At 39.0% G+C, this 72,089-nt stretch overlaps 1 protein-coding gene and 1 long non-coding RNA gene across 2 annotated transcripts; one reads left to right on the top strand and one right to left on the bottom strand.

The window, feature by feature from the left end:
• Positions 1 to 21,391: 21,391 nt before the first annotated feature.
• On the bottom strand, positions 21,392 to 57,524 carry LOC120224161. The gene is made up of 4 exons (XR_005526487.1): positions 57,349 to 57,524; positions 45,911 to 46,047; positions 30,794 to 30,859; positions 21,392 to 22,170 (listed from the first exon to the last, which is right to left on the bottom strand). It is a non-coding gene; the product is annotated as an uncharacterized LOC120224161 (long non-coding RNA).
• Positions 37,630 to 38,198, top strand: RPRM (reprimo, TP53 dependent G2 arrest mediator homolog). The gene has a single exon (XM_039222374.1). The coding sequence runs from the start codon at positions 37,853 to 37,855 to the stop codon at positions 38,180 to 38,182; it is 330 nt and encodes a 109-aa protein (XP_039078305.1). The 5' UTR covers positions 37,630 to 37,852; the 3' UTR covers positions 38,183 to 38,198.
• Positions 57,525 to 72,089: the final 14,565 nt, after the last annotated feature.

Here is a 72,089-nt window from a genome sequence, read left to right as displayed (position 1 = left end):
TGGTTAGTTTTCAAACAAATGTATAGAACACTGACTACTGTCAAATCCTTGATCATACTGTTTCATAAGTATATATTTATTCATGTTATTTATGTCTTTTGTAATTCTTTCATTTTACATACTTATGTTGTCTTATGTACATATATGTTTAATATATGTAAATTTTAAAATGTGACTAAAGTTAAAATTTTATATGTATATAAAATTTAAAATGTGATTCAAAGGTCTTTTTGTCTTCCCAAAGTACAAGTACTCAGAATAGAACCGTCACTTATTTGATAATGTAAAGCTCTATACTATTAGATGCCCAATGTATATTAACAGAATAAGTAAATGAGTGACAAACTAAACTGGAAAGGATTATCACAGTCAAAAACGAAAATGAGAGAGGGCATCTGGCTGGCTTAGTTGGTCAAGCATCTGACCTCAGCTCAGGTCATGATATCTTATTTCATAAGTTCTAGCCCCACATCAGGCTCTGGGCTGGTCACTCAGAGCCTGGAGCCTGCTTCAGATTCTGAGTCTCCCTCTCTCTCTGCCCCTCCCCTGTTTGCTTGCTCTCTCACTCTCTCTTGCTGTCCAACATAAATACTTAAAAAATAACAATAACAAAACAGATGTTTTATTCAGTTTAAAAATATATACAATGTATGCCCTTGAACTATATATAAACCAGGCAAGGAGCTTAAATACCCTGCTATAACTTTCCCATTAGGAAAATAATCTAAAGTATTTATCACCCACTTTGCATAATGTCCCTGTGTAAATTAATTAGACTGCTTTAAAAACTGCTTGGAACTCCTTCATAAGAAGCACTATGCACTCAGTCACCTGCCACATACACCAAATAAAACTTGTAAGCATCCTTCACATAGTGGTTTCAGGTATATTTCCTAAATGCCACTGTACTCCTTTAAAAGAAAATAAGCATATTTAAAACTATGAAACAGGATTTTAATTGAATCTGTTGTGCACCAAAAGAAAAAAATTGAAGCTATAATGGAAGTCATAGAAGTCCACTAATAAAATGTGCAGTTTAAAAACAATTTCCATTCAATTATCTCAAGGAGTTCATATTTATGAACTTAATTGTGATTTACAAAATATCTCATCGTCTCTAATGTCCATATACTTTTGTCTGTGACTGGGGGATTATTCAGATTTGGTGATTATATTCTAATAACTCCCCATCAAGATAATATGTCACTACAAGCGTTCTTAAACTATTTTGGAAATTATCAAAATAGAAGAGAAATGGTCTTGAACGTAAGCCTTTAATAAGAGAAATGATAAGCAGCAAAGAAGCAATACCAAGAAAATGGGAGGTGCCACTCTCCCAATGTTTCAGAGTCACATTTAGTTTTAAAGCATGGAGATGAAACTTATGCCTGGAACCACTAAGGAATTCTCCTCTCATCAGAAAAAAAAGAAAGAAATGAAACATTTGTGAGGACAGATTGAGTTCAGATTGATGTGGATTACATGTTTGCATTCATCTGTAGATTCTCGTTGAAGCTAACAATCCACTGTTTGCAGAGCCTGAACTAAACTGTAGAAAACAGCTCAGTTCTTCCATCACCAGAAAATCCTGGAGAATTATAAACTTCAAGTGACTCCCCTGAGGTCACTAAATTTATCTAATCCTCCCAACCAATCAGCATTTCAACCAGCCTGAATTGCTGAGTGTCCAACTCATTCGTATAACCTCTGGGGGAAAAATGCAACAATTCCATTCCTTTAGGTGACTTATTGCCTGATATAAAAGTCATTATACCTATTAAGGTGATTAAAACATATAATATCTCAAATATGTTGTTATATGTCATTTTTAAAGGAGTGATTTTTCCCCCCTAAGAAGACAGGTGGGTGTCCAGCTCATGTTAACAGGATCATGTTTAATCATTTAGTTTAGCATCTGCTGCTTTTGTGGCTAACTCTGTAGGGAGAGAGATTAAAGATGGGACACATCTGCAGATGGTAATAGCCAATAAAGGCAGTCATGCTCTAAAAAGCAAAGATCTTCAGGCTAGCCATCATCTGTGACAGATCCAGAACACGTTATTCTAGACTCATCTAAGAAATACTACTATTCTTGAAGTGCTAAAACAAACCCAGAACAATCAAATGGAATAAATTCCAACAGTGCCTTGTTATTCCCTTTAGCTTCAGGCACTAAAATTCTATTTGTAATACAAGAGGAGAAAAAATAGGATTTAGAATTTTTGTCACAGGAGATGTTTCCCACACAAGCCTATTGCTGTATATTTTACAGCGAGAGTGACAAATCAAACCATTCTATTGCCAGCTTAATCGTTTGAAGAAGAAATTTCACGTGAATAAACGCTGCATACACAGACAAGATACAAGGGAAAAGCCCAGGAGGGGGCAACAAACTCACAAAACAGTAATAAAACAATGCTTCTTACCAGCAGGTGGCGCTGCAATCCATCATTGTTAGCCAATTGGAGATTTAAGAACTACTTGCACTGTCATTTACTTACCTCTAATTTCTTATTTGAATTTTTCCTGTCTTTTTGGTGCATTGTGGCATGCTGTGCCCAACTGTGTTCAATCAAAGAACTCGAAGGAAATCGGTACACCCACAGGACTTATTGATTAACTCAGCTCACAGTATCAACAATCAATATTTCATAACAAACATGCCATCAACCCTGTGGGTTATTAAATAAAGCCATTTAACTTTGGAAAGTATCTATTTTAGAGTTCATAAAAAGAAACCTATTTAAATGTGAAAATGGGTGAAATAGCAACACTTTGTTATAAAGTTAGGCTGAATGGGTCTGTAATGGTCTTAGGTGCCTTGAACCCAAGAGGCTCACCCTTAATCCCATTCATATAAGTCTTAGGAACACTTATAGACAAAAGCAATCTGTCATGTATAGAATGACGTAACTAACAGAAATTGAAGAAACAGAAGTCATTTATTACAAGGATGAAAATCACCTAACATATGAATTTTATATACCTTTATATATATCTAAGGCAGAAATCACCAACCAATTACAGAACTGTATTATATTCAACTAATAGAAGCCTTTTTCAATAAGCTCTCACTTCAGATCAAACCAATTTTCCATCCCTAGGAATAAGAAAACTAAGGCCCAGAGTGATGTCACCAAAATGACCACATAAGGACCCCAGTCTCCATTCTCCTACCAAGACCAACAATTGGATAACTATCCAAAACAAAAACAGCTCTGGGAGAGTTCTGGAGTTCACTTAAAAAACTTGAGCAATACAGTAGAACCAGAATAACGGAGACTAGCACAAGAATAGAAATAAGACAGCTTCATTTTGCCTGCGTCATCCCATCTTCCACGCTGGCATTGCTTGGTGCCGTCAATGAACTTGCCAGCTAGAAAGAGTTTCCCCTGATGGGAAAGAAAGAGCAAAGTGAGTAACCAGCTTCTCTAGCCTTTTGGGGCACCACACAAAGGCATGGCTGCAGTTTCACCTCCTCCAGACTGGCAAATAAGGCATACAGAGACAACCAAGAAACAAAAGCAGAGGATACCAGGAGTAGCCATGCAGCAAAAGCAATCACAGTTCACCTGCTCTGCATACAAATCCAGCAGCTTTTGCCACTGAAGAAACCAATGACCAGCTGCGTTAATGGATCCCTTGCAGATTTCACCAGCTTTCACCGCACAGGCATTCACATCCTCTAACACCAGCCGCCTGAGTGTTCACCACCTCCCCACCTCACAGAACAGCCAGCTCAGACCTCTGCGGCTATGACAGTGTAAGACACCAGCCTCGACACACTGGCTGATCTCCACCATCATGCAGGTGCTTAGAACCAGCCCCACTAGCTACACACTTGTAGGTCACTAGCCTGACACCCATCACTGGCTTACCCTATGGTGGGCAGGCATGTCCAGGGGAGGCTTATAGCCAGAAGAGGGATTGCCAGACATCAGGGCCTATGTAGCTCCTTATGGCCCAGATCAGTCTCTGTTAGTGGCCTGACATATTGTGCTCACCTGCAGCCAGCCCCTCCTACTGTGCACCTGCACAGCCCCTGGCCCCGGCTCACTGCCATGCATCCTTGGTGAGGTGCAGCAAGCACAGGAGTGCACGCCAACAGTCAGGGTCCTGCAGCTGCCAGGGAGTCCACAGCTGGCCCCAGGCCTTGCTAGCTGCCACCACCACATGAGTGTCTACACAGGCACCTGCAGCTAGTGTGTGCACACCACTGGCTCTAGCCACCAATCTCAAAAGAAGAGAGGTAGAAAAGGGTATATCTAAAGAAATAATGGCTATGGGCTTCATAATCCTAGGGAAAGATTTGGACATCCAAGTACATGAATACAGTAGTCCACCCAAGACTTTAATACACAATGATGTTCTCTAAGACAGGTTATAATGAAACTGTCTAAGATCAAAGACCTAGAGAGAACTCTAAATGCAGTGAGAGAAAAACAATTTCTCTCATTCAAAGGAGCTCCTATAAGGCTATAAGCAGATTTCTCAGCACAGACCTTGGCAGACCAGGAGAGAAAGGGAGGATATATTCAAGTTGTTGAAAGGAAGAACTGGCAGCCAAGAATACCTTACCCAGCAAAGTGGTCCATCAGAAACGCTCAGAAAAGCTGAGGTAATGACTTTCCCAAGCAAACAGAAGCTGAGGGATTTCATCACCCCAGACCTGAAGTAATAAGAACTGAGAGGAGGAGCACCTGGATGGTACAGATGGCTAAGCATCCAAATTCGGCTCAGATCATGATCTCATGGTTTGTGGGTTCGAGCCTCACATCGGGCTCTGCACTGACAGCTCAGAGTCTGGAGCCTGTTTCACATTCGTCTCTCTCTCTCTGCCTCTCCAACTTGTGCCCTCCTTCTCTTAAAAATAGATAAGTATTTAAAAAAAAAATACTGGGAGTTCAAGCTGAAATGAAGTGATTTTAATTAATAACGTAAATATATGAAAATGTATAACTCATTGGTAAAGGTAAGCATAGAGTCAAATTCAGAATATATTAATACTGTAATATGGTAGTGCATTAACCAATTAAATCTACTCTAAAGGTCAAAGTTCAAATATTTTAAGTTTATTTTTGAGACAGAGTGTGAGCACAAGCACAAGTTGGGAAGGGGCAGAGAGAGACAGGGAGAGAGACAAAGAATCCCAGGCAGGCTCCACACAGTGCAGAGCCCATTGTAGGACTCGAACTCACAAACCACAAGATCATGACCTGAAGTCAGACACTTCACTGAGCCACCCAGGTGCCACTAAAAGATTGAAATGTTAAAAATAGCTATAACTACAATAATTTGTTCATTATTGTACATGGAAATGTAAATTATCTCAAAAACAAAAGTAGAGAGTGGAAGGATAGAGATTTATATGCCATTAAAGTTAAATGGTTAGTGTAAAACAGACTGTTCTATCTATAATGGATACCAATAAAATATATTAAGTAGACTGGATTGATTAGATTAATAAAAAAACAAAAAACAAAAAACAGGCCCTAACTGTATCCAACCTACAAGAGGCTCACTTCAGCTTAAGGAGACATATAGCTTCAAAGGGAAAGAACAGAGAAAGATTTCATGTAAGCAGCAACCAAGAGAATAGGAGTAGCTAGATATCTATCAAAGTAGACCTGAAGACAAAAATGCTAACAAGAAACCAAGAGTCATTATATAATGATAAAGAGCCAATTCATCAAGAAGATATATCAAAAATATATACCAAATATCAGAGCTCCTAAACATATTAAGCAAACACTAACAAATATGGAAGAAGCAGACAATACAATAATAGTAGGGGACTTTTATGAATAAGTAGATCGTCTAGCCAGAAAAATCAGGAAGGAAACATTAGAACTTAACCACACTAGATCAAATGAACTTGACATCTATAAAACATTCCATCCAACAGAAGCAGGATATACATTCCTCTCAAACGGACACTGAACATTCTCCAGGATAGATCATATGATAGGCCACAAAATAGGCCTTAAATTTAGAAAGTTTGAAGTTGTAGCGAGTATCTTTTTCAACCACAATGGTATGAAACTGGAAATCATATAGGGGAAAGCTGGAAAATTCAAAAATATGTACCAATTGAACAACACACTCCTGAACTACCAATGCATCAAGGAAGAAAAATCAAAAAAGAAATTTTAAAATTTAAGTTTATTTTTGAGAGAGAGCACACAAGCAGGAGAAGGGCAGAGAGAGAGGGAGACAGAGAGCCCGACTCTGGGGTCAAACTCACCAACCACGAGATCATGGCCTGAGCTGAAGTCAGAAGCTCAACCAACTGAACCACCCAGGTGCCCCTAAAAAGATCTTGAATCAAAAGGAAATGGAAGGACAATATGCCAAAATTTAGGAGATGCAGCAAGAACAGTTCCAAGAAGGCAATTCCTAATAATAAATGCCTACATTAGGCAACAGACTTGGGTTCAAGACTGCAGTGGGGAAGATCCTAAATTTACTCCCATACAGATACTACAGTTTGTATGAGGGGAATATTTTCCTCAGGGGGTGAGGGGGGACAGAAACCTGGAAGAACACAGCAAAAAAAAAAAAAAAAAAAAAAGAACAGCACTGAGACAGGTAGGAGAGGCAGACACACCATCTCACTAAAAATGCCCCATCTCAGGTGCAGCAATCCAGTCTGAAGGCATCTCAAAATTCAACATTTTTCCCTGAGGAATAAAGAATTTGTACTTCACCTCCATCACTCCAACACTTAGATTCTACATGAGGGAGTGGAGTGCTATAAACACCGGGCTTTGACAACCAACAGGAATTACATCCAAAAAAACCGAAAAACTGTAGGGAAAAGAGAACCTGCTCTTAAAGTGCTCATGTACACATTCACTTGCTCTGGGACCCAGCACAAAAACACCAATTTGATAGCACCTGTAGCCTTCTGTGAAGGAGATCCACTTAAGTACCTACCAGAGAAACAGGAAACCATTACAACTTTCTCCAAGGATGGAGATACAGGCAGATGCCATATTGGTTTCTTTCTACCTCATCCAGGTCCATTCCTGCAGTACCATTTTGGAACTATCCCACCTACTTGCTAGAGTTGATGGGTGCACCCAGCTGAGAACTCTGCAAACCCCAGACTGCAAGCACTTTCTCACGGCCGAGCCTCTTGCCCCCATGAAGTTGCATGTGAGACAGAGAGCTAGCCCCACCCACTCCCACCCGCTAGCATTTACGTGTCCATGTGTGAGCTGCTTGCATGTATACAAGCAGGCACGCACACACATAATGGAATATTATTCTACTGTGAGAAAGAAGGAAATTCTAACATTGGAACAACATGGATGGACTTTGAGGGCCTTATGGTAAGTGAAATATATCTGACAGAGAAAGACAACTAAGGTATATGTGAAATCTAAAAAAAGCATAACTCCTAGGGGTGAAGAAGGCTAGAATGGTGATTACCAGGGGTGGGGGAATGGGAGAATTGGGGAGATGTTGGTAAAGGGTAAAAACTTCCAGTTACAGGATGAAGAGGTTCTAGAGATCTAATATGCAGCATAGTGATTATGGTTAATGTTGCTCTATTATACACAGTTTTTGTAACTTTAGTCTAAGTTAAAATACTGTATTTTGTGGGTTGTTAACAGGAGACGTTAACTACTCTCACCACGAAAAAGAATCGTGATGGAGGTGTTAGCTAATGCTAAGGTAGTAATCATTTTGCAAAGTATTAAGTATATCAAAGCAATATATTATTCACCTTAAACTTCTACAGTGTGATAGGTCCATTATACCTCAATATGGGTAGGGGAAAAAAGAAAAAATGAGGTCCACACATGTCAGTGTTGTTTTAGAAACCATTAAATACTTACAGAGGCTAATGCTAGAATAACTACTCAACCATTTAAAATAATAATCTTTCCCCAGGCAATCAAAAAGAATGAAATCTTGGCATTTGCAACACTGTGGATGGAACTAGAATGTATTAGGCTAAGGAAGATAAGTCAGAGAAAGACCAATACCATATCATTTCACGCATATATGGAATTTAAGAAAACAGATGAGCATTGGGGAAGGGAAGGAAAAATAAGAAAACCACAAAGGAGGCAAACATAAGAGACTTTTTAAAAAAATTTTTTATAGTTTATTTTTGAGATAGAGAGAGACAGAGCAGGAGTGGGGGAGGGGCAGAGAGCGAGGGAGACAGAATCCAAAACAGGCTCCAGGCTCTGAGCTGTCTGCACAGAGCCCACCGGGGGGGCTGGAACCCACGAACTGTGAGATCTGACCTGAGCCGAAGTCGAATGATTAACCGACTGAGCCACCCAGGTGCCCCTAAGAGACTCTTAAATACAAAGAGCTAGGGGTTGCTGGAGGGAAGTGGGGGATGGGCTAAATGGGTGATGGGCACTAAGGAGGCCACTTGTTGGGAGGAGCCCAACAAGTAAGGTAAGTGATGAATCACTAAATTCTACACCCAAAACCATTGTTACACTATATGTTAACTAACTTGGATTTTAAAAACCTTTTTAAAAATAATCTTTCCCCAACACTAAGAATTCCTACAAACCTTTCATTTTATAGTTTTGGTTGACTAGAATACAAAGAAGTAAAAACCTGCCAGGGAGTATAAAGTAAGTAGTTAGCAGGTATGATTCAAACCTATGTATTATAACACTCAGCATATTTTTCCTTAACATATTTTTTTATTTCAATTTCAGAAACAGGACTTTTTCTGTTGATTCATTCAATCACATCCTCAACAATTGTTATACACAGTTTGGACCGATGCCAGCATGAAGTATAGCTTGATGAACAAAACAAACCTAGTCCTTCCCATCAAGGAGCACACTGCAGACACCAAAATTCTAATTATAATAAGGGCTACACGGAAAGAACTATGATAAAAAAAGAAAAAGAAAACAATACTAGCAGGGTATACTTAGACTGGTTAGTCGGAGAACATGTCCAAATTAAGGAGAAACAAAGCTGGAAAAGTGAAAAGAACCAATCAGAACAAGAGTACAAGATATGTGCGTTGGGCAGGGTTCAGGAAATGGAGGCAGTACATTCCAGATGGAGAAAACATGTGTGAAGTCCCTGAGGCACTGTCATGCTTTCTCATGGCTATAATGAGGGTATTCACTTCCTTCAAGATTTTTAATTTAATGTTTATTTTTGAGAGAGAGAGAGAGAACAGAACACAAGTCCAGGAGGAGCAGAGGGAGACAGAATCCAAAGTAGGCTCCAGGCTCTGAGCTGTTAGCAGAGCCTGATGCAGAGCTAGAACCCTGAGAACCAGGAGATCATGACCTGAGATGAAGTAGGTCGCTTAACCTACTGAGTCACCTAGGTGCCCCCAAAATAATTGTTTTTAAATGATGTGTTCTCTTCTGTGCATCAGAGGAGATCTAAAGTAAGGATTTCATGCTATCCATAGGTCTTATTACCCGTGATTGTACCTGTGATTATTTCATTAAGTTGCTGTGTGCTGGGTTACCCTAGTATAAACTTAACATTTTCCTTCTGTAGTTGAGAAGGATCTTAGGGATTGTACAAATACAGTTTCTCTTCAACCTTTGCCCACTAATTTTAGCATCCACTGGTGGATCTCATCTGCAGTATTTATTACTGTAGTATTTGCCTAATGGTCATTGTCTATTCTTTTCCTTTTACATTAACTGAAATTCTACAGTGAGAAAGTGCTCTTATTTTTTATTATTCTATTTATTTATTCAATTCTTATGTATTCAATTATTTATATGCCTAAGGATTCATGGAGATTTGTTATACGGGTTAAAATTCAATACTGTCATGAGTTATTTTGTTGCTCAAATTATTCCAGCTTTGGCCATTACTTCCTTCAGTTTTGTCCTCTCTACTGTTTCAACAAACCTTTTTTTATAAGCATTTCTTTGTGGCCCCACAAAGGGTTCTAGGCTCATTTTATACTTTTTCTTATCTGAGCCCTGAAACCAATCACTTCTCCTAGAAGCTGTGGTTTCCCTTCATTGGAGAAAGAATTCTTAACTCAGAGTGCATATTAGATTCACCTGAGGGCTTTGAAACCACTCGAAATCTATTGAATCTGAATTTCTGAATACATAGCCTAAATCCCTGAATTTTTAAAAAGCCATAGAGTAAGTATATACATTTTTTAAGCTAATGCTTTTACATGGTTGAGACCTAGTGTTCTAAAAAATCAAGTCTGCTGTATCTATGGCCTGATACAGAGTAAAGTTGGAAATATTTAAAAAAAAAAATTATCCATCCTGCAATAGCAAACCCAATAGAGCTCCTTTTCTAGATACTCTCTGGTCTTTTATCCAGATCAACCTCTAGTCTCTTCTGACCTAGAATCATAGCCTGGATTCTAAGATTCTAGAGGAGGATACTAAGAACAATTACTAAGAATTAAAGAACTGAGAAGGGAATGAAAGGAAAGGTAAAATTAAACCCTATGGGAGAGAAAGCTGTTTAATTGGGAGGAGGAAATTACTCCCAGCTGAGTACTGGGTACAAGAGAAAATTGGAATAAAGAGAATCTAGAAGTATTTTGGTGGGGCTCTGAATCTGATCCTTTGTATTGTTCTTCCATAGGTCTGAGTGCAATCTACCCAAAGCTATATTCATACTTCTCTTTCCAACCTATTACTATGAATAAAGTGTCTCTATTCCCATTGAAGGCCAAGACTCATCCTCATCCATCCCTCAACTGCTGCAAATGCCCCCAACTTCTAACTGACTAGGACCCTGCCCTTAGACCCTTTGCCTTCTTAATCCATTTAGCCAAATGGATCATCCAGTAAAATAATTCACTTTTCATACTACAGCTATCTATTGATGATTTATAATACATCAGGCACTGAGAATCCATTGTCCAAAAAAATAAACAGCAACTACATTTAGCAGTGCTAGTCTAAACTGTGCAGGCAGACAAAGACGTGGCTGGAATACTATGCTAGGAAATACTGGTATGGATCTAGTCAGAGGTAGCAGAGGAATGAGAATTTTGGTCTCAACCACTCTATTTCAACTCCTATCATTTCCTTGGACTAAAATACAGCGGTGTCATAATTATTCTTTTATGGTCACCCCAACCCCACAGTTCTTTCTGCACACAGTAGCCAGAGTGATTCCTCAAAAAATAAATTCAATCATGCAATTGCTGTCATGGCCTGTTGGTAGAACACAGACAAAACTCCTTAATATGAATACCAGGAGGCACAGTGGCCTGGCACCTGCCAATCCATCCAGCCTCTTGCTTCTCACCAAAATAAGCCCTCTTAGTTTCTAAGACACTCCTTTTCTCTCTCACCTCGGGATCTCTGAATAGAAAATACCTCTTTGCAGAAACTATCCTCTTTATCCCTTTTGTCCAGCTAACTTCTCATCAGCATTTAAGTTAATCTGAGCAGCAAGTTTTCCCTAATTCCCCTAGATAAAGTACATTGGGCACCAGCATTAGGTGGTCCCTTATCATATGGATCATTACACCTTATCACATTTTAGAACTTCCACTCATTACTGACCAGATTTTTTCACCATATGAGGTTCTAATTCATTTGCCCATGGTTATTTTAGTGTATACCAAAGTGTTTGGTACAGGGCTATTGCTCAGCAAGTATTTGTTCACTAAAGATCCAATCAGAATTGTTCATTGCTTGCTGATGGTGAAAGGTGGAGGGGTAAATATTTCCAGGAATTTTGTATATAAAAGAAGACATTCATAGCAAAGGGACTAGCAAGTGCAAATCACAGAAGCCTGAAACAGCAGCACATGTTCAGGGGATTGACAAGGACCCCCTGCTGTAGGAACAGAGTGAGGTAGGTCAGAAAAGTGCAAACACCTGTCTGGGAAGAAGATGGACCAGAAGATGGTCTATATGATCTGTTAAGCAACTTACCCTTCAGAGTATATCTTATGGGAAGCCACTGAAGGGTTTAAGTCCCTTTAATTTTGCTAATAAAGCAGATAGTCAACCAGTTTGGGTTACAGTATCCCTTCTCCAACATTCAACCTGGAAATAGACCAAAAAGATGGAAGGATAATGGATCTTAGGGTGATATTTACCAAGTAACCGTAACACTTAGAAACTCTCAGGTCTTCAGAGAGTAGGGGGAAGTGATAGAAGATTTTGACCTTGGAGAAGGCCAGGAGCCACAGGCCAGGGAGGGGAAGCATTCCATCTATGTGCTTTTCTTTTCCCACACTGTTCTGGAAGGATTTCTGACCCAGATTGGGGACAGGAGGTTAGTTTGCTGCTAGAAGCATTAGGATCATAGCAAGCATCCGAGAGCATGTTGCAAGGAGCCAGTAGAATGAAGAGACTGTCTCTGAGCATTCCTTATCCCGATTCCTTTACAAAGCCTTGGGCGATTACAACAGGAGTAGTGGCCCCTGGATAATAGCAAGGACTGGAGTGAAAATCCTAGCAAGTTCTCTGGGAAGGAGGAGAGGTGAAGGATGAGAAAGAGAGAAAAGGGAGATTCAAATCTTGACTCTAACTCTAGAAATGCTCGTCTATGAACCTCATCCCTAACCTCCCCACTCTCCTGGAGTTCCAGAAGCCAGGGCCCAGGCTTCGAAGTTAGCAAGAAGAGGCTGATAGGTTTGGCCAGCCACTGCAAAAATCACCTTAACAACTGTGGAGCAGAGAAAGTGAGAACACAAACTCACCATTTTCTTTCAGAGATGGGGAAGGTAGGAGCAAGATAAAGAAGCAACATGAAGTCTGAGCAGAGCCAATTGGTCTTATTGGACTTGAAAAATATATTCATTGAAATAAGGAACTCAGTGGAGGTGTTAAAGAGAAAGAGAGAGAGAGATTGAGATTTAATAGGCCTAAAAAATGATTTCATAAGCTGGAAGATTATGGCAAGGGAAGTCTTCAAGAAAGAATGAACAAAAGATAAAAGGAAGGAAATAATGGAGATAAGATATAGGAGAATTTAATAAAAATGTCAACCTAAGAATTCCAGAGCAAGAAGAAAGAACAAACAGGATCTGAAGAAATAATGAAAAAGAATTCCCCTGAATTAGAGAAAAATAAAATATCTCAAGTTAGAAGTAATGCAATGTTATAAATATCTCTTAGAAAACAGAACTTGAAGCTTACAGGCTAAAGATTTTTTGGAAACTGCAATTCTCAGGTGGCATGAGTAGGTAAAAAAGGGAGGTGAGCCAAAGAAAGAGGAGAGGCAAATATAAGGTGGTTTCCAAGTTCACCAGAGCTTCCAAAGTAAATCACAGCTCGGTGCTCAGTTATGTGTATTGTATGTACACCAGAGAAGCAAGGGGCTCAGGGAATAGGAATAGGATTTATCTGTCATCTCTTTCCATTTTCTGTCCTTCATTGGTCAAAGTTTCCTCACAGGATGTTAACATCCCTGAACCTCTTGTTTGTGTTATGTACCCCTCCCCACCCCAACTGGCTACCTTTGTGACTAGGAGAAGCCACTCCCCACACTTCTGGGCTTCCCCTGAGCTCAAGAAAGTAACGGAAAAACATAACCTCCACGAGTCCGGTCAGGCCTACCCTGATCAGTGAAGCCAGAGCAGTAGGCAGGATTCAAAGCTGTGCTGAAGCCATGGCCTTAGGGGAATGTGACACAGTCACCCCCTTAGTGCAGTCCAGATTCTGTTAAGCAAGTGGCCAAAGACTGGGGACAGGAAAGGCCAAGCAAATCTGGGTAGGTCCACTAACTGGATCTAGTACAAACCCCCAAACTTAATGAAAGACATTCTCTTCAGGATCCCACCCCTCACCTTCTTCAAATAAAATGTATCCTTTTTTTTAAACCACCAAAGACATTCTCTTCGGTATTTACCCAAAGGAACTGAAAGCTTATGTCCACACAGAAACCTGCATACGAAAGTATATAGCACCTTTATTCATAATAATTGCCCAAACTTAGGGAAAATCCGAACTGTCTTTAAGTAGGTAAATGGATAAACTGGTACATCCAATGTAATATTATTTAGTGCTAAAAAGAAAGAGCTATCTACAGCCATGAAAAGGAGGAGACTTAAATACATGTTATTAAGTGAAAGAAGCCAATCTGAAAAGGCTACATACTGTAGGATTCTAATATTCTGGAAAAGGCAAACTATGGAGACAGTAAAAAGATCAGTGGTTACCAGGGGCTGGGGGAGAAGGAGCGATGAACAGGCCAAGCACAGAGGATTTTTAGGGCCATAAACCTACTCTGCAACATACATTTGTCCAAACCCTTGGAAAGTACAACACCATAAGTGAACCGTAATGTAAACTATGGACTTTGGAGGAGAATGAGGGGTCAATGAAGTTTCAGGAGTTGAAACATATCAGTCTGGTGGAGGACGGGAATAGTAGGGGGGAAGAAGGTATATGGGGAATTTGTCCCTTCTAGTGCACTTTGCTGTGAACCTAAAGTTTCTCCAGAATCTACTGAAATACACACAAGTATTTCACACACACCTGAGCCTCCAGAGATAAAGAAGATCACTTCTAAAGAAAAGAGTCACCAAACTCATTAACAACAACACTGGATACAAGAGGCTAACGGAACATTTTCTTCATAGCTTTGAAGGAAAAGAACTGTAAACTTAGGTCTTTATGCAGAGTTAAAACTCCCATTGAAAGTTAAATATATTCTGATTCATAAAGTTCTGGATACTTTACAAAGTATACTGTAAAACAAAACATAAAGAGGTTGAACTCTCGCAAAAAGAAGGGTGTTCGTGAGGGAGAAACAGATACAGACTGTAAAAGAGGATCTGAATAAAGTCTTATGTTGTCTAGATAAATGATGACCAGTGGAGAAATAAACAAATCCAAACTTCAGGCACTAACCTGACAAAGAAAGAGTGAGAAATAGAGGGAGTGGGAGGAAGTATGGGGAAGTAATAGAAACATTTATGGTCTTGATTGTGGTGATGCCGTCAAGGGCAGATTATCACCAAACTCCTTGAGGTGTAGACATTAAACATGTACAACTTTTTACAGGTCAATCATACCTTAATAAAGTGTTCTTTTTAAAGAGGGTAAAAGCAAGTAGCCTAAAGGATATAAAAATTTGCTCAGATTTTCTTATTCACTAGATAGATATTAATAAATTTAGACATCAACAAAGAGAAGCAAACAAAAGTTGTGATCTGAGTAATTTAGGGATAACTACAGGTGATACATTTGAAAGTGTGCTCCCAAAGAAAAAGAATTATTTGTTCAAGATAATGAGGAAGGCAAAAAAAAAAAAAATAGAAAAGAAAACAGGAATTATGGAAAATAAAATTCCCTGAATAGGAAGACAAAATTAAGTTTTAGGAGGGAAGCAATTTCAATAAATATCAATCTCTAAAAGTAAAGAAGATTCAGAATCTCTCAAATTGGAAAGATCTTTATGTCTGTGAGAAATGTATTTAACCCAAAAGAATGCAGAGAGACTAAAAACAAAACGGAAATGTATTTATTCAATTATCTCAATCGCTATGAACTCAGTGGATATTTATTTTATCCTATAGATTAAAATTCAATACCACATGTGGGGCTCTGGCATTCCACAGAGGATTCCCTTGTCTGGGATTTTCTCAGAAGATTGTACCAATTTTTTTAGGTTGGCAAATAACATATGTTGAAAATTATTAATATTACAGAGGCCTGCTGCTGAAGAAACCTAATGTATATCATATGGAGACCAAATGTTCAAACAACATTGGAGTAAACTCAACTGGGCAGAAACCAGTTTCACTCATTCTTTGCCAGGCATCTGTTTCTCTCTCCCCAAAAGCAAATTAAAAATGAGTAATACTCATAATAATAATAATAATCTTCTTGCTCCTCAAAGGCAAATTAAAAAGGAGTAATCATCATCCTCATTGTCATCGTGGCTAACATTTGACTGCATGTTCTTCATACGTGCCAGGTGTTATCCTAACTCGTTTTAACTTGTATTCACTCATTTCATTCTTCACAGTAACCGTAAGAGACAGACACAATTATTCTCCAGTTTGATAGATGAGGAAGCCAAAACACAAAGGCATTAATACCCCAGAGTTAGTAAGTAAAGGAGCTGTGATGGGTATTTGAACAATTAGGCTCTGGAGCTTACACTCTTAACCATCGTTACATATTGCTGCATATTGCTGCAGTCGATCAGTTTACAAATACTGCTTTTATTCTCATCTGGTGTAAGAAGTCTGTAGCCCTCTCAAGTAGCAGCTGTTTTTTCTTCCGCAGATTTTGTTCATTATGCCTAAAAGTTGTGTAGGTGTTTTCCACTCCCTCCCCCCGTTCTCACCACCACAATGTTCCTTCCAAATTGCTGAACCCTTTTCTTCCCTAAAAACCCAGTTTGGAAGCTCAAATCATCAGTTTTCACCACATGCGGTTTCGCTTTGAAGCAGTCAACTACAAAGTGCAGGGTCCTCCTCCTCTCCTTAATGACTGAGCCCGTGGGTCACTGTCATTGGAGAGGAATACTGTCCTCAAACATCACTTAACCATGTTTAACTGGTTCCAGGATCCTTATAATCTTTATGATTCCCTGGACTTTCAGTTCAATTCCTCCATCCCTCGAACATAGTCCCCACCAGGTCTCACCGTCTCATGTATTAGGTCACACAGAGATTATGAATAACTGCATCTCCTTTCAGTTTTCCATGAATTAACATTCCTTTATATTTTTTAAGTTTAAAATTTTAAAAATATAGATTATATCAAGCAATTGATTTTGCATCTCCTTCAAAATTTCACATTCAAGCAAAAGAAACACAAAGTTTCTTTTCAGCACTCTAATTTCAGTACTCAGACTCCGATTACTCTTCAACCCCATTGGGACCTGATGTATTTTATCTGACCACCTATCCCTGCCCCTCCACCCCCTTCCTGTCTTAGCTTCTGTTACCACTGTGACATTATAGAGTTCAAATTTATAAACACTTGTATTTACTGAGAAAACTTATGCTCCTACTCAGTTCTGTCATATGTATTTAGTATGAATCCAGCCTTGGTAAAAATCAACTCTCTTACTCATTTCATTTACTCTGAACTTCTACTCACACAGGTGACAGTAGCTGGTGAAAAATATACAGCCGTGCTAACTGGCTTGTATTTAATTTCATGACCACTGATTTCATGTAGTCGCAGTCCATTCATTTTCCCTTTCTCCGAGAATGAGGATATTCTCTTGCCTCAGACATTGAGCACATTCTCCTCTTTGGCTTTCAATTTCACTGAAACAAAAGAACTACAAAAGTCCCTCCTTGACACTCAAGGACATTTTTTTTTTTTTAGAAATTTCTCCTTTTACCCTCCCTCACCAATTTATTTCTTTCTGCTAGATTATCCCCATGAGCATGCAAACATACTTTAACAGCTCCTATGAAAAGAGAAAGGAGAAAGAGAGAAGGGTGTGGGGGAGAAAGAGAAAGAGAATGAAAAGTAGAGCTTTTATCCTTACCTCCCAGATGAGTCTGCTTTTGTCTGGTAGCGTCCTCCATGTTGCTACAAACTACAGTGGCCAATTCTCTCTCTTCCCCAGTATTTGACTGGTCACCCTCTCCTGCTTGAAACATTTTCTTCAGTTGAAATCTGAAATACAGGTTTCTTGTTTGCATCTTGCCTCACTGACCGCACGGCTTCTGCTTCCTTTGCTGATACACTCCACCCCCTACCGCTTCTAGACCAGTGCTTTTCAATTCTGGAAGCATATAGGAAACACCTGTTGCCATTTGCAACAACACAGATGAACCTGGAAGGTATTATGCTATGAGAAATATGTCAGAAAAGGACCATATGAAAGACCCTATGAAATACCACATGATTTCACTTAGATGTGCAATCTAAAAAAAAAAAAAAAAAGAAGAAGAAGAAGAAGAAGCAAGCAGAAACGTCTGTAAATACAGAGAAAAAATTGTTGGTCACCAGAGGGGAGGGGCTGGGAGATGGGCCAAACAGGGGAAGGGGAGAGGGAGGTACAGGCTTCCAGTAATGGGATGAATACATCACAGCATGGGGAAGACAGTCAATGGTATTGTAATAGTGCTGTACATCGACAAATGGGGCTACACTTGTGGTGTGCAGGGCATTCCGTATAAACGTGTCAAATCACTATGTTGTATACCTGAAACGCTGTGTCAATTATCCTTCAACAAAAGAAGAATCATCTAGTGAGCTTTTAAAATGTATTCATGCCAAGGTCTCAACTAGACTAATTAAATCAGAATCTCTGGAGGCAGGGTGAAAGGTTTAGGCAATTTTGTTAAATGTCCCCAGGTGATTCTAATGTGCAGCCAGGATGAAAAGCACTACTGTAAACACAGGAGGGCCGAGGGCTTGTCTCAGACCTTGAATATTTTCCATCTGCACTTCTGTAGGTGATCCTATCCAACCTCAACTTCAGATCTTGCAACACCTGGGGTCTTCTAAATGTATAGCTTCAGCCTCAACCTTTCTCCTGAACTCTGGAATTCCATTTGTAACTCCCTGTTGCCACCTGCTTTGGGATGTATAACACAGTTTCCAGAGTTAACATGTCCTCTGCTTTCATCCCCTACTAGGTCACTAACAATTCTATTCTGCCAGCTACATGTGCCCACACAGAGTAAATGTTATCTTGGGGTCTTCGCATATGACTCTCTTTTGTGTCTCATCTACAAACACTCAGCCAATTCTGTTTCAAAATAAATCCAGAATCTGATTGCTTATCTCACTCTCACCACTTTCAGACTGGTAGAAGACCATCTTATCCTGTCTCCTTTTTTTTTGTTTGTTTTTTGTAGCTTTTTAAAAAAAAATTTAATGCTTTTATTTATTTCTGAGACACACACACACACACACACACACACACACACACAGCGTGAGCAGGGGAGGATCAGAGAGAGAGGGAGATACAGAATCTGAAACAGGCTCGAGGCTCTGAGCTGGCTGTCAGCACAGAGCCCAACGCGGGGCTCGAACCCACAAACCGTGAGATCATAACCTGAGCCTAAGTTGGATGCTTAACCGACTGAGTCACCCAGGTGCCCACTTATCTCACCACCTTCGATGTTAAGCTCTAATTTGAGCCCTTACCTTTTTTCTCTGCATTATTACCATAATTCCTAACTGGTCTTCTTGCTGCTAGTCTTCACCAAAGACAGCAGAGAAATCCTTTTACAGCATTATTTAGATCATGTCACACCTGCTTAGTACTGTCCAATAGCGACAATCACTTGAACTTCCTGTATAAGACTCCGTGCTACTATGTTGACCTCATCTCCTTCCATTCTGTTTCCACTCTACCACCTCAGGTATTGTATTGTTCTCTGTGCATGCCAGATACACTCTTGCTTTTGTACTTGGCATTCCATCTGCCTAGAACATTCTTCTTTCTCTCAGGTATCTCCCCTGACTCACTCAAATGTCATCTCATCACCAAGGTCTTCCCTTGGCCAACCTATGTAAAATAATACTTCCTCAACCTGTACTCAGTATTATCCACTTTTATTTTATATATGTTTGTTGTTAGTCTCCTCAAAACACAAACCCCTTGAGGACAGGACCCTTAAGCATGGTTCTTGGCATGTCCTAGGTACTCCAGAGTCACTTGCTGAATCTAAGTCAAACTGAGGAGCTAAGGCTTCTGGCCATAGCATGTGTGTTGCTATTAGAAATAACATAACATCAAAGGACCAGATAAGGCTTTTGGAAACAATGTATACCTCAGAAACCTTTCCCCTGGCTCCTTTCATTGGGATTATCACTATGATTTGGGTGGGGAAATGAAATTGGGACAAGACTAAAAATGATATTGCAATACTGTGGCTTAAAATAAATCACTGTGAGATCTGCATTCTCTGACTCACCTTTGGGCTGGAACATTTCTACTTGCATTTAAATACTCTCTTTTCTAAATTCCCTGAGAACTTAAAGGGCCACAGCTTCTGAGAGATAAATCCTAGCATGGGTACCAAAACATTTATCAGATAAGTAAAGTCAAACAACGTAATGCAAGGTGAAAATGAAATCAAAATATATTTAATAGTAAAATAAGATTCACTAAAGTCCAAATTCAGTTGTTTCTATACCAAACATTTTAAATTACGAGCAGAACGCTATCTCCTCTTCCCCTCTCCCCGCTCCCCCAAATCCTAATGAAATGAAGTTGGACTTCTTGAAAAACTTTATAATCTACAGAGAAAAAAAAAGAAAGGCCTTTTCCTAGTCAATTCTGAGAATCTCTTAGGGACTAAAGCTTTGTATATTATAAGCTAATCTGAGAGAGGAAGAAAATAGTTGTAATTAATCAAAGTTAGCCAATCTGTTAGCTAAACAAAGAACTCTCTCTCTCTCTCTCTCTCTCACTCACACACACAGAGTTAAATGTTGCTTGCTGAAATTTGATACCTTTTATTTATGTGTTAACAATTAAATGACCTTCCATAACAATGCTTTTAAGCAATTCCATCTACTCAATTTATTTGCAAAATGTCTTTAAATAGTTTATCCATGCTTCTTCTGTACTGCCTGTACATTAATCTAACTATTTACAACAGTTTCAAATTCCTACATACAAGCAAAAGTTATCACTACCTTTATTTTACAACTTTAGGGTAAAATCATTAAATACTAAAAAAAGAAGAAAAATTCTTTTGAGAGTCACTTAGATATGTGAATATAACATACTGTCTCCTGCACACACTAGATGTCACTGTGTGACCTGAAATATTGGCTGTAATTTGATCTCTGTCTTTGCAATCCTTATAGGCAAGATTAACAAAGGAATAAAATAATCTCAAGGTATAGTTCCCAAGAATCAGGCCCTTTTGCTTGTATTTGGTCAATTGCATCCAATTCTATACATTAAAGTACATACAAAACATTGTAAGTTTTCTTTTTACCATCAACTCCCCCCTCCCCAAATCCTAATATCAAACAGAAATGTTTGTATTTAATGAGTAAATAATGGTCTCTCTTTTAAAAGATGCTGGGAGAGACTTGAAGAAAATAAAAATTAGCTAATGGGCTTAATGTGTTTCAAATTCGGCATAGTCATAAAGTGCCCTTTATGTGCCAAACATCACTAGGCACCAGGAGGTCTACACATGAAGGGGATATAAACAAAGACTCAGGGAACATAGAGAAGAGGCTCCTAAAGGGTTTAGGTAATGGACATCAGCCCCAAAAGAAACAGAGTTGATCTTCATCTGAAGAACTCATACGTAAATATACACATTTGAGGTGGCTTATTACTTGTTCTTCCTTAGCCTAGAGTGACATTTATCAATTGTATTTAGTGCTCTGTGAGATGTGAATAGGCGTTCAACAGAAAGGAATTCCATGGTCAAATGAATCTGAAAAACATTTGGCTATTTTAAAAAACAACAGGCATGTTTTTAATTACAGAATTCCTCAGTTTCTAATATTTAGATGTGGATTGTTAAGTCTCTAAGAGGGGAATGCAATACCTTTCGTGTCTTATTTAACAAGCGATACCATCTTAAGGAATACCAGAACCTCACTGAGCAGAGTTTTACTGAAAAGTAGTATCAGCCACGGCAGAGGATGATAGATAGGAATGTGAAGATGTAATATTTATGGCTTCTAACATTATATAGATTCAAGAAAAAAAGCATGATCTTATTTTTACTTTATTATTGGAAATTGACAGATCTGAAAAGACTATCTTAAAAAGTTAGGATCTTTTTTTGGTTTTCTTTTTTCCTTTGTGTAATTAATTTCGGTATAAGAACAAACAAGGGTTTTATGCAGTACAATTCAAAACTCACATCAATTATTTAGCTGAAAAGAAACATGGAAGAAATTTCATATGCACAGTAAATTTCAAGCTATGCTCTCAGATATCCTGGCAAAAAAAATTGATTAAATATTGATTCCCTTCTGCCACTAGGGTGTCCTTCAAAAAGGTTCAAAAGGCATTCTCTTAGCAGAAACCATGGTTTATGTGAACTTGTTGAGCTAAAAAACTGGGACAATGCTATGAAGAATATACTGTATTCGAGGCTGTTAAGGAAGCTTGGGGAGAGTCAAACTCTAAACTCTTGTTTGAACATTGGCAGATGATCAGTGCTGGGTATCTTCCATTTGTCCCATTCACTTCTACTCCAAGCCCTTCTCCACACTGCTGTCTTCTGCTGCAAACTGATTTGTATGGATTACATCAATAGGGCTGCCATCACCTCTGATTTCCAGTCAGTTGAGTCAATGGGAGCTTTATCTGGCAAAAGACCAAGAGAAGAAGCAAAGTGAGGTCAGGATATTTGTTTTCCTGGCTCCTTTCCTGCAGTATAACTCCTTCTTCTGCAGTGTAGCTCCTTCACGCTAACTTTTCCCTCAGTGGAAGTTCATTGCTCCTCTCAAGTCAGCCTTTCATAAATTTTGACGATGGTAGATATACAGAAAAACACCATTGCAAACAAGACAAAATCAAAAAATTCCTGATGTCCCCTTTGCATTCCATCACTCCCTCCTGGCCTCATTGATCTGTTTCTTGGTATTATGAATTAGTTTGCATTCTCTAGAACTTTATATAAATAAAAACAAGTATTATGGACTGTTTGTGTATTAGATTTTTTCACTTAGCATTTGAAGATTTGTCCAATTTGTTGTTTGTGGCAAGTTTCTTTGTGTTTTTTGTTTTGTTTTCTGAAGAGTTCTGTCATATGCATAGAAAAAACATTTCTGCCTTCATATCTTGATGGACGTTAGGATTGTTTTTAGGTCTGGGCTACAATGACTTAAGCAATTTAGTATTCTTGGATTAGTCTTTTTGTGGACAGACGCTTCATTCACTTGGGTAAATGCCAAGGAACAGGGGATCACTCCTGTATAGGTCCAATGTCCAACATTTTAAGAAACTGCTAAACAGATTTCTCAAGTAGTTGCACCATGGTATAGTCCTACCAGTGGTGTACGCTAAGAGTTCTAGTTGTAGACATCTCCGCCAACACTATTTTCCATCTTTTAAATTTTAGCCACTATAAAGAAGGAAAAGAAAGAAACAAAGTCCAAAAAATCAATAAGAACAAGTCAAACTGTATCTGTTTTGTGGCATGACTGATTAGGCTGTGTAGTGATATCTCATTGTGGTTTTAACTTGCATTTTCCCAACTGAGATGTTGAGAATCTTCTTCCATTGAATGTTTTGGTCATTTGTACATTTTTCTTGACAAGTGTCTATTCAAATTTTTTGTCCATTTTTATTAGGCTTCTTCTGGCCTTTTCATTACTGACTCATAAGAGTATTATATATACTTTAGATATGTATATTTTCTCCCACACTGTGTGGCTTACCTTTTTGTTTGGCTCAAGGTATCTTTCAGAAAGTAAAACTTTTAAATTTGGATAAAGTCCAATGTAACATTTTTTTTTCTTTTGTGGCTTATGTTTTTTGTGAGTTTCCAAAGATATTTCCTTTTGAAAACGTTTTGATTTTTTTTTTTTTACATTTAGTTCGATCATCTATTTCTTGTTCGTTTTTTGGTATATTATAAAGTAAGGTTCAATATTTGTTTTACCTCATACATTTATCCAGTTGCCCAGCAACAACTTCTTGAAAATTTTTCTTTTCCCACTGTGTTGCTCTGGAGCACTTGTTGAAAATCAATTAGCTATATATAGGGTCTGTTTCTAGACTCTCTATTCTGTTCTGTTGTTCTTTATGTCTGTCTTTTTGCCAATTCCACACATAATACAGTCTATGTCCACTAAATTTGCTCCCCTTTTAAATTGTTTTGAGTATTCTAGGTTGTGTTGATTTCTATATAATTTTTAGAAGCATCTGATCAATTTATATTTTAAAAGTGTCTGTGGAAAATTCATGTTTGAATTGTGTTGGAAAAAATATATATATGAAAATAGAGAGAGAGAAAGGGCCATTTTAATAATACTGAGAATTTACATGCACGAACATGGTATGTCTATCTGTTCATTTACTTAGGTCTTTCTAATTTCCGTCTTGTTCATCTTTTGTTAAATTATCCCTAAGTATGGTTTGTAAGCTAGTACACAAAAATTTGTGGTTTGTTTGTTTTGTTTTGTTTTTGTTTTGTTTTGTTTTGTATATTAACCCTTGATCCTTTGATCTTATAAAATTCACTCACTGGTTCTAGTACTTCTTTTTCAAATTCTCTAGTTCTATAAAACGGAGTAATTTATCAGCCAAGAGAAAGAGTTTTATTTTTTTGTGAACTTTATAACTTTTATTGTTTTTCTTGCTTTACTGCAATCGCCCAAAATGCCAGTACAGTATTGAATAGAAGTCATGAGAATACATGTTTGTCTTGTTCCCAATCATAGGAAAAATGTTTATAAGGGTGTTGACTACGTTGTTTTGTAGGTGCTGTGTGTCAGTTAAAAAAAAAAAAACACCCTTTTATTCTGAATTTCTGAGAGCTTTTTTAGAAATTGGCAATTCAATACATATTATGTCAAATATAGTGCAAATCTCAAAATAATATGTTGGTCTCACTTAGTCGATTATCCAGCTGAACCGCATTGACAGTTTTAATGTTAAAATGAAGTTTTCATTCCTGAGATAAACTCTACTTGATTTTTTTCCATATATTGTTGACTTTGATTTACTAATATTTTATTAAAGATTTTTTTCATCTACGTTTATAAGGAGTATAAGCATGCAATGGTTTTATTTTTGTATTGTCTTATCAGGTTTCAACATTTGGATTATGCTGGCTTTATAAAAATCAGTTGGGGAATGTTCCTTCTTTACTAACCCTCTATTTGCTGAAAGATTTTGTGTCAGATTGGTTTTATTTCCTCCTTAAATTGTGACAAAATTCACCATTGAAATAATCTGAAGTTTTCTGGGCAAGAAGGTCTTTTGGTTTAAAAAATTTACTTTTGGTAAATATAGGCTTAGGAAGATTTTGTGTTTCATATTGTATCTATTTTTGACAAGTTATATTTGTCATAGAATTTGTCCATTTCATTTAAGTTATAGAAATTTTGGAATAAAACTTATTGATAATATTTTATTATTTTTCTTCTAATATTTTTAGGATTTTTCTTTTCTAATATTGGTGATTTTTTTCCCTCTCTGTCACTAAAGTAGTAACTATTTTTGCTTGGGGTTTATTAGTTTTGTATAGCTTCAAAGAATCAGATTTCTGGATTAAATTTTCCTCCTTCTTTCAATTTCATTGATTTCTGCTCTTTATTTTATTATCTCCTGACTTCTACTTATTTGGGGCTTATTTTGCCCTTATTTTTCTAACTTTTTCCGGTAGGACTTTAGATCATTTGTTTTGGGCTCTTCTTTTCTAATAGCATTTAAAGATTAAAGTGTCCCCCTAAACAGTACTTTTGCTACACCCCACATATTTTGTTATATTGTTTTCTCATTATCATTCAATTTAAAATTTCATTTTCTTTATGTTTTTCCATTTACTCATGATTATTTAAAAGTTGTTGTCAAATTTCCAAATATTTGGAGTTTCCCTAGATGTTTCATTATAGCTGAATACTAAATTATTTTACAATCAGAAAATATGTTTTATAATCTTTGAATACTTTTTAAATTTAATGAGACTAGTTCTGGATCCAAACATATGGTCTGTCTTAATGAATGTATCACATGCACTAAAAAAGTGTATTCTATACTTATTATGGGTAGTATTCTATAAATATTGATTGGGTTAAGATGGTTGCAGCTTAATTTTTTTAAGCTTGTTTATTTATTTTCAGGGAGAGAGAGCATTCGCATGGGAGAGCAGAAAGAGAGAATCCCTAGCACACTCCGTGCTGTCAGCACAACTCAAACTCACAAACTGAGTAATCATGACTTGAGCTGTATCCAAGAGTCAGAAGCTTAACCGACTGAGTCACCCAGGCACTTCAATGGTAGCTTAATTTTTGAGTATTCTAGCTCTGCTACTTGCTCCACCTTTACATGAACATTGTTTTCTTTACTTTTTTGTTGTTCTGCTCAATATGTTCTCTATTCCCTGCTGGGAAGGGAAATTTGGCTGATTCATCATAAAGTTCATGGTCTCGGCTCTCCTGCCAGCTCCTTTAGTTTTATCTGTGGACCCTTGTACTTATCTGTAATCGGATTGTGCAAACCAATTCATGAAGTTCTGGTTTATCTTCTCCAGTTGCTAGCCTGAGCTTTTGGATAGGTGCCAGCGAGGTGTTTGGGGCTTCTCATGTCCTTTTCCTCTGCTACTTCCTGCACAGATACTAATACTGCATTGATCTCTAGCTGCCAGTGGTTTGTCCTATATTTTAGAGTTAATGGGGATATTCTGTGACCTTGTTTCATTGTAGATGCTGCCTTTGGGTTAGATTTCCATAGTTTAATTGCTTTCTGCTTTCATAGGGGAATTTCAACATAAATTATTCTGCCACCAGCCTCATCCTTCCAGAGTCTTTTAAACTCATAATGCTTTACTTATGTTTTCTCCTTTACGTGTAGTTTGCCATTTTAGTCAGATTTTATGATTAATTTTTAAACTAGAATTGGAATTTTATTTTTCTCCAACCCGTTTTCCTAACTCCATATATTACAAAATTCATCTTTTGATTTGAAATTCTTAATAATATAGAAATATACGTAGTATAGTTTGGATTTCTTTCCGAGTTTTCTGAGATACTCGTCTGGCTTTTTCTTTCTATTTTAGTTCTTACTGGGAAAGTCGATGCTCATTAGGATCCTCTTCAAAACTATTTCAGATATTCTCATCAGTATTAAAGCAAATCCATCCCCTTGGGATTTTGACTCATACAACACTGTACCTTATAAACAGAATTAAGATCTTTACTGTATTAATTACATCATCCAGGCATCCAGGAATGTGGTACATTATTTGTTTATTCAAATCTTCATGTTTCCTAGTAAAGTTTTAAAATTTTCCTCTATAAAGCTCCACATTTCTTATGTTTATTTTATGCATATTATATGTTTCATTGCTATTGTGAAGTGACTCATTTCTAACATAGAATGTTATTGCTGGGTTGAAATAAAATTGTTATTCTGAATAGTGACCATTCAGCTTTTTTCATTTAAGCCCCCAGTTAGATAAACTATGTTCACATATTATATGACAAATTAATATGTAGTATATTAATATATTTTATAACATTAAGTCCACTTAATTAATATCATCCACTCCTGGAATAAACCATAATTAATCAGGGTATAGTATTAAGATACTATTGGATTGAATTAACAAATATTTTCTTTGTAATTTTGCATTTATTCATAAGTAAGATTAGTCCTTGGTTTATTGTTGGTATTGTCATTCTATAGTTAGGGTAACAGGGTGAAGACACATTTTCAAAATGCAAAATGTATAAGGAGGCTCTCTACATTTACTTATGAGCTAACACAATTTATGGAACATGAGATCATTGTTTCCTCACGGTCTGATTTAGCTCACGAGTAAAATGATTTGGGACCAGTATTTTTCTTGAATAAAATTTTAAGTTCTTTTTCTAATATAGTACCTGATTTCTAACCTGCCAGGCTTTCTTATTCTTGAGTCAATTTTGATGATTTACATTTATCTAATAAATCAACTACCCTTTAAAATGTATTTGCATAGAATTATATATAATGTTCTCTTATAATTTTTTTTTAATTTTTTAATTTATTTCTAGGAGAGAGAGAGACAGCGTGAGCAGGGGAGGGTCAGAGAGAGAGGGAGTCACAGACTGAAACAGGCTCCAGGCTCCGAGCTGGCAGTCAGCACAGAGCCCGACGCGGGGCTCCAACCCACGAACCGCGAGATCATGACCTAAGCGAAAGTCGGACGCTTAACCGACTAAGCCACCGAGGCGCCCCGTGTTCTCTTATAATTTTGAAGACTGCTCTAGATCATAGTTTTCTATGGCTACTATAATACATTGTAACCAACTTAGTGGCTTAAAACAATTATCGTATAGTTTTGAAGTCCAAAATGGGCCTCACTGGGCTAAACGCAGGGTATTGATTGGCAAGACTGTTTTCCTTTCTATAAGCATTAAGGGAGAATCCGTTTCCTTGCCCTTTTCAACTTCTGGAGGCCATCCACAGTCCTCGGCTCATGGCCCCCTTCCTCCATCTTCAAAGCCAGGCTTTCACTTATCCTACCACTGTGACCTCTTCTGCCTCCTTCGTCCCTATATAAGGACACTTGTCATTATATTTTCTACCAGGTAAGACGGGATAATCTCCTTATCCTACATTCAGCTGGTTAGCAAGTTTAGTTTTATTTGTCACCCGTCTCTTTGCCATGTGAGTTAACATAGTCACAGGTCCCAGGGATCAGGACGCAAGCATATTTTTGAGGGACATTAATTCTGCTTTCCCCACTGATCATAAAATTATTCTTTTAAATTAATTTTTATAATAATTACATTGCATTGTTGTGAAACAATGTGCTGATGACTTTTTTAATGTTAATGTAGTCAAGTGCTATTTATTCAGTGTCTGTTTCTTTTATTATGAGAAATCAGTTCATATTGTAGTCTAGGCATCTTGACTGACTTATGGAATAGAATTTATTTTGATATATAACATAGAATAGAAATTTTCTTGAATTTATTTTAATCCAAACAATTTTCCGAGCACCATTTATTTCATAACTTATCCTTTCTCCTACCGATTTGTACTAGTTCTTCTATCTTCTCAAATTCTTAAGCATCCCAGGGTATTTTCTAGGTTATGTGTTTTCTCTTTTGAGTGAGAATCAACCTCTATCTTACATTACACACAAAAATCACCTCCAACTAGAAAGATACTTAAATGTAAGGCCTGAAATGGTTAAACTTTTAGAGGAAAACAGAGTCAGTAAGCTCCCTGACATGGGTCCAGAGCAATGATTTTTTGCAGTTGATAACAAAAGCAAAGGCAACAGAACCAAAAACAAGTGGAACTGCATTAAATTAAAAGTCTTCTGCACAACAAAGGAAATAATAAATGAAAAGACAACTTATGGAATGGGAGAAAATATTTGTAAACAATATATCTATTAAGGTTTGATATCCAAAATATGCAAAGAACTCAAACAACTCAATAGCAAATAAATTAAAAAATGGGCAAAGAACCTGAAGAGAGAATTTTCAAAGAAGATACACAAATGGCTTACAGGTATGGGCAAATGTACTCCACATCACTAATCACCAGGGAAACGCAAATCAAAACCACAATGAGGTACCACCTCACACCTGTCAGAACAGTTATTATCAAAAAGTCGAAAGATAACAAGGGTTGGAAGGATCTGGAGAAAAGGGAATCCTTGTACACTGTTAGAAGGAATATAAATTGGTGTGGCCATTATGGAAAACAGTGTGGCATTTCCTGAAAAAAGTAAAAATAGAACTACCATATGATCTAGCAATCTCACTTCAGGATACATATACCCAAAGGAAATAGTCACTCTCTGGAAGAGATATTGGCATTCTTATGTTTATTGAAGCGTTAGGCACATCATTAAAGACGTCATTAGTGAGTAGGACATAGAACTGGTTGGTGGCTATCGAAGTGAAAGTAGGTCACCTAGCAGCCTAAATAAAAAAGAAAAATTATTGGGGCGCCTGGGTGGCTTAGTCGGTTAAGCGTCCGACTTTCGCTTAGGTCATGATCTCGCGGTTCGTGGGTTCGAGCCCCGCGTCGGGCTCTGTGCTGACTGCCAGCTCAGAGCCTGGAGCCTGTTTCANCTTGGGGCGCCTGGGTGGCTTAGTCGGTTAAGCGTCCGACTTTCGCTTAGGTCATGATCTCGCGGTTCGTGGGTTCGAGCCCCGCGTCGGGCTCTCTGCTGACTGCCAGCTCAGAGCCTGGAGCCTGTTTCAGAGTCTGTGTCTCCCTCTCTCTCTGACCCTCCCCTGTTCACGCTGTCTCTCTCTATCCTAGAAATAAAATAAAAATATTTTTAAAAAAAAAGAAAGAAAAATTATTTATGAAGCATCCCAGAATCTGCACCTGAAGCAGAGTATTATAGCTGTGGATTGCCGAGAGACAAGTAGTGCCTAAAAGAACATCCTAGCAAGAAGGATTCGGAGTCACTGCTCAGTATGATTGAATGTGACATGCTAAATGCAGAAACACACTGCACAAGGAAGAGTGGTCATTCCAGAAAAAGATGTGAAGTTCACAGGGTGGAAATGTCTTCTCCGGTCATTTCAGTCAGATTCACTTTGGGGACAATGTCCTCTTTCACAGAAGTGTGTGTCCAGCACAACTGAAGAAACGAAAGCCAAAACGTGCATGTTTATATTCTAGATCCTGTCTTCAGTGAATAACAAAATGAAGTTCCAGAAATGAGAAGCAACTTCTGTCAGTGGGCCACCAGGCATCGCTGATGGGATTTGTTTAATAGGTAAGACACAGGACTCTATACTCTTTAAGGGGTTTTCATTTAACTTAATAATCTTTAGCATTGCTGCAGAAATCCTGCCTTGGAGTCACTGAGCTGAGGCTGAGAAATTGGAGAAATTGCATCTTTCATGCGTCCTTGTGGCCACCTGCTTCTCTCCACTTTGAGGCTGGTGCAAGTCCTGTTTCTTTAATGTGGGAAGGGATGCACCAGTGACACTAAAAGGCTTTATGCAGCTCGGTGCTTTTTTCACTTTAAAATCTAAATCACACAGGCTTTAAAGAGTGGGCAGAAAATCAGGATGAAATAATGACAAAAATTTCATGGAGGCAAAAATTGCCTATGCTGCACATCTAAAAATAGGATGCTATAGGTCTACAATGTATCATTCTGAAAACCTCTGCAAGTTCAGTGGTCAGGGCTTTTTAATCAAGCGTGGGGGTGAGTTATTACATGCTTTTCCTGGACCTTTATTTCAATGACTGTAAAAAGGTATTAACAGATGAGAACGTAATGGCTGCTACTCACTGTATTCTTCCACATGCCTGTGCCCTGGCAGGAGGTTCTGACTCAAGGACAGGGTTCACTCTCCTCCTACAGGAAGAAGTCAACAGTCACCAGATGGCATCAGGTAGAAATCCAGGGAGTGCATTTAAATAAAAGAGGAAGGCGCAAGCACTTGGTTTATTTTTTCTTATTTACTGCTGGCTGTTTTTCCTCTGAACTACCTACCTTTAAGAAAATCGATGCAAAAGTCAAAAGATAAACTAGACAGATGCAGTTTTCATACTTTGGAAACTTAAGGTTTGAATATTTCACTAAACATGAAAGTTTAAATATTTTGTCTTGTAAAGAAATCAATATCTGAAATCCCTTATTTCAAGTATAAATTTTAAAACTTTGTCAGTATTATTATTTACCTAGTAATGGACTAGTTAAGGTGGGGGCAAACTTACCTTGTACCAGAACGCCTTCCACATAGACCATTGTGTTAAATGTAAGGCAATACCAATATTTTTAAAATGTTTTTAAAATAAAAAATAGCATATAAATATGATTCTGAATGAGGAAAAAGTTTCTAAGTTTAGAAGCAAAGAAAAAAAATCCCTCCTTAGTCCATAGCTTCCTGAATACATAGCAGATAGTAGCTTTACTCATGGGAGTGATAACCAGATAATTTTTTTGGATAGGGTAAGGGGCTAACATGCAAAACACTTCAGGCTGCTTTTCCTTCTGCAATGAATTCTGGAAGACATTCTTCTTTCTATCTCTCAGACAACTAATTCATTCTTTAAAAAAAAAACTTTATTGAAGTATAATTGCATACAAAGAACTGCATATATTTAACGTGTACAATTTGATGAGTTTGGACTTATAACAATACCCATGATATCATCACCACAATCAAGGTAATAGACATATCCAACCCCCTCAACAGTTTTCTTGCATTGTTTTGTTTCGGTTTTTGGGTTTTGTTTTGTGGTGAGAAAACTCAATATTAGATCTACCCTCTTAGCAAATTCCCAAGTGCACATTACATTATTGCTAACTATAGGCACTATGTTTAACCGCAGATATCTAAAACTTACTCATCTTGAGTAACTGAAATTGTGTGCCCATTGAACCACGCATTTTCACCATGCCCTGGCCCCTGGCAACTACCATTGTATTTGCCGCTTCCTTCTGTGACTAGCTTATTTCTCATAGTCCAGGTGGGTTTTATGTATTAATAGGAATTTATTTTATCTCATTTTACTTCCTTCTGTATGCTAAGCTTTTATGGCTGACCAAAAGAATGAGAGCTTAGATGTGTTTGCCAGTGTGAATGGATGGTCAGCAATTTACAAGGTGGATGTGAAAGGTCTCCTGTTGGGGTCTGGGGGAGATATTCCTAAATGTCTTCTGGTAGATGGGTGTATAATGTATATAACCCAAGACAGAACAGCTTTCCTGTAGCTGGCACCTAGTGAGGAGGAGAAAGCAATCCTGTCTGATGTTACATATAAAATGGAGATGTTATCTTTTATTAGGGAACCTGTTAATTTTATGATAGCAACGCTAGACTGTTTATTAGATGAAAAACTTATAGAAGAGTTTGCAACAATTTCACACCCGGTTCAATGCCTTGGCAGATGTTATGGGAGCATTCTATAAGATTAAGGCAGAGCCAGGCTGGAGTGTCCGTCCCCAGTGAGCCACCTCCCCAAGGCAGCTGTGTTAGACACCTGCCCGAACCTAGGTCCTTAAGGTGGGTCTTATGTGAAAGAACTTTCTCTGATGTAATAAATATGTGCTTTCCCCTTTAAAAAAAATTAAATAAATAAAGCAAAGAAAGAAATCACAGATAAAAATGTTGATGCATGAAAATTCCACATACCCAATGAGAATATGGCTCAATTTAAAAGGCAAATCAACTGGAAAAATAATTATAAATATTTCCTATATACGGTTAATATATTTGATAAAGAAGGCTTACTATAAATCAGTAAATCAATACAAACGATAAAATGTCAAATGAGAAATGGACAAAGGACCTGAATCTGAACCTAAAGAGTATAAAGGAGGGCACACAGTTCCATAACACATACCTGAAAATGTTATCCGTCCACAGTGAGAACATGTAATTTCAAACAAGGTACCATTTTTTCCTTATCAAATTGCAATGATAATGTTTTTAAGTCATAATATTTGGTGCTCAAGAACAGCATTTTCTGTGGGACTTGCTAAAAATACAAATTTATAGGACTCTGCCCAGACCTACCAGAGCAAAGTCCCAGTGGATGGACCTAGGAAGCCACTTACAAAAATTCTGATTCATTTGGCTTACAGTAGTAAGGACCTGGGAATCAGAAATTTCCCACCCCTATCCTGGGTGCCCTTAAGGCAAGCTTGAAAATATTACTCTAAGGAGTGGTTCTCAACCATAGGTGGCCTATCAAATCACTTGGGGAAATTTAAGAAGTACATATACTTGAGTCCTACCCTCAGAAATTATGATTTAATCCTGATGGGGTTTTTTTGGATATTAAACATTTTTAAAGCTCTTTAGGTAATTCTAATATGTGGCCAAAGGTGAGAACCCCTACTACAGAATGATAAATTTGTATTCATATGCTTTTCAAACGGGAGTGAAGATTGGTACAACCCTTTTTACAAACAATTTGGCTGTGTGTTGCTTTTTTAAAAACTAACATCATTTTCAGTAAAAATTGTAATCTTGTACATTTCCTACCCTTGTAATCTAAATATAGAAGACATTTGTGAAAGTGTCTTTGTAATTGATTCAATGAGAGTATTTGAGATTAACATAACTGCCCAGCGATAGGGTAAGTGTTTAATGAACAATGGTATGTTCACATAATGAAGTGCTAAACATTCATTAAAAATGTACAAACAATAAGTTTTTAATGTCATGAGAAAATACAGGACTAAAGGGGGAAAGTAAGGTCTAAATTGTATTACTGCATGGTCAAGACTAAGTTAAAATACACATAGTAGGGGCACCTGGGTGGCTCAGTGGGTAAGCGTCCGACTTTGGCTCAGTTCATGATCTCACCACTCCCGGGTTCGAGTCCTGTGTGGGGCTCTGTGCTGACAGCTCACAGCCTGGAGCCCATTTCAGATTCTTTGTCTCCCTCTCTCTCTGCCCCTCCCCCACTCTCAGTCTATCTCTCAAAATCGAATTAATGTTAAAAAAGTGTTTTTTAAATATGCATAGTAAAAACATAGGAAGAAAAGTTGGCTTTTCTAAATACCTAAATGCATATATTTATTCTGGAGGTTTGATGACATATTTTGCTTATTTCTGGCTTGCTTCTTGTGTTCTCGGTGCTGAGTCGGCTTTTATGAATGAACATGAGTGCTTACTCTTACTCTTCATATAATGTAATTTATTTTTTAAAAAAGCTTGCCCCCCAAAACAAATATCCTTTCTATGTCTGATATGCTGTTTTTGAAAAATTTCTACTTGATATTTTCATAATATACAAATAGAGAACCAAGGGAAAGGCTGTTGATATTAAAAGCGTCGGGTCCTATATCAAGATAATTTAACCTATAGATCCAATGACTACTGATTCAGATGCCCATCAATACCGGCCTAGAATAGTTTTGTAGAACTTATTACATGCCATAGATATGTTTTTTGCAAAGAATAAACAAGTGTTTCTTTCCTTACCTAATATGTATATTGTGAAATGCTGAGCCTTTAACTTTCTGAAAGTTAAACCTCTTTCCAATGAAGTAGAAGTCACTAGTTAGATAAATATAACAGTGAGTCCTTCCATGTATCAGAAAGTTTTTATTTAAAGTCTTCTGCACCACCAACTATTTTTCTAGAAATCAGTTTTTACTAGATTCACATTTCTAAGGGATTTTTCCCACATCTGTAAGATTTTCCTAGGAAACAGGTGAATAACAGGAGTAAAGCCGAGAGAAAAATGTTCACACAAAATACAAAATGGAAAGATAAATAAAATATTTCTGCAGAAAGGCCCCAGCAGCCTAGATCTTCTTAAATCTAGTAACCATTAATATAATTTTTTTTTACCATATCAGGTTTATAGTTATTTTTAATCTAAATACTTCAAACAATTTTATTCAACAAAATCCGAGTGGGGCAGGGTGGTGTGCAGATGAAGGTAACAGAACCACATTCCCAGAGATCTGAACTAGCTGGTGGGAATAGCTATTTTCCTCTTACTCACAAATATGTGGCTGGTTAGTAGATAACAGCAAAAGAAAATAAAGTTACTTCTTTTAAGAATCTGATCCTCGGGGCGCCTGGGTGGCTTAGTCGGTTAAGCGTCCGACTTTCGCTTAGGTCATGATCTCGCGGTTCGTGGGTTCGAGCCCCGCGTCGGGCTCTGTGCTGACTGCCAGCTCAGAGCCTGGAGCCAATTTCAGAGTCTGTATCTCCCTCTCTCTCTGACCCTCCCCTGCTCACGCTGTCTCTCTCTCTCTCTCTCTCCCCTAGAAATAAATAAAAAATATTTAAAAAAAAAAAAAAAAAGAATGTGATCCTCAAATCTAAAGGTTGGATGATAGTAAGTCTCCACTAAGCTCCAAGGTTTGATCACTTTTACACTAGCTTCTAACTAAAACAGTAATACTGGTAACACCAATAAACATACTCAAAGTCTGAAAATGTTTCAATTAACATTTTAAGGATTTTTTTGGTAACATAAGTCCTATTATGTGGGACCTAACAAATGTGCTATGTAACTCTTATTCAGTTTTCTCACATAAAGAAGGAACTATCCATCTCTACTCATTCACACTCAACTTCTACTAAACGTACAATCAGTGCAAGTTAATATCCCTGGAAGTTGACCTCTGTTCTCCACATTTTGCTCTTCTAAATTCCTACCACTTGCCTTTACTATTCTTTTTAGTATTGCTTTATATTGTCTTAAATTCTTCTGTAACTTCTTCACATATACAGCATGTTTCATTGTTGAGTATCATCCATATTAACTAAGACAGACATTGTAAAATAAGATTTAAATAAGTTTTTTTCCAATCAGTTAATAATGCATTTGTCCAAAGAAGAAATTGTTGGGGCACCTGGGTGGCTCAGTTGGTTAAGTGTCCGAGTTTGGCTCAGGTCATGATCTCACAGTTCGTGGGTTCAAGCCCTGCTTCGAGCTCTGTGCGGCCAGCTCAGAACCTGAAGTCCGCTTCAGATTGTATGTCTCCCTCTCTCGCCCTGCTCTTCATCCTGCTCACACTGTGTCTCCCTCTGTCTCTCAAAAATAAATAAACATTTAAAAAATTAATAAAAAAAAACAAAGAAGAAATTGTTGGGAGTGGAGCAGTCTTCAAGGCTAACGTAATCATGGAACATTAGAGCAATAAACCAGATAAATTATAGATAAGACCCAGAAGTCTAGATCTTTAGGTAGTAAACTACCCCTAAAATAAAATTAGCTATTTAGAAGGATCTAAGCTTACTGAGGCTGATATATAATCAACATCCCAAAATTGAAAACTCTTTAACTGAAAAGAGAGTTCATTCTACAAGGTGGTCATGAATTAGTAAAAAAACATTAAGGAAATCTCTGAACATGGCATAAATGATGTTTGGAGAGAGAAACATAAGTGGGTTTAACAGGCAATTAGAATGGAATTGATAATGGAGTTGAAAATGGCAAGACAGCTACTATGTTTTAATAGAAATGTAGTAAATGTATTCTATCAGAAGTTTGGACTGGGCTTCCCATTACTGGTTTCCACCTGTTAATAGTTGAAAGAAAGAAAGGAAGGAAGGAAGGGAAAGGAGGATGAGAGGAGCGAGGGAGGGAAAAAAGTAGAAGAGAGAAAAAAAAAACCCTTAAGTATTTTTCTAGAGTTTAAGAAACAGCTGACAGGTTTATATCTTTGCACTGCAACTAGCAGCAAAATCATAATGGGCTGAAGCCTCAGGCACCTAAAACATCTGTAGCTTTGTTTAAAATGACTACGATGAAACACATCAGTTTACGGAAAATGAGGAAGGCTTCCAGCAGTTGGCCAGTGTTCTAGGTGATGGATATTGATGAACAATAAAACAACTGATCTACTGCCAACAGAGAAAAACATTGGAAGCCCATCCAAAAACTCATCTGCAATGAAGATTATAAGAGTGCCCACTGTTCACCTTCCCATCCTCAACCCGAGGTGACCGTGCCTCTGGCAACCACTTCCCCACAAAGGCCACAGAAGAACGCCTCCTCCCCCTAGCCCCCCTTCCTTTGCCTCAAAAATCACTACAAAACCTGCTTTACTCTCCCAATGGCTTCCTTTCCTTTTCTTTCCTTCCTCTCCCCCCCCCCCCCCCCCCCCCCGCGGCCCTTCTTTCTTTCCTTGCTTACCTGCTTCTCTTTCTTCCTAAAACCAGCACTTAAACAAAAAGCCTCCCAGATCATCCCCACTCCACCAGAACTCCGTCGCAGGCAGGACGGAGTCAGGCTGCAGGCCCGCGCCTTCGCAAGCACCATCTGGCACCTGCGATTCATTGCCACTTGCCGTCCGCCCAGAGGTGAGAACGGCGAAGGCGAAGGACGCGCAGAGCTGGTGTGACCCAGTTCTTCGGCAACTTTCAGCGGATCGCAGCCCCTCCCCCACCCGAAACTCTTTAATCATCCATCAGGCCAGAAAAGTTGGGAAGGAGGCGAACAAGGAAGCTAGAGCGAGCAGGTTCGCCCCTTTCCTTCCCTTGCCGCCGAACGGCCGCGGCGCAGAGCGGCGGTGCGGCCGGAAGGGGCCGCTGTTCGCTCAGAGCAGCCACGCGGCCGCCGCCGCCGCCGCGCCTCCCACGGCCCCAGTGGCCCAGCCCCGCCAAGTTCCAACAGCCCCCAGTCGAGCGAGCGCCGGGAACCAGCACCGCCCAGGCAGGAGCAGACGGCGCAGACCAGCCGAGCGGCGGCGCGCGTCGGAAGGGCTCCTGGGAAAGTCCCAAGACTCGGGGACTTTGGAAAGGAGAGCGCGAGCAGCCCGGCGCGCGCTAATCTGCAAGTGAGCGCTCAGCTCCCTACCATTCCTCCCGCACCCCCACCGCCTTCGCGCCGCTGGGACCCGCGCCTCTCCAGGGCGCCGCCGGCTCCCGGGATGAATCCAGCGCCGGACAACCAGACCGATGTGGCGGGCCTGCTCCTGGCCAACAGCAGCGAGGCGCTGGAGCGCGCCGTGCGCTGCTGCACCCAGGCGTCGGTGGTGACCGACGACGGCTTCGCCGAGGCTGGCCCGGACGAGCGCAGCCTGTACATCATGCGCGTGGTGCAGATCGCCGTCATGTGCGTGCTCTCGCTCACCGTGGTCTTCGGCATCTTCTTCCTCGGCTGCAACCTCCTCATCAAGTCCGAGGGCATGATCAACTTCCTGGTGAAAGACCGGAGACCGTCTAAGGAGGTGGAGGCGGTGGTCGTGGGGCCCTACTGACCGGCCCTCGCACCTCCGCGGCAGCCGCCCCAGCGCCTCCCCACTTAGCCAGCCCGGCCGCGCCCCTCACCATCCGAGACTGGGCGAAGCAAACCTGTCGGAGTCCGCTCCTTCTCTCGACTTTTGCCTTTCGGGATGAAGCGACCCGTTTCTCGCTGGCCCTCCGAAAGCCCCCGTTCCGGGCAGGAGGAGGAGAGCGCCCTGACCGGACTCAGCAGCAAGTGGCAGACAGAGGGCAATTAGGGCGCAGAACTTTGGAAGCTGCCGCTAGCGTGGGATGCGGGGAGACCCGCGGGGTCGACGGCCCTTCTCCGCCACAGGTGGGCCGAGCTCTCGGGTAGGTGGAGTGGGCGGGCAGGGGAGAGACCCTGCGGCCCCGATTGCCTGGTGGCCCAAAAAGGGACCGGTGTATACGCCACGCAGAACTAATAGGGACACAAACATCAGTGTCGGGATTCGCGCCCATTCTCTCCCGCTCCTCCCAGCCCTGGCGCGGAAGACTATAAATACCTTGGATTGATTGTAATGTGCCGTTTTAAGGGATTTTGTGTTCGTTTGCTTGAATACAAATATTTGAGAAGTCCTTTTGTTGCCCTAGTGGCCTGTTTGCCTGCCTGGGGTTAGAGTTCTGTTATCTTGAGAGAAGGGGGTGGGGGGAGGGGGAGCCTGCGAATGTGAACTAGGTGATTTGTTTCTTTCATTGCATTTCCAACGGGGGCGGGGTGGGGGGTGAGGGGACGGGGGTAGGGAGGTGGTTAACGCCCTAGCTAGTGCCGGGGCAAACACCTGGAAGAGAACTTGTAGCTCATGACTGCACGGTTTACGCCACAAAAGTGCTCTTCACATTCATGACACCGTTTGGACTTTTTTCCCCCCCTTATTTAACAGTTCCTTAATAAATGCAACATTTAAGTGTTTTGTTCCTGGCTTCCTGGTGGTCATTCTGGGCTCTGGGCAGAAGGGAGTGCGTGGTGGTGAGGAGTCGGGTTTACAGGCCCAGGGAATTCACTTTGGAGAGCTGCAACTCAACTCGTGGATCCCGCCCGCCGAGGGACGAGGGACGAGGGACGAGGGTGCGGGCAAGACCCAGAGGCCTAGGGACCAGTGAGACTCGGCCAAGCCTCAGGCACAGGAGCCCTGCTGGAGGCAGCATCTTTGTTTTCTCTAACAGTATTTTGTGTTTCATTTGGGCTCAGCTCTCTGAGCCCGGACAGACTGCAGGAGGCCCCCGCGGGGCAGATGACACTTCCGCGCAGGGCTCCAGCGAGAACCCAGGGTTACACCGCTAATGAAAGGAAGAGATGGCTGGGCCAGCCTTCAGGGAGGGCGTCTTGGCCCTGGCCAACGTCAGCAAGAGGGCGTCGGGATGCTGCCGAAGAATAAATAAATAATTAATGAATAAATGTGACGGAAAGAAGCCGCTAAAGTACATAATGAGGCTAGTTCTCCCTGAGGTAAAACATAATTTACTAAGACATGACATGCATTGTCTTTGCCGTATTACGTTTTCTAGAGAAAACGCGAGAACAAAAGTGGAATGCGGCCTGCTTTTTTTTTTTTAATTTGGAGTTACCAACCCCAGGCCAGGCAAAAAGGTTCAGAGGAGTTAGCCAAGGTCCTGAAGGCTTGTGGGGGTATTCACAACCCAAACTGGGAGGGGCGGGCTCAGTGGAACTACAGCTGGTGGTAGGCACATTGAGCACATAGAAATTGAACAGTGATGGAAAGTAGAGCCTAGAGAACTGTGAATGTGAAAATAACCCATAGGATACAAACACTTCAAGCCTAAACTTGATAAGAGGGTTAGAGCAGCTTATATTCACGCTTGGGGTAGGACCCTAAATATTTTCAAAAACATAAAGGATCCTCTACTGTGCTATAGCAATGCAAGGCTTCACAATAGCAGATATAAGACTGACTAAAATTCAATGAAAATAATGCGTCCCATTTACTCGGGAAGAAGCGCAACTCGTGGAAACCTGTCTGTTGAGTCAAAGATGAGGACCTAAAGGCTTGAGTGTCCTTTAACATCCCATCCCTATTAAGTGTCGATTTCACTCTCAAAGTAACTCTTGCCAGAATTATGACTTTGGATGGTTTTTTTGGATGCTGTAGGTTTCAGGCTTGCAAAAAAGGACTGGGAAGTTTTGCCTGCTCTTCCCAGTCTTTGCAGCTGGTAAGGGTTTGCTTATTTGTTTTTGTTTTTGTTTTTTGTATCTGGGGAGGGGAACAGAGTCGAAGTGTAGTGGAGGGTGAGTCATGGAAGGCAGTTTACTTTTGCTAATGGATTAGACAGGAAATGGAGACTTTTTATTTTGTAGACCGTTTCTGTGGCACCGAGTTAATCTGCTGCCTCCATGTTTCAAAGAGAGAAACAAAACAGAGCAACCCGTTCACGCTGGGACAAACCAGATGCTTAAAATTAAACTCAGGGTTGGGTTTTGGTTGTTTTTTTTTTTTTTTTTTTTTGTGGCTGCAACATCTGCTGAGGGTTCCTTCTTTCTACAGATTTATTAGCCCATCAGTGAATTCAGTGCTCTGGTGGAAATCGATTTGGAATCAAAAACTAATCAGCTTGAGTTTGTAGGAATCTATGTGTTCTGCTGTGCAAGGTGTATGCTTGTAGCGAGTTGCAGACAGAAAGGTTCCTTTCACACCTCCAGGCCTATTTTCACTTGTTTGTAGAGAACAGACGTTTCCATTTAAAGCCAAAGTCCTGAAAATGGAAAAAGGGGCTTGCCCAAGCTACTCTGGTTACTACCATCTCCTCTAGCAATATGGTTTCCTTCATGCTTGTTCATCTTAATATGACTTTATACCTCTTTCCTCCTCCCTGCAAATGAAAATTTAGTTTCTCCTTACCTCAACTATCCAAATGTATTCTCTTACTCCCAGAAATTGTGATTGTCAGACAAACCAGAACCTGCAAAATTTAGTCCGTGGGTAAAGAGGATATGTGAACAGAGCTATGTAATCCATGATCTTTGCATTTATAGGGAAATGCACACGGACTGAAAATATCATAGCCCCGGGGACCATTTCCGGCCAACAACTCTTCTCTATAGCCCTCAGATCCATTTGTTACTTAGCGAGATGCCAAGTGGTTCTGGTTTTTATAGATGAGGTGATGTGTGCAAGAAGCTTTTTACACTCCCTTTTCCCTGATGGCCACACGGCAACTGCTTTCTCGTGCCCCACGCCGCTCCCTGTGTCATCCTGCCTTTGGCTCTGTCTCTTTGATTCTACAAATACATTAAATGAAACTTTTTAATCCTGCCCAGGGTGTATGGAGCATCTATCCTTTCCCACAGTCATGCTATAAAGGAAAGTGAGTTTTAAAAGTCACTATCTGTGTTTTGCCTGAGAAAACAGTCTCCACTTTAAGAGATTGGGAATTGAGAGGGAAGGTTGCAAACAGGCAGATTATATCATCACACACTTAAGTCCACCATTTGGTCAGTAATTAGTGGGAAGCCAAGAGAGAGAGAGAGAGAGAGAGAGAGAGAGAGAGATGGCTTTCTGTAAAAGCTTGCTGGATTGGACACAGTCCATGGGGAGGTATTTAATCTTTCCTGAAACCCTTCTGGAAATACAGCAGAAGCAGGGAGTGGGTTTCGGGAGACTCAGTAAGTAGATTAGCAGGGTGGTAACCCCTCTCAGACTGTGCAGACAACCACTGAAGCCTCTGATGCTGAGTGCGCTCCACATAAGGGGCTTAGCCAATTGTTGGTAATTTTTCTTAGGATTTTAATATAGACCTTGTCAATCTCTCTGAAAATGCATTAAGAACTTCAGTGCTGGACACTTTGAGGTTGTTTGAGAGAAGTCAAAGTATAAAGGTCATACTCCTGTGTTAGGTCTAAAATCAGACTTGCTCCTGGTAGATAGTCCCTGTGTCCGATTATTGATTTCTGAGCCATCCTAACTTCTCCTTGGATCCAGAGTCAGTCCTGTGACTGTGTCTTCCTCTACTAACGGAGAGTGGGAAGGGAAAGACACTCTGGACTATGATGCAGGAAAGCTTTTTCCAGTCTTGATCCCTAAAATAAAAAAGATGGATTCTAAAAGGACATCCCAATTCTACAATTCTATTGAAAATTAGCTTGTTTAACATTTCCTTCTCCCTTCAGACATTCCATACATCTTTTTATGAGGTACCTTAGAAATATATTTTATCTTTCCAGTATTGGTACTTTGCATAGAAATGTTTATCGCCCAGAGTCCAGTGATCTTTGACTCAGGATATGTTATTTATAATGATCAAAGCAAAATTTCAGCTACCCAACCAGGCCTGGGTAGACAGCAGTTCCTAAACTGACAAATAACATATCATCTAACCAGTGCCTTAAATATTCTGGATCTCTATATTCTCACTGGATGGCACAATGAAAGCAAAGCCCAATGAACAGAAAAAGGAAATAATTGGCAAGCGATTTATCTAGATCATGCACATTCAGGATAATACATGCTGTTGTTTACAGAAACTTCTTGGGTGTTTGAAGACAAATCGACAGCCAATTTTTCTCCCCCAAAGCATTTTCCCCTCTGAGCCTCTGTGACAGCACACAGCAGCTGTTCCACATGCAGTTTAGAGCCTTCGTTAGCCTTGGCTTATTATAATTGTCAAGGGTGGGGGTGGGGACTGCAATGCCAGGAAAGGATTCCAGGGTTCAGTTTGCTCTGTAGGACTCAAACCTAGTTTGAAAGCCTGTTGAAGCAGCAAGTCTACAGCAATCCCCCAAACAGGATACAACAAATCTTTTATCCACCTGCCAAATCCCATTTAGATATGTGCACAGTTGCTCAAATGGGATATGTTTTAAAGCCAGTTCCAACAATAGTAATTGTTTCCTAATCTCTGAATTTAAATGTTTAATGGTTAATTGCTTCCGTAGCCAATCTCACGGTCTTCCTTTCCAAATATTTTTGCATTGTTTTAAATGCTCACAATGTTTGAAAGTCTATAGCATCAAACTTTAAATTTAAAATTTCTTGGGGCGCCTGGGTGGCTCAGTGGGTTAAGCGTCCAACCAGCTCAGGTCATGATCTTGTGGTCTGTGGGTTCGAGCCCCGCATCGGGCTCTGTGCTGACAGCTCAGAGCCTGGAGCCTGTTTCAGATTCTGTGTCTCCCTCTCTCTCTGCCCCTACCCAGATCGTGCTCTGTCTCAAAAATAAATAAACATTAAAAAAAAATTCTTGGAAAGTATAGTTTAGGAAAAAATAAAGGAGGCAATATTATTAGCAAGTCGTATATCATTTGTGGTGATTGTAATAGAATAGTCTAAATTTACTACTTATATCTGAGGAGTTCAAAGGATTTCAGAGGGAGCTTCTACAAGGACTGTACAAAGATAACTGGATGCCTTTTTAAATACTTCTCGTTAAGCTTACCACCAGTGGCTTGCTTCTAACCTAAATAATATATACTCAATGAGAATAAACAAAGAATATATTCATTTATCTATTTATTATTTTTGAAGGGTATTTCCATCCCTAGATGTATGTAAGAGTTGGCTTGCTGAAATATTTTTCAGTGGGTAAATGCAGGCACAAAGTGATCAATACATAAAAGGTCAAGCCATCTGTGATAATGCTGGAATGAAACTCTGCCCTGCACACATTTAAAAACTGGTTTCCATTAGATAGAATATTTTCCGAACTCACAAGTCAAACAGGTCGTGTTTGTCAAGCACTCATGTATACATGGTACATTACAAGTTATTACTGAGAAAATGAGATGATTCCTATTCATTTGAGCCATAAACTACAGGCACAGATAAACACACATGAGGGAAGGCATGTGAACTACCCAAAAGAGTCAAATAGTAAAGAAATTGCTCCTATTTACTATTTCTGGAATTCAAAGTTATATGAATACACATACATAATTATGCTACAGCCTACATGTTGGCACAGTTTATTACAAGGGGAAAATGTTAATTTTTCTCCTTGGATTTTTTTTTCACATTTGCCTTCTGCCCTCCCCAGTTCCTCTTTCATTATATACTCCATCCGTCACCCACATCTAAAGATATACTGTCCTGAAGAGTCATTGATTTTTATCAGACCAAGAGTCCACATGTCTGATTACTTTGGGAAAAGAATCCTTCTGGGATCCAGAATGTCTTTTTTCCTGTATTTCTTTTCCTATAAATTGAGCGGGATAATGTAGCTCATATTCAAAATAGTATTGATTAAGGCAGGTGCATGTGCACTTACTCACATACTCTGTTCCCCATATTTTATACTGATGAAACATATCCATTCTACTGCAGACTACAAGTAAGCATCACATATTCTCCAGCTGTTTTATACTATTTATTTGTACTAAAATGATGCATAGAAAAAGTTGCAAGAGTCCCGAAATGTTCAGTGAATAAGATTTATGCAAGATGCCTGGAGTCTTACAATCACATTTACATCTTGACATATATGTTTCAATCTTCATCTAAGAACTGGAAAGAAAAAAAAACCTAAAACCCCAAGGGACAGCAAAGTCAAAGATTATATATTGCACAAGCTTAAAAATCTTTAAATGCTAAGTTAAGAGAAATGAGAGAGGACCCTACATTGGGAGAAGATCAATGAAAACAAGAAGAATCTATTAAGTCTCTAGAAATTCACAGGTGGATTCTGAATTCTCAAAACTGTGACTAGGAAATCATACATTTAGGAGACTTAAGAAAAGCATCAAAGACTACCAGGTGAAAGAGCTAAGCAATGCAAGAAGATTGTGGAAAGTGGTTAATTCCTACTCCATTTCTCTCTCCTCTCAGCAGGGTCTCACACTATTGCAAGCATCCTTTTAGCTGGCTCAATTTTCTTGTATCCAAAGGTCAAAGAAGCCTTGCCAGATCTTCTTATCATTATCATCAATAAATATTTACTATTTAATATCCAGTATAGGCATAACTGCACTGGCTACTAATTTAGACCTTGGAAGTTGAGTGCAAAGTATCATGGAATTTAAAGAGGCCTTCTGTGATCCCATCCTGTCTTCTGCCTAATTTGTGTCTACAGAGATCTAGTTACACATGACATACACATACTTGTGACTTTTCCCCTTACAGATGAAGTACTTTCTATTCTCTATAATTAATGTGGAGGCCTGAACTACTCAAACAACTTAATTTGACTTTTTCCCATGCCTTCAGGTAGCACACACAAGGCTCGCTGTACATTATATATTCAAGCTGAAGATCAGCATGAATATGGAAGGACTAAAGAAAGAGCTCCAAATGAATTTCTTGAGGCTACCTATATTTTTCTACACATTCAACTTGGGAATACATGTTTTATTCATTTCCCTCACCATGAATTTTCAAGGCCTGAATAATTAACAAAAAGGATCAAGTGTGAAATTCCCTCCCTGACATTTCATAGATGAGCTTTCTAAGAATAGAATGTATCCTTGTTTCGAGTAACATAAATATCTTCTAAATTTACAAAATGTTCAACCTAGAATGCACTATATTAATTGAGACTATTTGAGTCGCTATCATCATAAATTCTATTCAAGCTAACGTTAAGTGGGATGTTGGATACACTGACTCAGATGACTTGTGAGACCAAGGATACAGCTACTTCAGCTGCACAAGAAGCTGATGTATAATGCCATCCTGATTATTCCACTATTTCCTTCTTTTCAGCAAAGCTCTTCCACGTAGTGAGAAAAAGGGGAACAAAACAAGATTCCCCCTCCCGGCCCACACTCACATCTTACCCACCTGATGACCGTAGCAGAGAGAAACAGCTGTCTTCCTGGGTGAACTCTAGGCTGATTTGGACCATGTGTTTACCTCTGAACAAACCTCTGTGACTGGGGTGGTTGGAGGAAGAAGAGTGTACTCGGTCACTGCCATTCCTGTGGTGACAGGGAGAGAACAAAGGGAAGAGGAGTCAGTTCTATTCAACCACAAGCCCATGAGTCCTCACACACGAGATTCTGTCTCTTATCAGAAGAAGCGATAGGGCTGCTGGATGTCCTAAAATGATTCTCACCTAGTTCAAAGGAACCAACACCAGCCAGCCAATGGTAGAGTCAAGTAATTGGACCTACAGCTCCAGACTTGTAACTCAGTATTCTTTAAAAAACGTCTATTCTGTCAACTGCCTTTCAGCAAGGCTCAGAAGCCCTTTTACATTTCTTTCATGATTGTGTGTCTATGTCAGTTTCACATGAGCTGGGTAGTAGCCTGGATTTCTGGGGTAGGTGTTGCCGCCACCTTGTACCCAGAGATAGGAATTTCGGCCGGTCATCTGACATCTCTATTTGTCTATGAAAAGAAAGTCATTTGCCCACCCTAGGTCTGGCGAGGCAGCAAAGTGTCCTTGAGCTGGTAAATTTTATGTTAAGAAAAACCTTTAATATGATCAATTATTAAACAAAATGAAGCAGATTTATTTGCTGCAGGACTTCTCTTCCAAGCTTTCTCGCTCTCCATGGGCTAGATAAAATATTTAGCATTTCCAAGTTGATCTGACAAACTCACTTTGATGGATTCTCTCTCATGACCCATCTTCCTTGGAAATGCTATTGCTCTGTAAGTACATGTGATATTTTTATTACCTTTCTTTGAATCCTTCTTTATTCTGTCTCTAAATTGTCCCTTATCTGAAATCATCTTAACCCAGAGAGTTGGCCTGGCTTTCTTATCCCACTTTTGGTTATAATTTCTGGGAGTTGGTATTCGGTGTGTAATCTTTTTACACCTTAGCATTCGACCACCATGGCACACTTCATTACACAGTGGTCTACAAAATCTTGTTCTCACTCTGACACAGTAAATCATGTATGGCCCTAATTTACTTGAATTGAGAACTGTATCAAGACCTATTTGGATTTTATTTTAAAAGAATGAAATATCTAAGTTTTTTACATATTCTCAATGAATAATAATTTTTTTTAATGTTCTTTTATTAAAGTTCTCTAACATTTAGAAGATTTATAGGTAGAAACTTTTAGGAATGTCAAAGCAGTTAACACTAGTAAATACAAGATATATCACTTTAACATAATATATAAAAAACCAAATAGTAATATTGGAAATTTACAATTGAGATATAGTCTATATTTTATTTTTATTTTTATTTATTTTTGAGAGAGATAAGGAGAGAAGTAGGGGAGGGAGGAGAGGAAGAGGGAGAGAGAGAATCCCCAGGAGGCTCCATGCCCAGTGTGGAGGCCTATGCAGGGCTCGATTTCATGACCGTGAGATCATGACCTGAGCTGAATCAAGAGTCAGTCACTTAACCTACTGAGCCACCCAGGGACCCCTGTATTCTCCATCTTAAAGGAGAATTTACTAAAAGATTCCTTTAGCTTTGGGATAAACATCTACTTCATAATCTAACCCACATTTACCTTTTGTATGGGATTGCGTACCTCACATATGATAATACAGAGATTAAATTTTGCTGAATTCTTTGCATTTGTTAAATGTATTTTAATTCCCCATTCTATAAAGCAAACTCTTTACTGACTATTGAGATAAAGAAAAGCTATTCAAAGGATGAGCCTTCACTCTTTGATATGGAGTTTTATTTCATGCTTAATGTGTTGTGTCGATACAGAAAATATTAATAGTGTTCCATGATTCGATGATTTTTGATATAAAAATATTTCCAAGTTACAATTCTAGGGATTCAGGAAGAGTGCTTAGTCATGGGAGAAGTACTCTAAGAAAGGTTTTATGAATACCAAGGGTATTGTCTTTTTAGAGTGTGGGTTACCTGTCATGGATCAGTCACTTAAGAAACGTTGAATGAGGGATGCCTGGGTGGCTCAGTCAGTTAAGCATCTGACTTTGGTTCAGGTCATGATCTCACAGTTTGTGATTTTGAGCCCTACATCAGGTTCTGTGCTGTCATCTCAGAGCCTGCTTAGAATTCTCTCTCTCTCTCTCTCTCTCTCTGCCCTTTCCCATTTGCACATACTCTCTCTAAAAAATGAATAAACATTTATGAAAAAAAAAGAAAGAGAAAAAAAGGAAGGTTGAGTGAAGTTATGAACTTTTTATATTCCCAGGTTTCAGTGAAATAATATGTCAGATTATTAGGCCATTCTATATCCTCTGTTTTCAATTAAGGAATGAAAAATTATTATTTTATGAGAATTTTGCTTCCACATTGATTCCAAAGCACTTAATCCAGTATAATATAGTCCTATTTTCTATATTCTCATCTTCCTATTGCCTTCTAGTTGTATTGTATTATTGACATGGCTGGTTTTCAAATTCTGTTCATAAAAACTTGGTATGCATTGAAAAGTTCTTGTTGACTGCTTTCATCATCGCCCTTTCATAGGAATTACTAGCAACTGCTAATATTAACCATAGTTGGTACTAAATACATGTTACTTCAAATTCCTTATAACTCTAGAACTTACTAATATCCCACTCCCACAAATGCAAAAATGGAGGGACTGAGGGTTAGTAACTATTCCAAGCTCACATATCTAAAATGTTCTTGTGCTAAGATGTGAACCCAGATTTGAGACATCACAAACCAAGAGCATTTCCTGCATGTCATCTTGCTAATTCTTCTGGTGTCCGATAGACAGTAAGGCAAAATTTCAACTTTTTCACACACGGTGCTGTGTCATTGAAAACTTGGATCCACCCCTACGGCTTTGAGTAATGATTTCACATAGAGGAGATGCAAAGCAATTTATCATTTTGGTAGATTTAGCGTTTGCTAGTAGCAGATGGTTCTAGGAGGTAGGAATGTGAGTTTTAGGAGGCAATTCAAAATGAGCCTCAACTTGTCCAACTATATAGCCCTCTTACTTGGAAATTAATAGAGATTTAAAAAAATATTTTCTCCTTGAATTCTACAATCACAAAGGCCTCTAGTGTTCATGTATGTTGCTTAAACAATTTTTTGTTGAAACTCTGCTTACAATATAGTTATGATCAAATTATTTTATTCTAAAACAGGGCTTGTTTGCTTGATGCCAACAAATGTCCTTTGACATTATAAGACACTTTTGTAGACTAGACTTGCTTACAAAATGATAATAATTTACTTGATGGAGATTTTATTACATATCTGTACCCCTTCTAAGCACTTTCCATGTATTGGATCACACAGTCTTTACAGCCATCTTATGAGGTAGTTTCTCTTTTCATTTATGAGAAAACTGAGGAGCCGAGGGAGAATATATTGACTGACTAAATCTGGATACTAAAAGATTCTGAGAGACGTGAGTAGTGATCTGATTTTAACAAGATAAAATTTAACCTGGGAGAATACAAGTTTCTGTCTTGGGTCTGAAACAGCTATGCAAGTACAGAATGTGGAAAATACAGATCATAAAATACAAAAGATGTAAGCTTTTTTTTTTTCAAAAAGAAGATCTAGACAAGTAAATGGAATATTGAGATAACAACAACAACAACAAAAAAACCCCTGAACTGAGCCTGCATTGATGGAAACAAAAACTCTTGTAAGGAAAGGCATGAGGTCAGCTCTCTTCTGTTTCTTGATTATTCCAATCTTAGAGTGGTTCTGTTCTAATTCCATTTTCTTTTTCAAGCTGGAAACAAACTCAGTGTATTCAAAGAAAGCAACTATACAGGCAAGGGTTCTAAAACCAGGTTAAATGGAAAACAGTCAAAGGACTAGGTAGCAGTGTTTACCATGGAAGGAAAGGAAGGGAAACCTCAGAGATAACACAATAGCCATGCTCTGAGAGCTGAGGAACTGACATAAACAGGAGGAATTATATGCATTTAGTATACACCCAAGTAGGAAAATTGGCAACAGTGAGCAGAGGAAGCCACACACAAAGAGAGGTCAACTCTTAACCAGCAAGATTTTTCTCATAGCTGGAGCCTTACACATGCAAAGTGAAATGCCTTTGGAGAGAACAAATTCTGTTTTTGGATGCCCATTCAGCAAGGATGTTACAAAGCAGATTCAAGAAATAGACGAGATCTTTGAGGTGCCTTCTAGTCCTGTGCTTTCATTATTCTTGACTCTTCCCTTTTGGATAGGAGACCACAGGCACCTGGTGGGCCGCTTTGCTGTCTGGCCGGAACAAGCAGCAGCCTGCCCAGGGACTTTGGAGTTTCAGAGTTTTGGCAGAAGTAGCAAGACTTGGAGTACAAATCAGAAGGCTGAGTCCTCCTTTCTCACTCAGATGCCTGCCTTTTATTACAACTTCCCCATTGTGCTAAAATCATTTTCTGTTACATCTTGGCCATAAATACTGTTAAGTTTCTGATCACACTTTTTAAGGCACCGCTCTTAATTGGTTTGTCCAGAAGTTACATTCAAAATGACTTTGAAATTATTTTACCAAGACAGGTGCAGATGTAGCCTCTCCGTTTTCTCCAAATTCAAAGGCTAGTTCTCACATTAAGCTCCCTGCTCTAAAGGAAAATTAAGCTAGCTTGGGGGCACCTATTTATCCAAAACAGAAGGATCCCTGAGGTATGGACTCACAGATTTAACAGGATTTTGTTTCCTTACTATATGGCTAAGAGTTGTTAATGGATAAATCATTCTTTCTAATGCAGCATAAGATATGTTCTCTGTCACACTGAATAATCAGATGTAAGAAACATTGTATTGTTTCCGGGAAAGAAAACTTAATACCTTTATGTCTCAAGGCTTGAGAACACAAACAGAATCCAAGCCTGTAATTACAGCATTTTGTTTCAGAATCTGCATAGCCCTGCAAAGAACAAAGTCTCTGATCTGAAGGGTAGGAAGTTTTTGCCAGTGTGCTGTCAAAATTTTAAAGTATCTTTTCATGATACTATAGTCTAGCTCCTAAGGAAAAAAATTTTAATTGGTTTTCCAACAAGAGTAATGTTTTCCACTAGATTTCTCTCCAGTTGGCAGAGACATTCTTAGTAGACACAGACACGTTGGAGACATGAAGACCACCTTTCTGAAAGCAGATTGATTCTGTTCATCCCATTGGGAAGAGATGAAGTAGTAAGCTTCAGTGAATAGGAGACCGCTCATATATCCTGAATCAAAATCAGTCCTGTTGGAGGCACCTGGGTGCCTCAGTCATTTAGGCATCTGACTTCTGTTCAGGTCATGATCTCGTGTTCCGTGAGTTTGAGCCCTGCATCAGGCTTTGTGCTGACAGATCAGAACGTGGAGCCTGCTTTGGATTGTGTCTCCCTCTCTCTGTCCCTCTCTGTCTCTGCCCTTCACTCGCTCATACACACACTCTCTCTCAAGAATAAATAAACATTTAAAAAATTAAAAATAAAATAAAAATAAATAAAAATCAGTCTTGTTGGGGGTGCCTGGGAGGCTCAATCAGTTAAGCATCTGATTTCGGCTCAGGTCATGATCTCACAATTTGCTGCTTCGAGCCCCACATCAGCCTCACTGCTGTCAGTCTGTAAGAACAGAGCCTGGAGCCTGCTTCAGAGTCTCAGAGTCTGTGTCTCCCACTGTCTCTGCCCCTACCCTACTCATGCTCTCTCTCTCTGTCTTTCAAAAATGAATACGCATTGGGGCGCCTGGGTGGCTTAGTCGGTTAAGCATCCGACTTTCGCTTAGGTCATGATCTTGCTGTTTGTGGGTTCAAGCCCCGCATCGGGCTCTGTGCTGACTGCCAGCTCAGAGCCTGGAGCCTGTTTCAGTCTGTGACTCCCTCTCTCTCTGACCCTCCCCTGCTCACGCTGTCTCTCTCTCCTAGAAATAAATAAAAATATTTAAAAAAAAAAAAAAAGAATATGCATTAAAAAACAAAATTAAAAAAAAACGGTCCTATTGGAATTGTGCCGTTGTGCCGTTTGTCTCTGGTCTCTGGCATAAGAGCCTCAGATACAGGTTTTACAGTATGTGAATATCTAGTTTTGGCAAAGTTGGCAATACTTTCCATACATCATCTGCTTTTTTAATAAGCATTTATTTCAATAAAGAAAATGTTATCAGGGCACCTGGGTGGCTCAGCCGGATAAGCATCTGACCTCGGCTCAGGTCATGATCTCATGTCTTGTGAGTTCGAGCCCTGAGTGGGGCTCTGTGCTGACAGCTCGGAGCCTGGAGCCTGCTTCGGATTCTGTGTCTCCTTGTCTCTCTACCCCTCCCCTGCTTGTGCTCTCTCTCTTTCTTTCTCTCTCTCTCAGAAATAAACAAACATTTAAAAAAATGTTATTCACTTAACATTGGTAAAATGTCTTAATGGTTTTATGTTTTATAATAAAAGGAGAAAATTTGTGAAATCATAAGACATGAGTTGTCTATTTTGTAGGTGACACCACTCTTAAGGTAAACACACCTTATTATTAAAAAATATCCTGACCTAATTTCATAAGGTCATGTGATCTCACAGTCCTGTGTTCCAAAGACACTGTATTTGGCATTGTCATCTTAGGATCTTGCTTAAATAACCCTTGCTGTAATATAATTTCATGTCCTGTCCTCAGAGTGGACTTTATTTTGAAATTTTGCCAATAACACCATCATCTGGGTGTTAGAGTTTGATTAAACATAGCCTCAAATAATGTCTTTCAAAGGATACATTTCTCCTGGTTTCCATTTATAAAACACCAAGTAGCATATGCTTTGAAATAACAATAAATCACCTTTAAACTTAAACTTAAAAATAACATATTATTTTGTCCTAAACTCTGATTAGGGAGAGAAGAATGCTTCCTAGAAGAAATCTTGTGGTTTATCTATGTCCTATATCTCTGAGGCACCTGGTAGCATGGTAGTTGGTGGGAGAGGATCCCAAATATCTAACTGACATAGACAACTGGTACTCATGACTTCCTCGGCTTTACTGATTCCTCAGACCTTAACCAAAGGCTCATTTCTTCCCAGTTTCTGAGCTGATTAGAGAGTATGATAGTGGCTTCCAGGGGACCAGCTGGTGGAATCTGATTGATCTTACAACACCTGGCATACTCAACACATCGAGTATCTTTGTCCAGGGAACCGCAGCCTTTCCTCTGAAGCCCACTTATTTGTCTCATCTATGCAGATGGCTTCTGTCTAAATGCCTTGGACTGATCCTTTTATACTTCCACACCTTTCCTCTCTCAGGGAACTGGAACTCTGTTCAGGTACACTCCTAGTTGTTGCTAGGACCATCTAGAATTGTGATGCCACCACCTCATTACATAAAGCATAATGCTGCTTCCAGACTATTACTACTATTATGTCCCAACACTTACAGTACATGCTTTGTGTACTCGTGACAGTCAAATTCAAGCTCAAGGTATCCATACTCCTAACCTATTTGGGTGAATGCTGGATCCCCTCATTTTGGAGGCCACGTTGCAGTGGAGTTAGCTCCTCAACTCTGGTCCCTTGTTTCCTTTCTTTTCTCATTCCCCTGATCTGCTATGAAGACCTCAGGGTGCTTTCAACCCAGGTTTTATACGTTATAGCATGCTGAGAGCTACATTTATCCAAGTCAAATGTACAATTCTGCTGCTTCCTCTACCCGTGTACCCAGTGAGACTGTAGGCAACTAACAAAGGGTTTGGTGGGAGACTAAGTGTTCAAACATAGAGGCCAGGAAGATGATTCAAGATGCTGTTTTGGTCCTGAATTTGAGCAGCACTGAACATGGCCACTCCTTTGACACACACTTGAATTTTGGGTGGGTCAGCTAAAAAAAGCTTTTAAAAACATTAACCTAGATAACGTCTTTGTTCTTCACTATGTAATGCTTCCACAAAACTTCAGGGCAAGGTTAAATTACTTTTAAAATATTTATCATTCTGTACTTACTGGTTCACTCATCTTTCTTATATAGATTAAATCAAGAGTTGATTTTATGTGGAAGAAATTCCTAGAAGTAAAGAGGATGAGGCTATAACTGATATTTTTAGAGAAACTTCTTTCCTCAAGATATTTAAGAATAAAAAAGAATCTTCTGTGTAGAAATATTCTATTAAATTTTATATGAGTCAGGAGAGTGAATCATAAGATTTCTGCAAAACCTTTCTAGTATCCTATGAAAAGATAGAGCTTCTGTTTACATGCCGGTGATTGGAGATTATGGTTTTATGCAACAATATTCTGGCTTAGTCTATTTATGAGCCAGGACCATAGGGAATGCTCCATCACTTTCATATTTACAGATAAATACACCAGCCTCTCCATTTTTTTTTTTTTTTTATTGCAAGACAAGTCTTTTGAACAGTGACAAATATTAAATCCCTTTGGGAGTGGAGGCTCAGTAGTGTGGCTCAGCGAGTCTAATTTGGATTCTATTTCCCTTGATCCTAGGGAATTGGGAAGGTGAGTGTGAAATGACTTTGGTTCCCGACACCAGTTGCATAGATTTATTTCAGTGATTGATTAAAAGATCACATGGTTTTGCTAAGCACTGAAACCTTGTATCAATCTTCAAGAGAGCTGAAACTGCCATTGATTCTGCCCTGCTGTCTTAGGAAGGAAACTCTGAAGACTGCATCCAGCCGTTAACAGGCATAAGCTGAGTTAATAGTTGCTTCAATCGCTGAGCAGTGGTGGGGCATGAAAAGAAGCAGGTCCAACACATTTCACCATCTTCTTTAAACAAAAAGTCTCCATCTATTTTATTTGGTCAATTAAATTTAGATGCAGAAAATATGAAGGATTATTGCAGCCAAAAATGAAAGGGATACTTATTTTGGAAACATTTAATCTTGAACAACAAATTTGATATTTCTTTTATGCTACTATTCGATATAGTGGAGTGTATGCCAATTATTAATTTCTTTGTTATTTTTAATTCCAGAAGAAGTGTGTGCCATTGTAAAAAAAAAAAAAATTCATCATAACAGAAGTTGTAAGGAAAAAAGTGAAAAATCTCCACCTGCTCCCTAAAAATTCTCAGGGGGGTAGGGTAACAGTAAGGGTTTGAGATTTAAAGAAAGTGAGAGAAGAGAAAGGCAAATACCACCTGATTTCACTCATATGTGGGATTTAAGAAGCAAATGAACAAAGGATAAAGAGAGACATATCAAGAAACAGATTCTTTTTTAAATTTTTTTTAAATGTTTATTTTTGAGAGACAGAGAGAGACAGATTGTCAGCAGGGGAAAGGCGGAGAGAGAGGGAGACACAGAACCGAAGCAGACTTCAGGCTCTGAGCCATCAGCACAGAGCCCACATGGAGCTCGAACCCACAAACCATGAGATCATGACCTGAGCAGAAGTAGAACACCAAACCAACTGAGCCACCCAGGTGCCCCAAGAAACAGATTCTTAACTATAGAGAACTCACTGATGGTTCTCAGAGGGGTGGTGGCTGGGGGATGGGTGAAATAGGTGACGGGGATTAAGGAGGGCACTCGTTTCTGGGGTATCCGGTGGCTCAGTGGATTAAGAATCCGACTTCAGGGGCGCCTGGGTGGCTTAGTCAGTTGGGCGTCCGACTTTCACTTAGGTCATGATCATGCGGTTCATGGGTTCAAGCCCCGCGTCAGGCTCTGTGCTGACTGCCAGCTCAGAGCCTGGAGCCTGTTTCAGTCTGTGACTCCCTCTCTCTCTGACCCTCCCCTGCTCATGCTGTCTCTCTCTCACTCTCCTAGAAATAAAATAAAAAAAAAAAAAAAAAAGAATCCGACTTCAGCTTGGGCTCAGGTCATGATCTCACAGCTTCTGTGCTGAAGGCTGAGCCTGGAGCCTGCTTTGGGTTTTGTGTCTCTGTCTCTCTCTATCCCTCCCCTGCTCATGCTTTCTCTCTCATTCTTGCTCTCTCTCTGTCTCAAATAAATAAACATTAATTTTTTTTTAAAAAAAGCACACTTGGTGTGATGAACACTGGGTGCTGTATGGAAGTGTTGAATCATTATATTGTACACTTGAAACAAATATTACACAATAGGTTAACTGTAAAGGAATTAAAAACTTAATAAATAAAAGAAAATGAGAGAAGACAGAGATTCAGGTAAGGGCAGGTACAAATTTCACCCTACAAACTCAAGCATAGAGAAAATTGTGTTTTTCTTTTTCTACAACCACTCAGCACATTATAGGATTTCTCATGCTATTGAATCAGTTCCTCTCCTTGATGACACCTCCCCTCCTTCCTCAGAGCTGGGCACGTGGTTGTGAGCTTAACACAACTGAGTGCCAAGCTTTCTTGACTTTTGTCCAACAGGATCCTGGGTGGTAGATTCAGCGAAATCCTTCCCTGCAGAGCTTCTGAAGGTCAGATAACTTCCAGTATTAAGTTCGTGTGGTTCCTGGACTAATAATGATGAGGGAGCGTGGGGCAAACTGAAGGCAAATTACAGGCTGGCACCCCTGCCCCCAGACGGAATGTGTGTGATATTCCTCGGATACTCCTGGCTACCCAAGAACAAAGGAGGGAGGTTTACGTGCTTGCCATGGTGATGTGGAAAACAAAGGCAAATGAAAAATTAAATTCCCTCACTGCTTATAGCCCACTCACAAGTCATTGAGACCAGCAGCGTGACCTCCCTTTAGGAGCTCAGTTGCCTCTTGGATGACACTTTGCTGGGGGCAAAAAGGAATCTTAGCTTCACATTATCCCAACTTCGAGGATCCTGCAAGTCTCCTTCCTTTATCTCAACTGTCCCAAAATAGATGCTGGCAATATACTCCAGGCTTATGGCCCCCCAATATGCATCTGAAGGGTCTCATGACTGAGGTTTTATTGAATGGTAACAAATGGCATTTTCCCCAGCAACAGCTAGCCCCTCAAGGACCTGGAAACCTTGCTTCCAAAATTCTTTAGAGACTTACTCTATCCCTGACCCTGCCCTGACCTGAGGGTATGTAATGAGTTATCTGTCATGATCCCAGTGCAGCTCTTCCTGCCCATGGGTCCTGTCCCCATGCTTTAACAAAATCACCTTTCAGCACCGAAATTGTCTTCAAGAATTCTTTCTTGGCTGTCAGCTCCGGACCTCATGAACCCCCTATCACCCCAAAACTTCATCAATAAGAACTGTTGTGAACATCCCCAGGATAGACAGGAATCTTACCATGCCTCCTGCACCATCCTGGAAGTCCTGACTTTGTGAAGTTGACTCAGATCCATCTCCCTAGACATACCACACAGTCACCTCTCTGGAGAGGGACCCTCCTCTCGGTTCCTCAAACCCCCCATCAGGCTGTCACTGCCCTCCCTAGTCTTATGCTGGCTTTGCCCCAGGATGGCTGAAGGATGGGATTAGGAGTCCCTTTCTCACAAACCCCCTTCTATCAACATCTCATTCCTTACCGGTAACTACCCTCCTCCTTTCTCTTTGATGACGGAAGTGATGGAGGTGGCATCTTCTGGCTTTTCCATGTCTTCCTCCAAATTTCTTCTCCATGCCTGCATCATTTCCATTTCTTCCAGCACAGTAACCTTGTGAGATTCAAACTCGACTACTTCTTTTTTCCTCTTCTCTCCACTGTGTCATCCCTTTTGAGAGGCAGGAAGGAAAAGAGAGCAGCTGATTAGAGGAAGGGTTAAGGCATACAGAAAAATATGGTGAAGGGTAAATAACTGATAACTGACAAGTATTAATGAAAGTGATAAATTGAATGATAAATATTTCAAAATATTTTTTAAAGTATATACAGCACACTCTGACACAGAAACAGTGGATTTTCTGTTTCTTTTAATTTTTTGCAAAATAAAAAATCATGTTAAGTGTCTGGAGACAATTCTGCAACTTACTTTTTCCCTTAAGTAGTATATTATGGGAACCCTTCAAGTTTAATTCCTACAAATCAGTCCCAAATTTAAAAGCAGCTGCCTGAAATGATGTACCCATGGCTGAAATCAAGCTGGAATGCAGTGTTCCTGTGCTAATTGTTTACGGTCCGTGTCCATTCAAACTAATTCATTCTATGTGGTCAGCATCAGTGTAGTACTATTATTTAGTTTTGTGTTTACTCTTTCTACTATCACCTTTGGAAGCACCTTATTAGCGGTATAGACACACTCAGGTTGTTTCTAACTTTTTGTTTCAGACAACATTGCAGTAACATCTTTACGCACATCCACATGCATTTTCACAGTATTTCGATTGCATAGATATCTAAAAGTGGAATAATTGGGCTGAAATGTATGAACATTTAAAATCTTATGAAGTTTTTACCAATTATACACCTACCGAAAGTATAGGCTTGTCCTTTTATACACACTGGGTAGCACTGAATATTATAGATTTTTTAAATTCTCACCAGTTTTTCAGTGAAGAGTATTAGCTTACTATTTTAGTTTTTATTATTTGTATTTCTAGTATGGCAGAAGTTGTGTTTTCAGGACACTTGTACACTTTTTTCTCAAATTTACCTTTCTGTTCTATTTGTTCGACATTTTGTTACTGATTTAGAGATTATCTTTGTTAGTGGTAATGATTTTTTGTTATGTTATATATGTGTTAAATATTTTCTCCCAGTATATAACTTACTTATATGTCTTGTTCCATATAAAAATTTTATATTTCTGAAAAGTCATACCCATTTATCCTTTCCTTTTTAATTGTGTTAGTTAGAAAGCCTTCCATTTTAAAATTATTTTATAATATTTGGTTCTTACATTTACATCTTTCATCTTTACAGAATTTCTTTGGACATGATGTGAAGTAGAATGTTAACATGCTTTCCCCAAATTATCCTGATAGCTTTTCTTTTTTCTTTTTCTTTTTTTATTTCAAGTTTTCATTTAAATTTTAGTTAGAAACTAACATATACAATAAAACTGGTTTAAGGTATAGAATTTAGTGATTCATCACCTACATATAACACTCAGTGTTCATCACAAGTGTCCTCCTTAATACCCATCATCCATTGTAGCTCATTTCCCACCCTTCTTCCTCCCAGCAATCCATAAGAGTCTCTTATGGCCCAATATCTTTTCAAAGATATTCAAATCTTATACTATTTTCACAGTGGATTTGAAATGATAATTAGAATATATCCTTCCAAATGAATCTATTTGCCTATTTAAGAAAAAAAAAAAAAACAACAAACTGCTTAAATTACTATCACTATATCTCATACTCATATGTTAGGGCAAGTCAGAAATCATTTTTCCTCCAAATATTCTTGGCAATTCTAGGATAGTTTCTCTTAGATTTGAACTTTAGAATTAATTTTGTAGGATTATGCTAAAGTTATAGAGCAAATTTTGGGAGTGTCTACATTTTTTCAATGTTTGAGAGCAGCATAAATAAGAATTACCTGGTGCTTGAAGACTGGGACAAAATTCGCCATAAAACCATTGGTGTTGAGGGCCTTTGGATTTGGAGGATGCCTATGTTTTGTGTATTTACTCTTATGTCCTTTTCATCTTATATATTTAAATGTGTTTATTTTAATTTTAAAATTGTTATGTGATACAATAAATTTTCTTTTGAGTATCATGCTTTTGAGACTAGTATAATATGCTCACATATGCCATATATTCAGTTTTGTCATTTCCTCTTTAACTTAAGATTTATTCAGAAATGAATTTATGCATTTTCCAAATGATTTGATAACTTCTCACTATGTTATCTAGTTATTTTACTCTATTTCCACACAATGCAGCTTTAATAATATCTACTTTTAGGAAGTTATTGGAACTTCTGTTGACCCTAGCATAGAAGAACTTCTATAAATACTGCAAAGTCATTAGCAAATGATATGAAGTCTCTACTTATTGGGCTCAACGCTGTATGTGAAGCTGTGTTCGTGTGTGTGTGTGTGTGTGTGTGTGTGTAAAATCAGTTCTAGGAGTTTTAGGTTAAAGGCTCCTGAAATTATTGTTATTTTAATTTCTTCTTGTATTTCTGTCAGTTTGTACTATATTTGTATTGATCTTTTATTATTCAGTATATGTGAGTTCACAGCTGCAAGAACTATTTGGCAGATTGGATCTTATTCAATATAAACTATTCCTTTTTATTTACAAATAATTTTTCCTTAAGTTCCATTCCACACTAGTTTCATATTTACATCCTTAAGTTGTCTGTTGGCATTTGCCTGTTACATTTCTTCCACATTTTTCTCTTTTCAACGTATCTTTGTGTTTTGCCATACTCTCTAAACTTCCAAAGTCAGGTTCATATAAAATTCCAAAGACAGTGATATTAATCAACCACAGTTTTTTCTTTCAAACTTTTTTTAAACCAATTTTCTAATGAGTTTTACAAAAACATGACATGCTCTAAACTAGCAGTATTTTTTATTTGTGACACAAGATGTAGCATAAGATGAAGGAAGGTAGTGAAGCAGGTAAATCAACAGAAATGTACAGTATGGCCCTTGACTTTAAGGGGCATATCTCCTATACAAATAGAAAGAACAAGTAAATGCCAATAGTATGGGACTTATAATTTGTGTGATACTCAAGGAAGGAAGATAATGCTTACCAGAATAGTCGGGGCAACCTTCACAGATCTATTTAGTTAGCACATGAAACGAATACCATTTTGTATTAGTACTACAAAATAGTATTTTGTAGGAGAATAACATAAACAAAAAACATTCATTCAATTATCCATTCGATTCAACAAACATTTAACAAGGAACTGCTTTTCCTAAGAACTGAAATGGGTGTTGGGAATATAATAGTGTACAAAAATGGCTCCATGAGGGGCGCCTGAGTGGCTCAGTTAAGCGTCCGACTTCGGCTCAGGTCATGATCTCACAGTTTGTGGGTTGGAGCCCCCCGTCGGGCTCTGAGCCTGGAGCCCCCCGACAGCTCAGAGCCTGGAGCCTGTTTCAGATTCTGTGTCTCCCTCTCTCTCTGACCCTCCCCTGCTCATGCTGTGTGTGTGTGTCTCTCTCTCAGAAATAAATAAAACATTAAAAAAAAAAAACTGAAATGGGTGTTGGGAATATAATATTGTACAAAACTGGCTCCACGAAGGGGGTCTGGGTTGTTCAGTTGGTTGAGGAACTGACTTCAGGTCAGGTCATAATCTCATGGACCATGAGTTTGAGCCCCCAACATACGACTCTGTGCTGACAGCTCTGAGTATGGAGCCTGCTTTAGATTCTGTGTCTCCCTCTCTCTCTCTGCCCCTCCCCCACTCAGGCTCTGTTTCTCTCTCTGAAAAATAAACACTTAAAATTTTTTAAAAAATAATGGATCCATGAAATGAAACTTAGTGTCTACCTGGAGATGATATCAGCTGAGTAGGTAGAAAATTACTTTCTGTAACCATGAAATGAAGTGTGGGATCAGCAGCAGCAGGAAAATCAAGTTAGGGGGACTAGGAAAGGTTTTCCAAATGAAAATTAAACTGAGGTCAAAAGAAAGAATAGGTTATAATCCTGCAAGAGGGTATGTGGGAGGAGTTTATTAGGCAAAGAGTCTGTGCAAAGGCCCTGTGGCAGGGGAAACTTTTATTGCTTTGCCTCTCTTTGAAGCTAGAATGAAAAGAGAAAGGGGTACATGGCATGAGAAGCAGTGGGAGATACACTACAGCTGGCTGAGGTAGGTCTTTTAAGCCAGGTTAAATTTGTTCATTGTCCTTACAGTGGTAGGAAACTGCCTGCCCTCAGAGCCCAGCACTGCTGCTGTGTCTTCCAGGGCCAGTGTGAACATTCTGTAACACCCGAGGAAGCAGCTCAAGTTGGAGGCCATGGAGAGGACCAAGGTCCCACAGGGCAGGAGGCTGCAGAACTTCACAGTTCTGCATGTAGAATGCCTGCCTGCAAGGATGCCCTGGGAGTAAGTGTTCCAGCCAGCCCTTCCGGGACCCCAGATCCTGTGCTGGGAGCCCCAGGTCCTGTGCCGGATTCTAAAGGCTGTAGGAAGAAGTTCACTGAGGAATTATTTTAAGTGCAAAGTGATGGGTAACTGCTTCCAAGTCTCAAGAAAACACTTTTCTCCAACCAAATAGGTTTTAGATTTTTCAGACTGTTCCTGTGGCCTGGTCCTATAGCCAAAATTCTATAGAAATTGATGAGTTTCTACTGAGATAAGGAAACTGGGTGAAGGGGTAGACTTTAAATAATAATGGCCTGATTCTTTTGGTAAAGTGCTTTTATACTCAAGACAAACAAAAATGTGACCGCCAAATACAGTCTTTTGTAAGCAAATTACTAGTATTTCTATACCTGGAATATTATGTTTATTTTATTAACTGGATATTTACATAGTGGGAAAGAAAACATTTCTGTTAAAACACTGAATATTTGTAATTTTTTGTTCCTAAGATTTTTATACCACAACAAAACTTGTTCTTTTCTCTTTCTCATGAATTTATAGCTTCTATATGAAGACAAACATAAAACTGGGGGAATAATGGCTTTATTAAGCAAATGATGCCTTGATTTTCTAATGAGAAGGTTGTTTTATTAGTAACACTAAACACAAGAGCTGTTTGTTAGCAAACTTGTTTGGATAGATTCACATTGTGTATTAGATTGCCCAATTCTACGTAAGAAGCAGACTTTTTTCCTTATCTTCTTAAGTTCCCCTACTTTATAGTTGTGGTTGTACTTAAACACACACACACACACACACACACACACACACACACACGACTACATTATTTCATGTCTTTAAAAAAAAATGTTAAGGGGCGTCTGGGTGGCTCAGTTGGTTAAGCGTCTGACTTAGGCTCAGGTCATGATCTCACAGTTCGCAAGTTCAAGCCCGGCGTCAGGCTCTGTGCTGACAGCTAGCTCAGAGCTTGGAGCCTGCTTCCGATTCTGTGTCTCCCTCTCTCTCTGCCCCTCCCCTGCTAATGTTCTGTCTGTCTTTCTCTCTCAAAAAATAAATAATATGGGGCGCCTGGGTGGCTAGGTCGGTTAAGCGTCCGACTTTCGCTTAGGTCATGATCTCGCGGTTCGTGGGTTCGAGCCCCGCGTCGGGCTCTGTGCTGACTGCCAGCTCAGAGCCTGGAGCCTGTTTCAGTCTGTGACTCCCTCTCTCTCTGACCCTCCCCTGCTCACGCTGTCTCTCTCTCTCTCTCTCTCTCTCCTAGAAATAAATAAAAATATTTAAAAAAATAAATAAAATATTTTTAAAATGTTAAAAATATTTTTCTAAATTTTTAAACATGCTTATTTTTTTTTTTTTTTGAGAGAGAGAGACAGAGTGCAAGCAGGGGAGGGGCAGAGAGAGAGGGAGACAGAATCCGAAGCAGACTCCAGGCTCTGAGCTGTCAGCACAGAGCCCTAGAGCCCTATGCAGGGTTCAAACTCACACAGTGAGATCATGACCTGAGCTGAATGCTCGGATGCCTAACCAGCTGAGCCACCCAGGTGCCCCTAAAATAACTGTTTTGATGTTTATTTATTTTTGAGAGAGAGACAGAATATGAGTGCAGGGGGAAGCAGAGGGAGAGGGAGACACAGAATCTGAAGCAGACTCCAGGTTCGGAGCTGTCGGCACAGAATCCGATGCGGGGCTGAAACTCATAACGGCAAATCATAACCTGAGCCTAAGTCAGACACTTAACTGACCGAACCACCCAGGTGCCCTTTAAAAAATGTTGAATGTGATCTTCAGAACACTACAAATGATTAAAAACAGAATAGTGTGAAATAAAAATAAAAAACAAAGTGATAGGAAACCACTGCCAAAATATTTAAATAGAGTAAGGATTTGAGTTTGCCATACAGGGAATTGGTTTGATCAGTATTGGCACTTTAAGAGTATCTCTCTAGCTGGAAGGAATCTCCCCGAAGCTCCCTATGCTAAGAATGGATCAGAGGCATTGAAAGAAGCCATAAGGGAAGGAGGCTACTGCAGGAGTGGAAGTGAGAATTGATAGATTTGTCTAGAATGGTAGCCATTGAAATGGAAAGAACTGTTTGTAGTCGAACAATATTTAGGAGACCGAATCAATAGTGCTTTAAGATGGATTAGATATAGGATGGGGAAAGAAATGGATGTGTCAAGGAATGACTCCAGGGTTTCTGTCTCCTCAACAGGGCATGGAACAAGGGGAAATCATAAGGTTTGTCCTGGACATGATCATAGTCATTGAGAATGAAGTGTACATGCGTGCAAGTAACGACGATGATATCATTGTGACAAGCAGCTGAAAATGCATAAGGGAGCTGGTACAATACAAATGAAAATTAAATCAGCTAGGAGGAGGCAGGAAAAGGGTAACAAAATTCAGGCCATAATTTTTAGAGTCATACACAGCTAGTTTTTGTACGACCCCTTGGTGATTTAAAAAAATGCATAATTACCACTCAGAGTCTTGGATTTCTCATTTTAACACTGTAAAATCGTATCCACTCACAGGGCTCTTGTGAGAGTTAAATGGGATAATGTGGTTGAAGTGTCTAGTTCAATAAGCGCTTAATAACTTTTTTATTTTTTAAGAGGGAAGGGAGAGAATGTCCCATTTTCAGTCTGTGCCGCAACCTCATATTATTGCTTATCATAGTCGCTGTTTCAGATGTTTGGGAAGAGACAGAAGGAGATGAGATGAGTTGTCTCCAAAGACCTTTATTAGTTACCTCTGTTCTCTCAGCACTAGTCCAGCAGGCAAGCATTTTCCTCGCATACTCTACAGTAACATAAATGTTGAACTGAGATTAAAAAAGTATTAACCTGCTTTATGAAAGTTGTCTAAATTGTCTCCACACAAAACACAAGTGAGTTTCCATTCAGTTTGATAATCAAATATATGGAGCTCCGGGGGCATGAAAATTCCCAGGCTAAATAGCCGATTGGTTTATGCCTAGGAAAGAGCTGGCTTCCTGGCTGTCCCATGTCAAAATACCCAAAAAAGCAAACCCTAACCCAAAGTAGGGCAATAACACCCGAATTTGTAGACTGTGAGGAGACCATTCTGGGTTCTGACTTCTCGTAGAAAATTAGGAGATCTGACAACACTGGCTGTCTTCCGCTCTCTGTTTCACACAGTTCTTACTACTTTGTATTTACACCTGGTCCTTTGTGTTCACTTATATTAGCTTCCTGGACCTTGCATTCATCCCAGTGCATAACCCAGACATTACTTTCACTGACTCCAGTTCTTAAGCTGTCAGGACGAGACCACCTGGGTTCAAATCCTGGCTCTGATATTTATTATCTGACCATGGAGAGTTATGTAGCCTCCCTAAACTTTAGGTATTTTAATCCATAAAATAGGGATATTAGTATTTAATTTAAAAGCTGTCATGCAGATTAAAAACATAACATTTATAAAGCTCATAGGACATTACCTAGCAACAGATTAGTGTTCATGGCAAGGTACTGAGGAAGTGGGTAGATACTTGTCTTAGATGTTCTTCTGAAGGGTTTAGTACATCCAAATAAATATCTTCAGAGGTCTGACTGTTCTCAGAAAGCCACTCCAAGTAATCACCACACATTCCCTTGAGATTCTGTTAACTAGTGTTTATGAATTACTCAGCCACACATTATCAACACAAAACTTGAACATTTCTAACTTGTGTTTTCTGTTTTTGTTCTCTAGAGGACAGCTCAAATCTAGGCTCTGGAAAGGCCTAGGTAAGGCCCATTCTAGGACTCTACAGAAGAGGCCAGCACTTTAATGCAATTTCAGTACTTCCAAGAAGATATTAGTACTTGCAAGCCACCATCCTATCTCATTTATTTCATTTAAAGTGTTTTACTCCTATAGTTATGCTCCTTGAGTTAAAACGTTGTCCCTTGTTTGTTAATTCTTATAAGTTATCATAATATAAATGAGTTCATTGGAATTTTAGAAATTGTTTAAGGAAGCACTACATGTGAGAAGAAAATTTGAGCATCATATAAAACAAAGAAAAGAAACAGAAAATTTTTTCTTCACCCAATGCTTCATTCCTTTCCCCAATATAACCATATTGTCAGCGTTAGGTTATATTGTTCCAAACAGAAAAAAAAAAAAGGTTTACTCAAATATACATGTGTATGCATTTTTTAATCATAAATGGAATCATACTAAACATGGTTTTCTATAAAACTTTATGTAAATATATACATATTAATATTTGGCTGCAGTATATTCCATTACATGGGATATTACGCATACATAAATCTTTGTAACAAATCCTCTATTTTGAGGCATTACAAATAATGTCACAGTGTGAATACACACATGTATTTGTGTATCTTGTCATACTTTTCTTTCAAGACATGTTGAAGACCTGAACTTATATGCCAGTAACAGCTGAGGTGGCAAAACAGAGGTATAGGACATTGAACACACGGGGAAATAAGAAAGTCTGGAGCAATTTCCAGATTTCTTTCTTGGACATATGGGTATGTAGGATGACATTCATTGAAGTAAGGAATACCACAGAGTAGAAAGTGGTTTTCATTGGGGAAATGATGGCTTCAGTTTTTCACGGATAAGTTTCAGTCGTCCATGGAGCATCTACATCAAGCCTTCTTGTGAGTAATTAGATATAATTGCCTGAAATTCAAGAAACGTGTCTTGGCTGCCAAGTTTGTTCTGCAGCAGACTATGAAAAAGGACAGTGTCAGAAATTAGTAGCCTAGTCAAGGAATCACTTAAAGTAGGATTCCAGATGAGTTAGAAAGAAAGAATACAGTTCTATTATGGCTTGAATGATAATATTTACAAGAGAAAAGGAGACTATATCCACTCTGAAATGACTTACTGCTATGTAATAGCGATGTATTTCACTTAATCCAGGCTAACTTCATATCTCTGTGTCCTTATATTCTTTCGTTTTTAAATTATGGAAAGATCATTATTTTTAATTCTTCAATCTGGTCAGAAAAACCACATGTTAATTTCAGGAAAATAAACATACTCTTATGTTATATGTGTTTTTTGTTTGATCCACAGCGCAGTTGGAGGGCAACTCTGCTGAAAAGAACAGCAAGGGCTGAAATTTGCAAACCTGAAGCTACAAAATCCTGATGAAAACGTGTCAGCCAGAGATGGAAACAGTGTCTGTTATAGAAGCTTTACAAGAGATGGTGGCCTTTCAGGAAATTGTTTCTCAGGAGCTTTCTGACTCTAAGTCTGATTCTGATTGATATGAAGAATTCAGGTTTTTCTTTAGTCAAGAGGCAAGAACTTATTCCAAAACCAGAATAAGGAAAACCAAAACCAGCCTTGAAGGCAAAGGAATCCCCCACTTAGTCTCTGGAATCCTTCATCCTGGCTGGCGTCACCAGCTTGTCAATCAAAAACAAGTCACCTGTGTCTGTACCTACCTAGTCACATGTTTCTGAAACTACCCAGTCACCTGGGGCCAGAACTCTAATTGGAATGAGGGGAAAAGCAGCATTCTAACACTGCCTGGGGACATCCTTTCCTATTTCTTGCACAGCAGACTTCCAGTGTAGAAAATGAGATTTTCTCCCAAGCTTGGTTTTAGCTTAGAACAAAAACATACAGTACACTTGGATTACGGTAAAATGCTGGTGTGGAAGAACACATAAGAACACATGATTTGGATCTGACGCTCAATTCTCACCTTCTCATTCTATACTACTTAACAACTGGGCAAATTGTTTTTACTAAAAAGGGACAGAGGCAGTTGAATTCAACTTAGTAATGTCCAGACCAGCATCATGTACTTGAGGACAGCAGTCGTTTAAGTATTATTCAATAATAATAATAGAGATGAAGGTACAGTGAAGCTGGAGAAGAAAAGAGTTCTATACATTTATAAATTTGAACAGATAATTGAACTAAGTGGGTCTTTGTGGCAATGGTGTCATATGTGGGTTGAGAAAGGTAACTTAGGCCAAACTATTGCTAATTCAAGTATAAGGTAAGAAAAGAATCTTATTTGTTCAGATGAAAATGTGGAAGGAGAAGGAAAGAACACTGCATTTGCTAATGAATGCTGATAACTTTAGGTCAAAATATAAATTCTCTGGTTATAAATTAGATTATTTTTACTGTTTCAATTAAATTATTGGTATAGTAATATTAATCGCACAGTACTTGTTTTAGTAGAACGAGGCTGAAGATATTCAGCAATCGAGAAGAAAGTGCATCACATCACATCTCTCTAAAGTGTATTTAGAGGTGTTTGATAAATATTGAAGTATGATATTGAATTGCATGCAATAAATACTTTGTACTTATGATTGAAATCTATAGAAAATCTTCTCTATGGGACACTTGTCAAGTCTTAATTAAACTCTTATATCATGTTTCTTGTGGCCCTTACTTGAAATATGCTATAGAAAACTCAAGGTCCTGTGGAAAGAAACCAAAGTGGAGAACATATTCAGACAGCTTTCCAGTGGATGTCCATCAGAACTGTTCCTAGTCAATTGTGACTGGCTACTATTACACAAGAGAGACATTTCAGTGGCCTATATGATACTATATTACAAGGTCAGCTTCACTTTAATAGAAAATGCTTTGGAAGACTGAACTGATATGAGTTCATCAAAATAAAACAGACATCTGCAATCAAATTCTATCCAGGGAATATTCTCAGCACTTCAAATTGTAGACACCTCCCCCTCCCCCCCCGCAAAAAAAAATCTATCCTAGGGATAGAGGACTCAATTATCTGTGGGAATCAGAACTCATCACCTAATATATCATCTAAAGGACCATCAGAGATCTTAAAGAAGCAATCAGAGTGACAAAATCAGTGTCTGAGTTCATGATTTCTCTGGGTCTTTTAGTTGTCAATCTTAGCATGGATCATTTGGGTTCCATCATTTTTTAAAAACTTCAAACTGACAGATATTTATAACAAAAAAGTTAAGAAGGAGGGAGAACATGAAGGAAACAAAAAGTAAATACTGTAATTTTAATATTCTAGAAGCTTTTAACCTGCTGTTTTGCTCTTTTAATGTACATGGCTTATTAGGGAAAAAATGAAAGACTTTAGTAGAAAGTGAGAAAGATATTGCATATTGCCAATGTGTCAAATTAGAATAGATTGCAAGGAATTTCTAACAGTTCTTACCTAAAAGACTCACTTTAACTTTTGAAAGAATAAGCCTTATTAAGAAAAATGTCGTTGTAGTAGTCAAACTATCCAAGAAAGCTGAAGCCACTCTAGGTCTTTACTCCAGAAAGATTTAGTGTAAAAAACTATTTCGTGGATGATATAATTATTGAGGAACAAACAGGAGAGTAAGGTAACAGAAGGTAGCCATTTCTATGTCAAAGGCAGGAGGAACAATGGCAGGTAATGTTGTCTCTCTGGAGGGAGCCAGAGCTATGGCAGAAATAGCTTGGTCCTAACTGGCACTTCAGAGTGAGGGAACAAGTTACAGTGAAGCAGGCACTGCTAGAGACACCACAGGAGCAGAAGTAAAGGGGCAGACCAGCCAGGCTTCTCTCTTCCTTCTTCTGCCCTCTAATCTTTGGCCAATTCCTGCCTGTATAAGTCCCCTTGGGCTGCCATAACAAACTACCACAGACTGGGTGGCTTATGAAGCAGAAATTTGTTTTCTCACACTTCTGGAGTCCAGAAGTCCAAGATCAGTGTTCCTGGTGAGGTCACTCTTCTTAGCTGGTAGATGATCATCTTCTTGCTCTGTCCTCACACGGCCTTTGGCCTTTCCTCCAGGCATGGAGAGTAAGAGAGAGAGAGGAAGAGAGGGAGAAAGACAAAGAGCCCTCCAGTGCCTCCTGCTTATAAGGAACACTAATCCTATCACATCAGGGCCCTACCTTTATGAACTCATTTAACCTTGATTTTCTCCTTCTAGGCTCTATCTCCAACCCTAGCTGCCTTTGAGTTAGGGCTTCAGTTATGAATTTTGGGGACACACAAACATTCAGTCTAGAACACTGCCTTTGACTGAAACACCAATGGGCATGGGACCCTGGGTAATGTCCTGAGATACAGAAAAGGTAGGGAAGGGGGAACAGGTCTGAGGGTATTAACCAGTACAATATCCCTGAGTATTATATTATTTTACTCTGACTTTTTATTGAACCTAGAGAAAAACAAATAATAGAATTGAGCAGACTTAAATATAACCTGGTGAAATATATATTCTTTAATTATTGTAATGGCAGATTACTATATGCCAGTAGATTTAATAGTTGTAATCAAATTCTTAGCTATGGAAATAGCTAATTTATCATCAAAAATACTTCCTTCTAAACCTGAAGGTTTATAATTACTGAAGCATTACAGAAATTTTATTTCTAGGTAACAAAAATTTGTCTGCCTGAATGGAAAAAAAAAACTGTTATAAGAATAAACTAAAAACAGGATGATATTCTCATAAACTGGAAAACACGTAAAAGTAGGTTGGCTTCAAGATTTCCATATTAATCCCTCATCCCATCCACTTATATAGTTGTAACTCATATAGCTGCCAAATACAGAAAACTAAAATTCCTCACTTAAATAGCACCAAAAAATTAGAAAGCCTACTATCATTGTTTATGAAAGGGGTAAGTCTTTTATCCCAATCAGTATCCTAAATCTGAGAAGTCACACACAATCCAGCCATGAAAGCACAAGTCTCATTTCTAGTTAATATACTGGGTTTGCAAACCTTCATAGGAGAAACTACAATTGCTCTCCAGATCAATCAAGACACTTTTAGGCTATACTCAACAGATACCGTTTTAGGTGACAAAGGAGGAATGCAAATGGATAATCAAAATCAATAATAATCAGTTTATATAAAGAGCACAATGGCCCTTTAAGTGGGATTTCCTGAAATGCAGCACCTTTCCACTTAATTTTGATCTCAATGAATAATCCAAGACCTGGCAGTATATGTCAAAGTCTTTAAAAAGTTCATACATTTTGATCCATAATTTCGTTTCTGGGAATTTAAGGAAATAAAAAGTCTGGAAAGGATTTATACATTAAGGTGTTCATCAAGTCATTATTTATAATATTACAAATTAGAAACAATCCAACATTGTTGACAGTATGACAATGCTTATAGAAGCCATGCTAGAGCTATGATGGATTGCTATATAATCAATAAAAACTGTGGATCCAAAGAGAATTTGTAACATGAAACAAATAATTAAAGGGTACTATTAATGTTATATGAATATCTGGGGGGGAATGAAGCTAATGTTAATAGTGGTTGTTTTTGAGTTTTAGGATTATGAATGGTCGTCCCTCCCCCCCACCCCCCGCCCCGTAATGCTTATTTTCCACATTGACTATCTAATACTTCAGGGGAAGAAAAAGTTCTATGAAAATAATCACTATTAGTACCTGACACCTTTCATCTTATCTGGCATCTCTCTAGTCTCTTTGACTGGTCATAGCAGTCCTGGGGGCCAAAGATAATGGGAGCTCAGCTACGTTTTTGGCCAGCTTCTCACTGCTCAGTGCGGTCCTAGCCTCCTCAACTAAATCCACAGTTATTTTTTGAGAACCTGTTATCTGCTGAGCATTATGTTAATGCAACAGGAAATCCGAACAAGTATGCCCAGAGGTTCATGATTTGACTGGGGACACAGGCATAAACTTTGAATAAAAATTAGGATACAAAATAGTATTTAATCCAGTACTTAGAGCAAGAGACTCAAGCTACTATTGACAGAAGAAAACTTATCCTATGAAAAACAAAGTTATAATTTTTTTCTTTCACTAATTAAAGAATTTTTGAGTTGTTTTAGAAAGCATAAATATCACTATTTGATAAGGGCATTATTTGTACTTCTTTCAAATGTATTTTTGGATTTGCCATATTAAAACTCTTCTTCTAGGAGAGCCAGAAGTTGTGTGTGTGTGTTTTTTAATTTTCTAAATTCTATGTTTAGAGAGAGAGAGAAAGAGAAAGAATGGAAGCAGGGGAGAGGGACAGGGAGCGGGACAGAGAGAGAATCTTAGCAGACTCCATGCTCAGCAAGGAGCCCAGCAGGGGCTTGATCCCATGGCCCTGGGATCACGACCTGAACCCAAATCAAGACATGGATGTTCAACCAGCCAAACCACCCAGGCGCCTCTATTTTATTTCTTTTTTTAAACTTATTTATATTTTTGAAAGCCAGAAATTGTTAAAGCACATGACAAACTGTTTTAGTTCTTTTAAATTTAGAAAATTAAAGAAAAATTATTTTAGTAAACTCTAACTTGCTTCTCTGGGTATTCACAAACTTGTTTTTGCAAAGAGTGTGTTTC

Source organism: Hyaena hyaena, unplaced genomic scaffold, assembly GCF_003009895.1.
Source record: "Hyaena hyaena isolate Hyena2069 unplaced genomic scaffold, ASM300989v1 scaffold_1116, whole genome shotgun sequence".
Taxonomy (NCBI): Eukaryota; Metazoa; Chordata; class Mammalia; order Carnivora; family Hyaenidae; genus Hyaena; species Hyaena hyaena.
Note: the sequence above shows the minus strand (reverse complement) of the source record. Positions and strands in the feature narration are given on the sequence as shown.

Excerpts from the sequence above, each read along its gene's own strand:
- RPRM (XM_039222374.1), top strand. The coding sequence starts at position 37,853 with ATGAATCCAGCGCCGGACAACCAGACCGATGTGGCGGGCCTGCTCCTG.